At 38.8% G+C, this 72,089-nt stretch overlaps 2 protein-coding genes and 2 long non-coding RNA genes across 5 annotated transcripts; 2 read left to right on the top strand and 2 right to left on the bottom strand.

Annotated features, from left to right (window-relative positions):
- Positions 1 to 13,181: 13,181 nt before the first annotated feature.
- Positions 13,182 to 23,379, bottom strand: LOC110925456 (leucine-rich repeat extensin-like protein 3). Its single transcript, XM_035986390.1, has 2 exons — positions 22,698 to 23,379; positions 13,182 to 13,954 (listed from the first exon to the last, which is right to left on the bottom strand). The coding sequence occupies exons 1-2, from the start codon at positions 23,377 to 23,379 to the stop codon at positions 13,182 to 13,184; spliced, it is 1,455 nt and encodes a 484-aa protein (XP_035842283.1).
- Positions 23,380 to 25,225: 1,846 nt separating this feature from the next.
- Positions 25,226 to 27,163, top strand: LOC110921377. Of its 2 annotated transcripts, XR_002582381.2 has the most exons (4): positions 25,226 to 25,579; positions 25,693 to 25,875; positions 26,202 to 26,273; positions 27,047 to 27,163. It is a non-coding gene; the product is annotated as an uncharacterized LOC110921377 (long non-coding RNA). The 2 variants fall into 2 exon arrangements; XR_002582380.2 differs by having other exon boundaries at positions 25,227 to 25,875.
- A 4,073-nt stretch (positions 27,164 to 31,236) lies between these two features.
- LOC110920778 lies at positions 31,237 to 44,164 on the top strand. The gene is made up of 7 exons (XM_022164975.2): positions 31,237 to 31,791; positions 34,721 to 34,861; positions 35,366 to 35,731; positions 37,675 to 37,917; positions 39,978 to 40,070; positions 41,097 to 41,297; positions 43,763 to 44,164. The coding sequence occupies exons 1-7, from the start codon at positions 31,483 to 31,485 to the stop codon at positions 43,973 to 43,975; spliced, it is 1,566 nt and encodes a 521-aa protein (XP_022020667.1). The 5' UTR covers positions 31,237 to 31,482; the 3' UTR covers positions 43,976 to 44,164.
- Positions 44,165 to 45,706: 1,542 nt separating this feature from the next.
- On the bottom strand, positions 45,707 to 46,667 carry LOC110925908. Its single transcript, XR_002584856.2, has 3 exons — positions 46,460 to 46,667; positions 46,290 to 46,320; positions 45,707 to 45,789 (listed from the first exon to the last, which is right to left on the bottom strand). It is a non-coding gene; the product is annotated as an uncharacterized LOC110925908 (long non-coding RNA).
- Between the last annotated feature and the right edge of the window lie 25,422 nt (positions 46,668 to 72,089).

Raw genomic sequence — 72,089 nt, 5'->3', positions numbered from 1 at the left:
AGTTGTAGGCATGCATGGCATGTTATTGGGTAAATTGGAGGTGCAAATGAGCTGTATCACACTTAAAATCGGACTCAAATAGACCCAAAACCGAATTCTGGTCGCTGGCAGTCCCACGCGGCCCGCTTGGGCTTTCCCAGGCGGGTCGCCTGACCCTTGTTTCAGCCAAACAACTTTCATACTTGACAGCTTTGACCCCTGAACTTGCACGCGATGTTTCGGCTACTTTTCTCGACCCGTAAACCCCCAAACTTGGTTTTTAAGAACCTTGGGACTTTTACCAACATGGTAATGCCCTCGGATAACTTTGCGCTCAACCGAAAAGCCCTGAATTCGACGTTGACGCTTTTAGTCCCTTAAGTACGGTTTTGGCCATAACTTTCTCATACGTTGACGAAACTTCATGAAATTTTTACCACATATTCTAGTGAGTATATTTTAGCTATACAAAGCTTCGGGTCTGCCAAAAGTTCACTCAGAGGTATAAATTAAACATGTTGACACTTTTGGCCCCTATAGTTTACAATACTTCACTTTTGTGCAATTTCCGCGTCGTATGATCCATGAACCATCCGTTAAAGGTTATAAACATTATGTGGGGTTATCATAGAGTCTATTTATCCATTGTTGACACTTTGGACCCTTACGTTCCATAGTTTTCACTGTTTGTCACTTTTAGTCCCTCTAAAGTATGTTTTCACATAACGGAACCTTATGACACGTGTCAAGACATTATTGGACGAAATTTTTCGAGGTGTTACATCCTCACCCCCTTAAAAGAAATCTCGACCCCGAGATTTATTCAAACAAATGGGGATATTTTTCTTTCATCGTGGATTCCACTTCCCACGTGTATTCGGGACCTCTACGGGCATCCCACTTGACCTTAACAATAGGCACGTGCTTCCTTCGAAGCTTCTTTACCTGTCGATCCTCAATCGACAAAGGTTTTTCCACAAATTTTAGACTTTCGTCTATGTGTATATCTGCATGCGGTATAACCAGTGAATCGTCAGCGAAACACTTCTTCAAATTACAGATGTGAAACACATTATGAATGGCACTAAGCTCTTCAGGCAAGTTTAACTTGTAAGCGACTGCCCCGACACGTTCGATTATCTCGAAAGGTCCTATGTATCTCGGGCTCAGCTTGCCTTTCTTTCCAAATCGCATTACACCTTTCCAAGGTGATACCTTAAGCAACACTTTTTCACCTACATCGAAGTGAAAATCCTTGCGCTTAGGATCCGCATAACTTTTCTGCCTATCCCTGGCAGCTTTCAAACGATCACGGATCTGAACGATCTTGTCTGTCGTCTCAAAGACGATATCTGGTCCAGACAACTGGACATCTCCAACTTCTGCCCAACAAATGGGCGATCTACACTTTCTACCGTATAGGGCCTCAAAAGGCGCAGCCTTTATGCTGGAATGGTAGCTATTGTTGTAGGAGAATTCAATCAGTGGTAGGTGCTTATCCCAACTACCACCCAAGTCGATCGCACATGCACGAAGCATGTCTTCCAAAGTTTGAATAGTACGCTCACTCTGACCATCAGTCTGAGGATGATAAGCTGTACTAAAATTCAAACGAGTGCCCAACGACTGTTGGAAACTTTTCCAAAAATGCGACGTATATCTAGTATCTCTATCAGAGATAATAGATATAGGTATACCATGTAGTGCTACTATCTTATCGACGTATAATTGAGCTAACATATCTGAGCTATACGTCTCTTTGATGGGTAGAAAATGGGCTGACTTAGTCAGTCTGTCTACTATGACCCATATGGTATCATTTCCCTTTTTCGTCTTCGGCAACTTGGTGATAAAATCCATTGTCACCATTTCCCATTTCCACTTGGGAATTTCAGGTTGCTGAAGCAAACCTGACGGCTTCTGATGCTCGGCCTTGACTTGCGCACAAGTCAAGCATTTGGCCACATACTCGGCCACGGACTTTTTCAAACCAATCCACCAGTAGTTTGATTTCAAATCCTGGTACATCTTATCAGCTCCAGGATGAACGGAATATTTAGAGCTGTGGGCTTCTTGGAGGATAACATCCCGAAGTCCTCCATATACTGGAACCCATATTCGTCCGTTTAGTCGTAGCATTCCATCTTTGTCGTGGGATAACTGCTCCTCAGTTACTCCCAACTTTTCCGCAGGATAGTTAGCTTCCAGCACAGCTTCCTTCTGTGCAGCTAACACCCTTTCATTCAAATTATTCCTTATCTCAATGCGCTTGGCATTGATCCTGATTGGTTTAACCCTTTCCTTTCTGCTTAAGGCGTCGGCAACCACATTTGCCTTGCCTGGATGGTATCTTATCTCGCAGTCATAATCATTGAGAGTTTCCATCCATCGCCTTTGACGCATGTTCAATTCCTTCTGATTAAACAGATGCTGAAGACTCTTGTGATCCGAATAAATTATGCACTTGGTTCCATACAAGTAATGTCTCCATAACTTCAAAGCAAATACAACCGCACCCAATTCCAAATCGTGGGTGGTGTAGTTCTTCTCGTGCACCTTTAGCTGGCGAGAAGCATAGGCAATGACTTTGCCTTTCTGCATGAGTACACAACCCATGCCAGTGTGTGATGCGTCACAGTACACCACAAATTCATCTATACCATCGGGCAATGTCAACACTGGCGCATTGCTCAGCTTCTGCTTCAGAATGTCAAAGGATTCTTGCTGCCTAGGGCCCCAATCAAACTTCATCTTCTTACGGGTCAACGAAGTTAGGGGCGCAGCAATCCTTGAGAAGTTCTCGATGAATCTTCTATAATATCCTGCCAATCCGAGGAAACTGCGAATTTCCGTAGGAGTCTTCGGCTCCTGCCAATTCATGACTGCTTCTACTTTAGCGGGATCTACTTGGATACCACGCTCGCTTACTACATGTCCAAGGAATTGGACTTCTCGAAGCCAAAATTCACACTTCGAGAATTTGGCATAAAGCTTCTCTTGATGCAAGAGTTTGAGAATACAACGAAGGTGTTTCTCATGGTCAGCTTGGCTCTTCGAGTAGATAAGGATGTCGTCAATAAAGACAATGACGAATTTATCTAGATAAGGCTTGCAGACACGATTCATGAGATCCATGAACGCGGCTGGTGCGTTAGTGAGCCCAAACGGCATCACTAGGAACTCGTAATGTCCATAACGAGTCCTAAACGCGGTCTTGTGTACGTCTTCCTCCTTGACCTTCAACTGATGATAACCTGACCTCAGGTCAATCTTGGAGAAATAACTTGCTCCTTGCAACTGATCGAACAGATCGTCGATCCTGGGTAACGGATACCTATTCTTGATAGTGACCTTGTTAAGCTCACGATAGTCGATGCACAGACGCATCGAACCATCCTTCTTTTTAACGAACAAGATTGGCGCTCCCCAAGGAGATGAGCTAGGTCTAATAAAACCTTTAGCTAATAGATCATCCAACTGCGTCCTCAACTCCTTCATCTCCGTTGGTGCCAATCTGTATGGTGCTCTTGCTACAGGTGCAGCACCTGGTATGATATCTATCCGAAACTCTACTTGTCTATCCGGTGGCAAACCAGGTAGCTCTTCAGGAAATACTTCAGGATATTCCGAAATAACAGGAATATCTTCAATCTTCGGCTTCGGCTCATCAATGGTAACTTGTGCCATATAAATGACACATCCCTTCTGCATGCATCTGGATGCCTTGAGCATGGACACTTGCTCCGGCAATCCATGCTGGGTATCTCCTTGAATAGTAAGTGACTCGCCAGACGGAGTCTTTACTATCACCTGCTTTCTATTGCACAGAATCTGGGCTTGGTTACTCGACAACCAATCCATGCCTATTACTATGTCGAATCCAGCTAGCTTAAAGGGAAGCAAGGATAACGGGAAGGAATGATTCCTAATGGATATAACACATCCATCTAAAACAGTTGAGGCGGTTTCTAAGGTTCCATCGGCTAATTCCACCTCATATTTCACGCTTAACGTTTTAACAGGAAGGTTCAACAGTTTACAAAACTTATTATCTACAAATGACTTATCAGCCCCCGAATCAAACAAAACTCTAGCAAATATATCGTTTACAAGAAACGTACCGGTAATGACGTTATCGTCAAGGACTGCTTCCTTTGCGTCCATTTTGAAGACTCTCGCATTAGTCTTCTTCCCTTCCTCGGCCTTCTTCGCAAACTTTGGACAGTTGGGCCGAATATGACCTTTTTCGTTGCAACCAAAACAGGTTGCATCCTTCATCTTCTTGCAATCCACAGCTTTATGATCTGTGGACTTGCAGATCCCACAACGTTTCTCGAAAGACTGGGATTTCGTTTCCAACCGACACCTCCCAAAGTGGTGCCTCCTGCAGATCTTGCATCTGGGTTTCTCACCCGACTGATGATCATTTTTCCTAGACCCCGACCCTTTCCTGTGGTCGTTGTTCCCTCTATGTCGCTTTTCAGATCTTCGTGAGGTGTCATCCTCACGTTTCCGCTTGTTCTCCTCAGAGCTCCTTATGGCTCTCAATCTAACCACGTCTTGAGTGAGGGAGAGGGATAGATCCGCTACGGATCTAAATGTAGTAGGTCTTGAAGCTTTGACGCTGGCTTTAATCTCCGGTGCCAGACCCCCAATGAATCGAGCAATCCTACGCGGCTCCGGGGTCACCAAGTAAGGCACTAAACGAGACAGCGTGTTGAACGTAGTAAGATACGCTTGACAATCGAGGTTCTTCATGACTAAGGATACAAAATCCGATTCAATTCGCTCGACCTCGTGCTGCGGACAGAAGTTCTCTTTAATCAGGGCCACAAACTGTTCCCATGACAAACCGTACAGTGTGGCCTTACCGGCAGCTTGTAGGAGTGACTTCCACCATGCTAACGCATCTCCTTTGAATGACTGGGACACGTACTTCACGACGTCCCTATCAGCACATCCGCTGATATCAACTACAGTGTCCATCTCGTCAATCCACGTCATGCAGTCGACGGCTCCTTTTTCCCCAGTGAAATCTCTGGGCTTGCAGGATACAAAATACTTGTACGTACAGGACCTGCTGTACGTGTCATGCTTCAGCTCAATCTCCTGCTTTGGGACGCTGCTGTGGTTGGAGGAATGATTATCATCCTCAACTTTCTTTGGCTCACTCTTTTTAGACGGCGGCTTACTATGAGCCCCAGAATGAGTCTTAGCCTTGACATGCGTCACTGAGCGGGTTCTACTCTGAGTACCCCTAGATTCTTTGAACTGCCTATCCATAGCCTTGGCGACAGCATTATCTATCAGTGCTTGCAATTCCGCACCGGTAACGTGAATCTTTGCATTATCTGAGCGTTCCCCAGAATGACTGTTGGTTTCTTCCGATTTGGCCATTGTAGCTTTAAACTACAATAAAGGACAAGGTCTTATTTAGAACCTAACAGTATTATCGTCCTAGACGATTTATTAACCATGGTATCAAAAACCTTAGCAGTTAATTTAATAAATTTCATTCAGGCTCTTATTAGCAATCAAGGAATGAAAATATATATATTGGCACCATAGGCCTAGTCACAAGGACAATCACTAAATTATAAATTTAGATTTTTATAGGACTATAAATTGTATAATTAAACAAATAATCCTTTACTAGACAGAGAGTCATAAACCACAACTGTCTTTATATAACATAGTTATAACCCGTAGGTATCAAGCCATTAATAGACTTGTGTACAGATATAATCTGTAGATAATTCTTTACTAGGCAGGGAGTCATAGACCACAACTGCCACTGTATGACATAGTCATAACCCGTAGGCATCAAGTCATTAATAGACTTGTATACAGATAAAATCTGTAGATAATTTATTTAAAAGGGTGGCTCGTGTGATTCTACAGATCACGCTTAGCCAGAATGTTAACATGTTCTCAGATGTTAACAGGGAGTTGAATCTTTTCAACCAGGTTTTACCATCAGAGCCAGGCCTGTTAACAAGGCATTCAGGCTAGGTTATACCTTACTAAGATTCTTATAAAATGGCAAATCAAATAAAAATTGATATCTTCCATTATTTTAATATTATTCATGCATATAAATAAAATGAGAAATTCAAATTAATCATTTCAAATTTCAAATAAAATACCAGTACATAATTGCCCTAAACGGGACTTTGAAATAACATAACTAGCATGAATAACATGCCCGCGCAGGGGCTAAACAAGTACATCAATAACAAAATAAAATAAAACAAACCCACGCAGGGGTTAACAGAATAACATACCCACACAGGGGTAGAGAAAGATAGATATACCCACGCAGGGGTAGAGTACTGGAATAAATGTCCGCGCAGGGACATGAGTACATGAAATAATAATCGAAGGATTCAACGATCCTTCTTGCTCTTACCCTTGAGCAAATCAAATACCTTCTTAAACATGCCACTGGTGCGTCGGCGATCCTCTCGCATATTGTGCTGAAACTCGCGTCGCATGCTATCAATCCCCTGCAGGATCTCCTGAACCTGCGGCGGCGACATCATAGGCGCCGGTGGTGGTGGCTGGTAGTGCTGCGGCTGCGGCGGCTGGTAAGGCTGCGGCTGCGGTGGCTGCTGGTAACCCGGAGGGTAACCAAAAGTAGATGGGCCAGCAGCCCAAGGGTCTCCAAGTGGACCACTATGTGGGAGTGAGCTGTAGTTCACAGCTTGCCAATAAGGGTCTCCCGTGTAATCATAACCCTGAGGGAATACCTGCTCGAACGGGTTGAACTGAGCGGCACTAGCATAAGCCGGAATCGGCTCTCCAAAATTCTGCGGCGGCAGAGGCGGGATCGGAACAGAAGTAACCTCCGATACGGGATGCTGAGACTCCCCTGTCTCGGATTCCCCGGGTAAAGACGTGTAGCGGCTGCTACTAACACGTGGAGGGGTGCCTATGCGAATCCCTCCGCGCGTAGACATGCGCGCATTCCTCCTAGGCCTCTGAGGCGGAGGAGGTAAAACTGGCGGCGGCGGTGGTGACGGAGTGATCACGTCACGCCACAGGGCCTCAGATAGGTCCTGCGGTAGAGGCGGCTGCTGCTGGAGCTGCTGCTGCTGCGAGTGGTGCTGCGAGTGCACCGGCGAACCATGGAGCGATTGAAGCATCGGAGTACCATGGAGTGATTGAAGCATAGGAGAGTTGTGGCTAGGGGTGAAGTACCAATCATGCTGCTTGAACCTCTCCTGGAAGCTGTCCACACCATTAAATGGTGATCCTGTGTATGGCGACCCATCCGATATCTCAATCGGGTGGTTTGGTGTACCTGATGGTGGGAGCGAAGGGTCCGTCTCCTCGTCTACGTCCATCTCGTGACCACCAGAAAGGTGGTCCTCCTGTCCAAGTGGGTTATGGCCCACTGGCTCCTCCACATAAGCATTAGGGTTATACAAACCCTGGTAGGCTGGCGCTGGATACTGCTGCGGTGACTGGTGCAATGGTATGTACGATCCAAGCGAACCATGGGGCCCGTTCTCCGAATGGGGCCCAAACGAGTGGGGTAATGACGGAGAAGTGCTCGCGGAAACCGAATGCCTAGCAGGCTCGGCAAAAGACCTCCAAAGGTCGTTGGCGGCTGTGTTGTGTGTAGCGGATGGAGCTCGCCTATGTGAGGGCCCTGCCTCATGGTCGTGGGTAGTAGCAAATCCTCCTCGACCTCTCATTCTTGGCGGCATAGTGATCCTGTCAAAAATCAAACAAGTTGCACAACAATATATATAAGACAATGCAATAATAAATAAAAATAATTTAAACGAAATGTCGAACATTTCCTAAGTTCTTTGTCTAGACTCGAAAATCGAGGAATGTGCAATTGTGTAACTGAGATTAAACACATTAGGATAGTGTTTAATTCACTCAGCGTTGGCTCTGATACCAACCTGTCACACCCCCGATTTCCACGTGTCACCGGTGGGCCCGGTGTGGGGTACAGTGACGTAGTTGGCATCGTCATAGACAATCAACACAATATAATAATGCACAGCGGAAGCAGAATAGAAACATTTCAACTTTTAAATAAAGTGTAATAATAAATATCACAGTAGTTGAAATGGATCCACAGGCGGATCAAATAAAAATAGAAATAAATAGTTCAACAGATAAATGTCGTCCGAGTTTGCGAGACTATTGTGGACGCTCTCTAGGAAACAGCCAGCCTATTTCCGTATAGTACCTGCACTTAATCTTTTGGGAAAAATACGTCAGTTTACACTGGTAAATACAAATCAACCGACTCATTTTGAAAATGATTTAAAATTTATTTAAATGCACAAGGCATAAATATTTTATTAACTTGGGATAATTATATAATATAAACTTGTGAACGATTTACATGCACTTGTATCTCTGGTGGCCCGGGATCTACTGTCCGGGCTAGAGATTTAATTGACACACCACATTAAAGAGTTATACACGACGAGTGTACGCCTACACCCCGTGCTCTGGTCGTGGCCATCTCGTAAGATAATGCCAAGGATATCCGGGACACGGTCAACAACCCCCCAAAGCCTTTAAGTAAGACAAAACTGTTTAAACGAAGTCGCACAAGCTATTCAAGACTGTACACCTATAAGGCGCAGGACTTGTGCGCCCGATCAAGCGGTATTTTAAATACCGTACCCCAAGCCCGTATAGGGAAAATAAGTCAAAATGTATTTACCTGAGCAAGTATAAGTCACAAACGATAAGTGGTGGTAGCTTTTACCGGGCTTCCTAATCTGGAACAAAGGTTTATAATTAACCTATTAGATTCCTAACGGCCTTTTATCTAAGCTTAAGCTTTGACCGGTTAGTTTTAGGAATGATACGGTTTACGCACGATTAAGCGAAAGACCGGATAGAATGTGATTTAGACCCGACAAGTTTGAATACTTGTATAATATGGGTATACTAAATACATTCTGGATTTTGAGATAAAAATGATGACGTTTGACCCGGCTCGGTCAATTTACGCAAACTAGTTACGTACCCGAACCGAACGCGAAAAGGGCGATACGGGTAGCCAAAAGATTCAAATGCAAGTTTCCTGAAGTAATATGCTTAGAATATGATATTATATCAGTAAGTTATGTTCTATATTGCCCGGGATAATTTTAAACCCAATTTATGCCTTAGAAGGGCATTTTGGTCATTTAAAGACAATAAAAGGGTAAAATTAGAAATCTGAGTTTCGGGTCTGGTTCATACAGTAAATATACTTAATATATCATATTATATCAGTAGGGTATGACCCATATATCAAATTTATCATTTAAAACCAAACTATGCACCGTAGGGGTATTTTAGTAATTTCACAAGGGCTAAAAATGCCAAAACTGGAAATCTGAGTTCATATACTTATACTTACTGTTTTTATATGAAAATATGCTAAACACATCAGTAGGTATAGGTCTTATATGTTTAAAACAAGTATAACGCTTTACTATGCGTTAAAACGCTAAAAATACGATTTAAGGGCGTTTTCGGGTTTTCACAATAAATCTGAGATTTTTATATTTCCAGAAGTCTTATAATAATTTATTCATCATATAAAATCAGTAGAAAAAGGTTTCGGGTCAAAAGGATGTGTAAAACTCATTTTATGGCCTAAACGGTCAAAACCGACATAAGCCGAAATGACTAGGTGATCTAGGATCCGTTCAGCCAAAAATTAATTAAAAATCATCAAAATTCCCAGAATATTATATTACTTCTGTTGGTAAAAAGTTTTGCATCAAAACGTGGCCAGAAACGGGTTCTATGCGAAAAGGACCGTTTATGTAAATTTATAATATAGTTTTACGCTAATGGCCATAACTCACAATCTGGACCACCAACTGATCCGAAACTTTCGGTGCAAGTTTATATAATAAAAATAAAGATTTCTATCCTTTCACTTTTCCAAAAATCCCGTTTTAAATCAAAAAGGGCAAAATAGTCAACTTTATGCATAAATCGGAAACATGCATTCGAATAGGCTAAGCATAGACTCAATCAAAGAAAATTCCAGAAAGTTTAACTAAAATAAAAATAGTCAAAAATACTTTCCAATACAGATCTCAAACATGCATGTATGAATCCGAATCGATAGTCTACGAAATAATCGTTTTACAAGACTTTCGGTTCCGATTTGTGGCTATACTATAGATTGTCGAGTTGATGATGATTAAAACACATTTATATATATATTACAAGTTATTTTCAATGATCAATCAGGTTGCATGTCATCTATATCATTAATCATGTCATTTTTCACAAAAATCACTTCTGTTGACTTTTTAGAAATAGGTTTGACTCGACATTAAGCATGCATGTAGTGGGAATCAGTTAGTAACCTTTAGAGGGTTTGTTTCCCACATAAATACCAATCTATAACAAGTTTCAATTCGAGAAATTACTGAAAGAAATCCGTTTAATCAGAAAGTCAAAGGTTATGAACACCCAGTTTGACTTTTAGCAATAAACACTATAAAAACGGATTAAAGAACGAATTGAAGGCTTACAATGGTCCTAAAGATGTTTAGTGGACACTAGAAGTCGGCCTTGATGATCAGTTTAGCTCCAGAAGTCTTGCCTTGAAGGTTCTTGATAGAGAGAGCACTTGTTACTATGAAAAATGATCAAGAAATGATCAATAATCTGATTTAAATCAGAATTTTCGAGGCTCCTGTAGTTGTAGGCATGCATGGCATGTTATTGGGTAAATTGGAGGTGCAAATGAGCTGTATCACACTTAAAATCGGACTCAAATAGACCCAAAACCGAATTCTGGTCGCTGGCAGTCCCACGCGGCCCGCTTGGGCTTTCCCAGGCGGGTCGCCTGACCCTTGTTTCAGCCAAACAACTTTCATACTTGACAGCTTTGACCCCTGAACTTGCACGCGATGTTTCGGCTACTTTTCTCGACCCGTAAACCCCCAAACTTGGTTTTTAAGAACCTTGGGACTTTTACCAACATGGTAATGCCCTCGGATAACTTTGCGCTCAACCGAAAAGCCCTGAATTCGACGTTGACGCTTTTAGTCCCTTAAGTACGGTTTTGGCCATAACTTTCTCATACGTTGACGAAACTTCATGAAATTTTTACCACATATTCTAGTGAGTATATTTTAGCTATACAAAGCTTCGGGTCTGCCAAAAGTTCACTCAGAGGTATAAATTAAACATGTTGACACTTTTGGCCCCTATAGTTTACAATACTTCACTTTTGTGCAATTTCCGCGTCGTATGATCCATGAACCATCCGTTAAAGGTTATAAACATTATGTGGGGTTATCATAGAGTCTATTTATCCATTGTTGACACTTTGGACCCTTACGTTCCATAGTTTTCACTGTTGTCACTTTTAGTCCCTCTAAAGTATGTTTTCACATAACGGAACCTTATGACACGTGTCAAGACATTATTGGACGAAATTTTTCGAGGTGTTACACTTCGTCCCCCCGATAAAGTGCAGGACTAGCCAGTAACCCAAGCGTTCAAGCACGACCCAGAACATTGCGATCTTCAAATATTTGGCCCGTGACGCTAAGCTCGAGCTTGAGAACCTACCAACAAGCCGAGCTGGAGCTTTGAAAACAAAGCTCGAGTTCTCATAAGTTAATCGAGCTCGGGCTCAGCTCGGCTCGTTTGCAGTCCTAGTTGTGCGGTTTATGATTTCGTTGTCACATAAATTAGGGATACTAACCGAGTATCTAACCATTTAAACCAGTTTGGGCCGATCACGGTTTATCTAGTCTTGGTTGAGTTATGCATAGGCCTATTAACAAGTGTTCTTCAGCATCGGACCTTGGCTTACCAAGGTTCGGTGTTGGACACACCCTTTTGCGACTACCGAGTACCGACGTTCTTAGTGCTCAGTGCATCGACCATAGTGCTTTTGCTTGAACTTTGTCTCTTAATTTTAAATCGTGTGTGCGTTAGACAAATTGGACATAATATGTGACCTGTATTTTCAAAACATAACTATTTATTTGTGAAAGTAGGTCTCAGATATTCATAAATAGTCTCACAGAAGTGTGACTTCAACTTTAGATGTGTGGTGCTTAAACATAAGATGATTACTTTAAATTTGATCTTAATCAACTTTTCGTTTGTGGTGCTTTACTTAAAAGTATATGTTGATTATTAAGGGGAGGGGGGTGGTTCACTAGTGACAGAAATTTTTTTACTCACGAATGGAATGCAGATGAGCAATCCCTCTCGCAACACCTATCGTTATGTTCAGTCGACGACCTAAATTCAAAGGAGGCATCATTCCTAAAACAAAACTCACGTTAAATCAAACGATCAAAGTAACATTCAAAGAAGGCATCTAATATTACATTAATTAATCACTTACCATGCAGATGATGATTCAAATCAAAGTTAGAAATATAAGCGTACACAAGCATCTGAGGTTCGCGGCAAAAACCAAGCAATGGTACATGGTTTTCATGCCTAACCCCAGATAGCAACTCGAGTTCTCTGTCGAAATCAGGTTCCATAACCATGGTTTTCAAAGCCGGACCGGACCGGCCGGTCGGACCGGCGTTCGGTGGCTTCACCGGTCCGGGTGGCTATGTTGGACCCGTTTTGCATCAGGCCGGCCGGCCGAGCCTGTGGCCGGCGGCCGAACCCGAAACTCACCGGAAAAGGTCGGGCCGGTGGCTAAATTATGTTTATTTTTTAATCTGATTAATAAAGAGAGAAGGTTCTCCAACCGTTAACAGTGAAGATGAGAGGTAGTGACAGAGTCGACGGGTTGTGAGGAAAACTGTTGAACTTAGTTCATGGCGTTGGAACTCCACTGTGGGTAGATTTTTTGAAGATTTAAGATTGGTAATTTTATCTCCGGCCGGCGAACTCTAGTATTCGGTAGATATAGAAGATGAAATTGAGAGTATGTTGTGTAATAAAATAGAAAATGTGAATGTTAATATAAAAAAGGTTGATTGACTACTCTTCGCACACACTGACACACATCATCAATTCAAATGTATGTTCCCAAAGTATATATTCTTTTTTAATTCTAGTTTATAATTTTTAAAAGATACTGAATATAAGTTTACAATTTTGGTTTGTGTGTTATGTTTGTTTGTCTTTTATGGAATGTTAAAATTTTTATTTTATAACTTTAAAAATAAATTCTACAGATTCTATTTATTTTATTTTTTTATTTTTATGTTATTTATGATGGTATCCGGTTCTTATACCCGGTTCGACCGATCCGGCCGGTTCGACCAGTGAACCGGTAAGGATGCCGGTCCGACGTCCAGTCCGGTTTTATAAACATTGTCCATAACTAAACGTCTTCCTAGGACTTTTATGGCAACCATCACTCCCCCAGAAAATTCCCCCCGGTAGACTGTTCCGAAACCTCCTACACCAAGGACCCTATCAAAGGCATAAGAGTTTGTAGCTGCCCGAAGGCCATCCGCAGCATAATGTATCGGTTGCCATGATTCAGTACTACTTTCATACGGAAGACTCCATGATGAAGCTTCAGATTCATAAACAGTCGGAGATGGAGGCGGATTTCCAAACGGAGGCGGAGGCGGACTTCCCAGACCACCACTAGGCTGACTACTAACAGGCTGCGAACCTACCGATGCCTGTGGACTACCAACAAGCACTGGACCTCCCTGACCACCACCAGGTGGCTGTTCACTACCAACAAGCACCGGAGGCGGCGGTTGACTACCAACAAGCAACAGAGGCGGCGGTTGACTACCAACAAGCACCGGAGGCGGCGGTTGACTACCAACAAGCACCGGAGGCGGCGGTTGACTACCAACAAGCAACAGAGGCGGCGGTTGACTACCAACAAGCACCGGAAGCAGCGGTTGACTACCAGCAAGCACCGGAGGCGGCGGTTGACTACCACCAAGCACTGGAGGCGGCGGTTGACTACCAACAAACAACAGAGGCGGCGGTTGACTACCAACAAGCAATACCAACAAGCAACAGAGGCGGCGGTTGACTACCAACAAGCACCGGATGTCACAACCCCCGATCCCTATCTCCCGGGAACGGGCGGCCGTGAGCCAGTTTCGGTGGTATCACATTTATTTATCCAATTTGGCAGCGGAAATTTTCATCAGGATCGTAGTTAGGAAATATTTTAATCAGAGTAAACCACCATGTTTATAACATTAAACATATGGGTAAAAACCCAAGTTTTCAATACACACGTTTCATAGGAATACATCCTATTTATAAAAACATCCATTTTATTCTTAGGTAACTTTATTGCCACTTTTCCAAGCCTTCAGTGCTGTCCAGCTGGCTTCTATTTGGCTTTCACATTTTGTTACCTGAAACGCGTTTTAAAAACATTTTGTCAGTGGGAAATACTGGTGAGTGAATCCCAGTTTAATCAAGTTTGAGTAAAAACCAATTTGCAGTATTGAGGGCACATCCGCAATTACATTTGTATCCAAGACATCACAATTAACATCAGTGGTACGGTCATACTCAACATATGGGATGTTACCACGCCAGTAACCAATTTTGTATACAAAACCCCAACATACCCACTATAATTGTATTCTTTACAAATACTCAATAACTGTCATTTGCATGAAAAAGTATTTAAGGTTTTGTAAAAACAGTTTACAAAAAGTGGATCAACTCACTAAAATGAGTTCATAAAAAGAAGGATCACTCACATTGCTGTTTTAGGTTTTTCGTAAGGGTTTCCTGGAGATAATCTATAAATTACACAAATGCACGTGTGTTAGTATAATAACCCATTTTAACATTAGTAATACTCTCCCCGAGACGGCATTCCAACGACTACGTCGGGCAGAACCACGACAGCCGTTACGGAACCCTAGATCAATCGGGCAGCGTATCTAATACGTCTCCAGGGGTTATAATACTTACATCGTAGCAGAACCTCGCTATTTTAGGGGGTATTGGACTCGGGTATAATGCCCACTAACTAAAATTGAGAGAGAAAGAACGAAAATTGAACGATCAGACTGAAGGCCCGATGCCTCCTCTTTATAGTGCTGAAATTGGACTTTCACGCGGCCCGCGTGAAGTTTGGCCTGGGTCTACGCGGCCCGCCTGGCCTAGGGCCTAGGCTTTAGCTGATCCGGGTCATCCTATAGGTTCGACACGACTTGGACACGTGGCCGCTCCGGGTCACGCCACAAATCCGGACACTCGCGGCCCGCATTGACTTAACCCATCATGTACGCGGCCCGCTTGGGCTTAAGGTTTTGGTGAATTCTGGTTACTACTCGCGCGGCCCGCGTTAAGTTTGAGGTGAGGCCCATGCGGCCCGCCTCAACTTAACTTTTATTGTTTTTTATTTATTTTATATAATATAATCTAGTTCAGGGGCTCGGTTTTCACATACGGGTACATATAAAGACACCTAGATATTTTTAATATATTAGGGCATCAGAATTATTATGAGGATGTCGGTTTTACCGAGGGTTGTTATATCCTCCCCACCTTGTTTTAGAGCTCGTCCTCGAGATCTACTGGAACAAGTGTGGATATTTCTTTTTCATTTCTGATTCAAGCTCCCATGTATACTCGGGTCCTCTTTTGGAGTCCCATCTCACTTTGACCAAAACTAGTCTTTTATGCTTGAGATTCTTAATTTTCCTATCTTCAATTTGCAGTGGCTTTTCTACAAACTTGAGTTGCTCATTAACCTCTATATCCTTAAGAGGTACTACGAGTGATTCATCAGCTAGACACTTTTTAAGATTGGATACATGAAACACATCATGTATTCCTGCCATTTCCTCTGGCAGTCGTAGCTGATAAGCTACAGGTCCTATTCTTCTAATAATTTCAAAAGGTCCAATATACCTGGGGCTTAGCTTTCCTCTTTTGATGAATCTTACCACTCCTTTCCAGGGAGAGACTTTCAGTAACACTTTATCTCCCACTTGAAATTCTAATGGTTTGCGTCTGTTATCAGCATAACTCTTTTGACGATCACGTGCTGTTTTCAGTCGTTCCTTGACTTGAATGATTTTATCAGTTGTTTCTTGTACTATCTCAGGTCCAGATAATTGTTTTTCCCCAATTTCTGCCCAACAGACTGGGGTTCTGCACTTTCGTCCATAAAGTGCTTCGAATGGTGCAGCATTGATACTTGTGTGATAACTATTATTATAAGAAAATTCTATCAAAGGTAAGTGTTCGTCCCAATTACCTCCAAAGTCAATTACACAAGCTCTAAGCATATCTTCCATCGTCTGAATTGTCCTTTCACTTTGTCCGTCTGTTTGAGGATGATAAGCGGTGCTTAGGTTTACCCTGGTTCCCATTGCTCTTTGGAAACTTGACCAAAAATGAGAAGTAAAACGGCTATCTCTATCGGAAACAATTGATAAAGGAATGCCATGTAATGAAACGATTTTATTTACATATAACTTGGCTAATTGTTCCATACTAAAGGTTTCTTTCATTGGTAAGAAATGAGCTGACTTGGTTAATCTATCCACAATCACCCAGATTGTATCATTACCTTTCCTTGTTTTAGGCAATTTGGTAACAAAATCCATTGTTATCCATTCCCATTTCCAAACTGGTATTTCTAATTGTTGTAATAAACCTGAGGGTTTCTGATGTTCAGCTTTAACTTGTGAGCAAGTTAAACATTTAGAAACATAAGCTGCTACATCCTTTTTCATTCCTATCCACCAGAAATTTTTCCTTAAATCCTGGTACATTTTATCACTTCCTGGGTGCATCGTATATTTAGACTTATGGGCTTCTTCTAATATACGGTGACGTAAATTTCCTAATTTAGGTATCCACATTCTCTTTTTATGGAATCTCCAAATTCCATCTGTTCCTTTTTCTAATTCCTTAATCATTCCTTTTAATTTTTCAGTATCCTCCTTGATTACTGTTTCTTGTGCTTTTCTAATTTGATTGTTTAAATCTACTTGTAGATTTAATTTAAGAGAACGTACCCTTTTTGGTTTTTCGTGATATTTTCGACTTAAAGCATCAGCCACCACATTTGCTTTTCCTGCATGGTACTGGATATCACAATCATAATCACTAAGCAATTCCATCCAGCGTCTCTGTCTCATATTCAACTCTTTTTGCCCGAAAACATATCTTAAACTCTTATGATCTGTGAATATGGTAAACTTACTACCATAAAGATAATGTCTCCAAATTTTAAGGGCAAAAATTATAGCTCCTAATTCCAAATCATGGGTTGAATAATTTTCTTCATGACTTTTAAGCTGTCTGGATGCATAAGCTATAACTCTTTGACGTTGCATCAATACGCATCCATAACCTAATTTAGAAGCGTCACAAAAGACTACAAAGTCTTCAGTTCCTTCTGGTAATGCTAGTATGGGTGCATGGGTTAATCTTTGCTTAAGAATTCTAAAGGCTTCTTCTTGTTTTGGTCCCCATTCGAACTTAACAGATTTACAGGTTAGTTTAGTCAAAGGAATGGCTATTCTAGAAAAATCTCGAATAAATCTTCTATAATAACCGGCCAATCCTAAGAAACTTCTAACTTCAGTTGGTGATTCTGGGGTTTTCCATTTAGTAATTGCCTCGATTTTCGTTGGATCTACATGAATTCCTTCATGATTCACTAAATGTCCGAGAAATTGTACCTGTTCTAACCAAAATTCACACTTTGAAAACTTAGCATAAAGCTTTTCTTTTCTTAACAGGCTTAAAAGTAAGTGCAAGTGCTTTGCATGCTCTTCTTTACTTTTAGAGTAAATGAGAATATCATCTATGAAGACAATTATGAATTTATCCAAATATGGCTTACATATTCGGTTCATCATGTCCATAAATGCCGGCTGGGGCATTGGTTAAACCAAATGGCATGACAGTAAATTCATAATGACCATACCTTGTTCTGAATGCGGTTTTAGGAATATCCTCTTCCTGTACCTTTAATTGATGATATCCTGATCTTAAATCGATTTTAGAGAAAAATCGAGCTCCTTGAAGTTGATCAAACAAATCATCGATCCTTGGTAATGGGTACCGATTCTTAATCGTGACTTTGTTCAATTCACGGTAGTCAATGCACATACGCATTGATCCGTCCTTCTTTTTGACAAATAATATCGGTGCTCCCCATGGCGATGAACTTGGCTGTATAAATCCTTTTTCCAACAACTCGTCTAGTTGTTTCTTCAGTTCTTGCATTTCAGCGGGTGCTAAACGGTAAGGTGCTTTAGCAATCGGTGCTGTTCCGGGTAACAGATGAATTCTGAATTCCACTTCCCTGTCTGGCGGTAGTCCTGGCAATTCTTCTGGAAAGACATCTGAAAATTGGGATACCACTGGGATATCTTTTGATTCTTTTCCTTTAGTGTTAGTGATTATAGAAATCAAATACACTATAGATCCTTTTCTTATACAACTTGCAGTTTTCATCACAGAGATGAATTTAGTGGATCTAAAAGGTTTATCTCCTTTAACTGAGATCTTTTCACCTCTTGGTGATTTTAATTGAATTGTCTTTTGATCACATAAAATACTGGCTTTATTGGCTATTAACCAATCCATTCCTAACACTACATCAAATCCTACCAGATTCATTGGGTAAAGATTTGCCCTAAATTGTTGATTAAAAATTTCTATTCTTGCTCCCTGCAAGATTTCAGAAATTTTAACAGTTTCTCCATTTGCGGTTTCCACTAGACATTCTTGTGGTAGTTTAGTTAATGATTGATTTAGGAGTTTGCAAAACGAAGTATCAATAAAACTTTGGTTTGCACCAGAGTCAAATAATACTTTAGCAAAAATATCATTAACTAAAAACGTACCAGCAATGACGTCTGGAATCATCCTGGCTTCCTCTGTAGTTAGCACGAATGCTCTGGCATTCTTAGGATTTTTGTTGGTTGCAGTTGGAGCCAATTTCGGACAGTTTGTCCTAATGTGACCTTTTTCCCCACAATTGAAACACATTCCATTACTGGATTTCTTCTTGCAATTCTCTTCCTTGTGTCCTGGGGCCTTGCAAAAATTACAGTAAGTAGAGCATCTTCCAGAATGCTTCTTTCTGCAGGCTTTGCAGTAGGGTGCAGAGGTAGAACCTACATTCCTACGATTGGAATTCCCAGAACGGAATTCTTGAGTAAGCCTTTGGGTTAGGTTTCTCCTCTGGTCTTCTTCTCTAGTACGGATTAACTCATCTGTCAAGGTATTAGCTAGTTCTACAGCTTCCTCTATAGTTTGGGGTCTAGCTGCCTTGACTACATGTCTAATTTCTCTAATTAATCCCCAGATGTAACGGGAGATTAACACTGGTTCAGGTGATGCAAGGGTAGGTACTATCCTAGCATATTCAAAGAATGTGGTAGTGTAACCCTTACTGTCTACCCCGGTCATTCTAAGATTCAGAAACTTATTTGCTATCTGTTCTTTTTCATTGGGAGGGCAGAATTTCCTTTCTACCATATTCCTAAATTTCTCCCATTCCATATTATAAATCCTATCACTTCCTCTGGATTGGAGGATAGTGTTCCACCATTCTAAGGCTGCATTTTTAAACAGATTTGAAGCAAACAGTATTTTATCTTCTTCAGCACACTTGCTTATTTTCAGAACTGCCTCAGTTTTCTCTATCCAGCGTAAAGCTGCAATGGGTCCTTCATTGCCCGAGAATTCTATTGGTTTGCAGGACCAGAATTCCTTGTAAGAACAACCATGTGGCATGGTTCTTCTTCTTTTGGGAACGGGCGCTTGAAATATGGGTCCATTGTTCACGCTGTTTTCTGGTTCAGTTGGTCGCTTACTGCTATGCTTACTTTTATTATTCGCTTCCTGAACTGTTTGAATAATAAATGGCATCGCATCTATAATTCCCTGTGCCACAATATGCTGAACGGCACTATTATCCATTTGGTTTCCGTTGTTATTATTGTCCGAATTCTCATTAACCACGTTAATGTTACTCTGGTTATCGTTATTCAGATTTTCTTGATTTCCCGCGTCGGCCATCTGAATTTTAAACATTTACCAAATATTAATATCACAATTAATATTTGAATATATCCAATCACATAACACGCACGTTTACCCAAAAACGTCGAGCATTGCGACTTTTACTCTATTTATATAGTATGCATCAATACACACCAGTACAGAAATAAAAATTACAGTACCGACTGAAATGTAAAGCTACAATACTAATAGTATGCATCCGTAGTTTTTTTTTTTTTTTTTTCTAACACATACACACATATATTATTTTATTATTATTATTATTACTGGTTCTACCATCACTTTCACTGATATGGATTCATCCAAAAATCCATATTACGCTCATCGTATTTCCATACGAGGCGTTCTCCCACCTGTCGCATACGATCACTGCTTTCTAAAATTTCCTCCCCAAAAGTCCTAAGTTCCTGGACATTTTCTGCACTCATTGGGGGTGCAGGTTCTAGGACTGGGTTTGGAATTTGTGGTGCGGGTGCTTGATACGGGAACTGGTAAGGGTATGGATTTTCTAGGATTTCCCTAACATAAGCATCAGTAATATTATAGGGATCCTGTGGATCTAACCCTGGGTAAGCTCCTAGATTTGGCATTGGCACATTTTCCTGAATTGGGTTTTGTTGCACGTAGTCCCTAACATCGTCCCACCAGGGGTCGTAATTGTTTGGGTCTAAAGGATCAGGTGCAGGTACCCTAGGTATTTCCTCCGGGTTGAAATCAGGCATTTCTATCTGATTTTCTATTTCCATGGGTTGATCAGGATTTTGGGGTTGGGGTGCTAGCATTTGTTCCAGGTTTGGGTCAGCAGCAGTGGTTGCTAAAATATGGATATTAGCGATACCCCTATTGAGCATATCCTGATTATAAGCATCAGTTTCTCTTTTTGCTGCGGCTAACACTCGCTGTTCCTGCAACTTTTTCATTCTTTTTCTACGCTCGTGCGCTCCCCTACTGAACCATCCCCTCTTTTTCTGAGGAAATGGCTCTTCAGACTGAGCCTTAAACACAAAGATCCCTTCTTCTGTGTCAGCAGAATACCCTGAGAGGGCAGGCTGAGAAGAGGAGGTGCCTTCGCTCCTAGGCGAACCAGACAGTTGACGATAGGCGTCAGAAGGTCCTTGGTCACTCATACTGTAAACTAACAAGTAGTCAGATAACACATAGCAAGAAATACAATTTATACACGTATTTCCATAATTTATTTCCTAACACTTTGAATTTTGATGTCAGCAGAACACTTCTGTGGCTGAATCAGTGGCATAGCTCTGATACCACCTCCTGTCACAACCCCCGATCCCTATCTCCCGGGAACGGGCGGCCGTGAGCCAGTTTCGGTGGTATCACATTTATTTATCCAATTTGGCAGCGGAAATTTTCATCAGGATCGTAGTTAGGAAATATTTTAATCAGAGTAAACCACCATGTTTATAACATTAAACATATGGGTAAAAACCCAAGTTTTCAATACACACGTTTCATAGGAATACATCCTATTTATAAAAACATCCATTTTATTCTTAGGTAACTTTATTGCCACTTTTCCAAGCCTTCAGTGCTGTCCAGCTGGCTTCTATTTGGCTTTCACATTTTGTTACCTGAAACGCGTTTTAAAAACATTTTGTCAGTGGGAAATACTGGTGAGTGAATCCCAGTTTAATCAAGTTTGAGTAAAAACCAATTTGCAGTATTGAGGGCACATCCGCAATTACATTTGTATCCAAGACATCACAATTAACATCAGTGGTACGGTCATACTCAACATATGGGATGTTACCACGCCAGTAACCAATTTTGTATACAAAACCCCAACATACCCACTATAATTGTATTCTTTACAAATACTCAATAACTGTCATTTGCATGAAAAAGTATTTAAGGTTTTGTAAAAACAGTTTACAAAAAGTGGATCAACTCACTAAAATGAGTTCATAAAAAGAAGGATCACTCACATTGCTGTTTTAGGTTTTTCGTAAGGGTTTCCTGGAGATAATCTATAAATTACACAAATGCACGTGTGTTAGTATAATAACCCATTTTAACATTAGTAATACTCTCCCCGAGACGGCATTCCAACGACTACGTCGGGCAGAACCACGACAGCCGTTACGGAACCCTAGATCAATCGGGCAGCGTATCTAATACGTCTCCAGGGGTTATAATACTTACATCGTAGCAGAACCTCGCTATTTTAGGGGGTATTGGACTCGGGTATAATGCCCACTAACTAAAATTGAGAGAGAAAGAACGAAAATTGAACGATCAGACTGAAGGCCCGATGCCTCCTCTTTATAGTGCTGAAATTGGACTTTCACGCGGCCCGCGTGAAGTTTGGCCTGGGTCTACGCGGCCCGCCTGGCCTAGGGCCTAGGCTTTAGCTGATCCGGGTCATCCTATAGGTTCGACACGACTTGGACACGTGGCCGCTCCGGGTCACGCCACAAATCCGGACACTCGCGGCCCGCATTGACTTAACCCATCATGTACGCGGCCCGCTTGGGCTTAAGGTTTTGGTGAATTCTGGTTACTACTCGCGCGGCCCGCGTTAAGTTTGAGGTGAGGCCCATGCGGCCCGCCTCAACTTAACTTTTATTGTTTTTTATTTATTTTATATAATATAATCTAGTTCAGGGGCTCGGTTTTCACATACGGGTACATATAAAGACACCTAGATATTTTTAATATATTAGGGCATCAGAATTATTATGAGGATGTCGGTTTTACCGAGGGTTGTTATACCGGAGGCGGCGGTTGACTACCAACAAGCACCGGAGGCGGCGGTTGACTACCAACAAGCACCGGAGGCGGCGGTTGACTACCAACAAGCAACGGAGGCGGCCGTTCACTACCAACAAGCAACGGAGGCGGCCGTTCACTACCAACAAGCACCGGAGGCTGCCGTTCACTACCAGCAGGCGGCGCACCTCCTCCATTACCTTGTCTCAACCTCATAATCAAATACCCTACGACAACTATAAGGAAAACAACACATACGAGAATAGCCCCCAATATTCCGACGGTCAGAATAGAAAGTAGTGACTGATGAGGTGGTGTGTTGTTGAAGATGGCCGGTGGCGAGTGGTTGAAGATGGGTGATGGTGTGTGTTTAAAGTTGGGTGGAGCTGGTGGTACTGTTTGATTGAAGTGGGGTGGTGATTGTGGTGGGTGGTTGAAGTGGGGTGGTAACGGCGGCGTGTGGTTGACGTGGGGTGGTGACGGCGGCGTGTGGTTGACGTGGGGTGGTGACGGCAGTGTTTGGTTGAAGATGGGTGGAGGTGGTGGGTGGTTGAAGTGGGGTGGTGATGGTGGTGGGTGATTGAAGTGGGGTGGTGACGGCGGCGTGTGGTTGAGGATGGTTGGCGGTGGGTGGTGGAAGTGAGGTGGAGGTGGAGGTGGAGTGTGCCGGCGGAGAAACATGATTCCGGCAAATACAGCGTGCATATACCAAAAACCCTAGGATTTTTCACGTAAAATGAACACTCAATGTCTGAGTGACAAGTGTTTTGTGAGTTGATATTTGAAAGATCAGAGTAATGATTCTTTTTGACAGATGGGTAAGCAATCCAATGGTTTAGGAGATATTGCAATTTTCATCTATACACATACGATACTAATCCAATGGTTTAGGAGATAGTGCCCATACGCATACGATACTATACATGCAGTGAGTGAGTGTATATGAGGTGAGTATACTAGTTATTCTTTACTTGTTCTCCAATCTATTCATTTTTGTTTATATACAATTATTATTATTATTCAACTTTTTAACAATTAAAGGATAATTGATGTGTTTAATAAATTTTATTTTATCTTCTCCGTTTAATATTTTGTATACCCTCCTGATCAAATAGATATTACAATCAACCTTATTTCTATGCACGATGTAAGAAATGCATACAATTACATTAGTTTGGTTAGCTAATTTACTAAGAAAAGAATATTGTGGAACCATTGGCGAAGCTTTATTGTGGCCAGGAGGAGATGCCACGGCTCCCACCGATTTTTCGCACATATTGTTTATTTCACTGAATTTTTTTAATTATTTTAATGAAAAATATTTTATTTTTAAGAGTCTGGCCCCACTGATTTGAATTATGAGAGTCTAGCCTCCGCTGATTTTTTTTCGTTCAAGCTCCGCCACTGTATGGAACACCGCACCGGCATACGCGATATTCCGATGAACTCTTGTACGTCCTAGAATTACGCTTGACATCTAACACAAGTTCTATCAAGTAAGTTTTCAGTTTTGTTTTATCGTATGCGTTTTATGATTATACGACAGTTTATCGCATTCAGTAATCAAACCTCTTTGCCATTGTATAATTTTCAAATTAACGGCTTCGATTTCGAAGAGGATGAAGACCCGTTCTGTGTTTTTCTACGTTTAGAGTCAAATTAATCATTTTATTTACTACCCACTTTATAGATATGAATGTGTTATTATTAATATAATATTATATAAGTAATCCAACCTAAGTAGTTCTTTCTATTGCAGAACAATATTTTAATAATTTAAATCTTTGTTTTTGTAAATTTTTATAATTCCGTAACGGAGTTTATTTGTCTTATAAAATTAAAAAATAGATTTTTCATACTGAACCACATCAGATATCGGAAACACATGAGTCACCACAAAAAATAAAAATAAAATCTATAAAACTAATATTTGACTAATCTGACGTTAGGTTATCTCCACTTCATGGAAAAGACGTTGAGGTACTGAATTTAAAACAACTTATGGTACTGAATTTAAAACAACTTATGTGCACAAATTTTTGTTTTTCTCTACCTAGTTGGAGATTTAAAATTTATTATTACGTGACATTTATATTATTGTTATATCGTTATACTGAACTGTTTTGGAATTTGAATGTGAAATCCGATTATTAATACCGAATGTGAAATCCTACTCGCTTCTAAACATATTACGTGGAAATATGTATTAATATCGTTTACATTGAAATACGAACTTATATTGACACATCCATAAAAATAAGGATGTGAGAAAATAGTGTTTTTCTTTTTAATTTACATCAAAACGTATACCTACGTAAAACGTATATAAAAATAAACTTTTGACTTTTGATATTACCATTAATATTATATATATATATATATATATATACACTTTATGCTATATAAATTAGCCTATATCTCAAACATCGCCCTTAACTCATATTTGATTACCGCTATAACTGCATAGATTACGGTACCTTCTTGTATGAATCAGCTTATTACCCTAATAATGATAGGTTGTCTTTAACTTGCAAGCCATGCCGCATGACATGACATCTAATGCTGGTTTGTAATAGTTACTTTCAAGTATATATATTGGGGTTGGTTAACGTACAATTGACCTTAACGTACTATGCGTACGCAATGAAAATATAACATGCGGAATTGAGGTCATAACATGCGGATTTAAACACACAAACTCGGAAGACTACCAAACCCGGAACACTCACCATGCGGCTTCACAAAATCCGGACAACCTATTACATGTGGATTCACAAAATCGGAAAATATAACATGCGAACTTCCACAACTCGGAAAATATAATATACGACTTCACAAACCCGGACACCTATAACATGCGGCTTCACAAACTCGGAAAAATATAACATGCGGATTAAGGCCAATTGTACACTACACTTTCTCTCTGTATATATATTTTCAAATTTCATTTTTCAAACTTATAGATATATATATTTTTTTCACATAACCTATTTTTGCATGTGACATCTGACGTGGCAGCTGGTAAATAGGGATGGTGAGACAGTTGGTCTTTATAGCTATGCACAATGCACGGAGGCAAACTGCTGTTGTAAAACTCCTAAAACTGAATTTAGCTCTCACACAAATACTGATACATCATCAAAGATTACATTACGGTTTCATTCAGGTCATTATCATGACCGTTATGAAGAGCTCACCAAGGTATATATTATTATTATTTTAGCATTTCACTATTTTTTTTTTACATTATGCATTTTAAATTGCAATCTTCATAAGTGACCGTTATAAAGAACTCACCAAGGTATATATTATTATTATTTTAGCATTTCACTATTTTTTTTTTTTACATTATGCATTTTAAATTGCAATCTTCATAAGTGACCGTTATAAAGAACTCACCAAGGTATATATTATTATTATTATTATTATTATTATTATTATTATTATTTTAGCATTTCACTATTTTTTTTTTACATTATGCATTTTAAATTGCAATCTTCATAAGTGATCTGTTTCTTTGTGAATAGGAATTTCTTCCTGATCTGATCATCGCTCCAAATGCTGGTATTGCTGCTTACAAAAGCTGGTTACCAACTATTGTATGTCTTTTCACTATTCACCATATTTTTTTGACAGATTCTGAATGCGTTTAATTAAGTTAAGTGTTTGAATGAAATGTGAAAACAGTGTTTTATTAATATTTGAGTAAAATGCCATTTCGTCCCCGAGGTTTGGCCAGTTTTGCGACTTTCGTCCAAAGGTTTGTTTTTCCGCATATGGATCCAAAAGGTTTGAAAGCCTGCCATCTTTCATCCGGCTTGTAACTCCATACATTTTTCTCCGTTAAGTCAGAGGTATTTTTGTTAACTTAAAGGACAATTCGGTCTTTTACACTTATGGACTCGCTTGTACAGTATGCTAAATGCTTGTACATAAAGTGAAAAGACCGATTGCCCTTTAAGTTAACAAAAAAAGATGAAAATACCCCTGACTTAACGGAGAAACATGGATGGAGTTAACGAACCGGATGAAAAATGGCAAGATTTCAAAACTTTTGGATCCAAATGCGGATGCGGAAAAACAAACCTTTGGACGAAAGTCGCAAAACTTGCCAAACCTCAATGACGAAAATGGCATTTTACTCTTAATATTATCTTAATTGTTTGACTAAAATGAGTTAGGATGTATGTGTTAATAGTGTACTTTGGGTTACTTGTTTGACCCTATAGACCAGTCTCCTTGTAAGCCTTTGTTAAGAATTGACATTTGACCCGTTTGATATAAAATACAATCTGAAGCGTGGGTCGAAATTACCACCTCTATGTTGTGAATTTGCGAGGATTAAAGCTTTCAGTTTGCATTGTAATTTCAGGAACTGATACGTGAAATAGAGATCCCAACCGTTTTTTTCTGATTATTGTGAAGAAGCTTGTCATCTTGCAGCCAACTGTATACGCTCTGTGACTGGTACTCCACTCACGATTCCAGTAAGTTCACTATATTTTCTTATTATCACTATTTTCGTGTTCTTCAGCATCGGACCTTGGCTTACCAAGGTTCGGTGTTGGACACACCCTTTTGCGACTACCGAGTACCGACGTTCTTAGTGCTCAGTGCATCGACCATAGTGCTTTTGCTTGAACTTTGTCTCTTAATTTTAAATCGTGTGTGCGTTAGACGAATTGGACATAATATGTGACCTGTATTTTCAAAACATAAGTATTTATTAGGTCTCAGATATTCATAAATAGTCTCACAGAAGTGTGACTTCAACTTTAGATGTGTGGTGCTTAAACATAAGATGATTAGTTTAAATTTGATCTTAATCAACTTTTCGTTTGTGGTGCTTTACTTAAAAGTATATGTTGATCATCATATTAGCAACATTAAGTGAGATTACATGCTATGGCACATGAGTAATCAAATCCAACCTAACAACATGATAATATATGCACCATATGTTGCCTACTTGGTCAAAATAAGCTTTTAAATGTCATTCGATAGTAAATTTCAACAACTCAAATATGGTCCCTCATGCTTCATTATTATTTCATTTAACTCGTACCCTTAATTTTTGTCTTATCTCATAGCCCAACCAACAACTTTGTCCAAAAATATCATAGCCTTAAAATGTTTCATAAAAATATAAATAAAGTTAGGATGTTACATAAAAGTATAAAACACAATCATTTAGGTTGTTGTTACGGGCTCACGCCCTTTTATACACATTAGCAGTTTAACGCCTACTATACCGCTCTACCTTCCATGAATGGGCGTTAGCCTGTCGCAGCCCTCGACCCCTGCCCCGGGAGCGGGTGCCGCGAGCTCAGATCAGATGGTATCGGTGTTTATAAATTTGGCAGCGGAAATGACATCAGGACCGTAGTTAAGAAATATTTTATTAAAGTTGAAACATCAAACTTTTTATAATAAATAAATGGGATAAAACCCAAGTTTCCATTACAATACATTGATAGGGATAAACCCTAGTTTATTGAAAATAAACTTTTTGTTATTTAGGTAACTTTTATAGCCACTTTTACAAGTCTTCGGTGCTCTCCAACTGGCTTCTATTAGCTTCACATTAAGTTATCTGAAACACGTTTGAAAAAAGTTTTATCAGCAAGAAATACTGGCGAGTGCATCCCAGTTTAATCAAAATAGTTCTAATAAGTATTGAGAGCGATTACAATGTTTATATCTACACAGTTACTCATTCAGTAGTGTCAACACCTGACTTGTGGGTCATGTTACTCATTGGCTAACTCTTTGTTCAATAGTAACGGATTCAAATAATGTATACAAAACCCCAACATACCGACAATAATTGTAGAATACATAGACTCAATCACTGTTAAGTATAATTGAAAACATTTGAGGTTTTGGTAAAAAGGTGACAAAAAGCAAGATGTACTCACAGTGTTTACTTAGGTAAAACTAAAGCTTCCTGGTGAATCTCCTGGTTATTATCTAAAAATTAAACAATGCACACGTGTTAGTAAAATAACCCAAATCACATTAACTGTACAACTCGAGACAGAACTCCAATGACTGAGTCAGGCAGAGCCTTGGCATGCATTACAGAGTCCTAGATCAATCGGGTGTAACACGAGACAGAACTCTAACGACTGAGTCAGGCAGAGCCTTTACATACGTTACGGAGCCCTAGATCGATCGTGTAGGGTAACAAATAGGGTTATAATACTTACAATGAGGCAGAGCTTCGCTTTATAGGGGTATAATACCCAAGAGTTTTGACTAATAGAAAGTTGAGAGAATTCAGAAAATGAACGACGATCAAATGAGCCTCGACCCCCCTTTTATAGGCTGATCCGGCACCGAGTCGCGCCCCGCGACTCCCTTGGCTTCGGCCTTCGCGGCCCGCGAGACTAGTAGACTAGGCCCTAGCCTTGTCGAGTCAAAGGTGTAGGCTTGATGTGTAACCGGACACATGGCAGACCAGGGTTTGGCCTGGTGTCAAGTTGTCGCGGCCCGCGACGGCCTGGCTTGACCGGGTCGCGGCCCGCAAGGGCTTCACATATTTGTTTTATTTGATTTTTGTAAATATTAAGGTATTTCAGGCCCGTTTCTCGTATACAAGGTATATTTTAGGACGTTTAGGGCGATGTTAAGGGGTTTTAGGGAGGTTGTTATAGCCCCTCTACCGGAAAAGCAGCTAACGAGCGTGATAGAGGAATGGCAGTGAGCCTCATGTGTTTCAACCAATCGGATTTATTGTTTCTTATTTTAATTTTCTTTAAATATTGTTTAATAGAGTGGGGTAGTTAAAACTTGTGAAACCACTACACTCTAAAGGTGAAAAAACTGAGTGAGAGCTCATGCCTACGTGGCACTGATGTGGCAAACCCTTTATGACGTGGCGGTTAAAAATAGTGGAACCATAACACATAACTTTATCAAAGATACTCAAAGCACATGTTTATAGTTTTACGAGACCCACTAATTATGTTAGCCTGATAGTAGATTTTTTATTTATTTATTTACCCTTCTTATGCAAATCCCTTAGATTAGTTCTACGAACCCCTTTAAATTATTTGATTTCTTGCAAAGTTTCCATTCAACTTCGATAAAACACAATTCGGATACACAACATTATAATTTTCAAGAAGCGAAAGAAAGTTTCTCACTTTTACTTCGAAATATCATAACAGCGTTGTTGTAAAACTTTAGACTTAGCTTTTCTCTTTTAAACGTAATTTGAACTTGAAAAAGGTTAGATAGAAATTCTTAATTTTATATGATGATATAAACTATTCAATAACGTTTCGCATCATTGATAAGAAACAAAATAAAATGTTGAAAGAGACTAGATTGATGGTAAAATAGAATCCTGAGTTGCAAACAATGATTTGATTGATGATGAAAAAAAGAGAATTTTTGGTTTAGTTCTTCACCTTAATGACAGAAAAAAAAAAGAATTGATCAAATTTTATCGAGTCTAACAATAGAAAAAAGGGGTTAATCAATTTTGATTAAGTCTTGACTTGTAGTTATCATTTATCAAATAATTCTTTGTTTTGTTTCAACACTTCAATTAACAAATTACAAACAACTAACGGGTAAATGTGCAACAAGCTGCGCCGTAACCCATTTTTGAATTGCAAAACCGATCCTACAAAAAACGAAGTGACTTTTAAGGGTCGAGAAATTAATATTCACGACATGTTGGACCTTGTTCAGGAATTCCATGGCCTATGCGGCTAGGGAACCAAAAGTATCAAAAGCAAATGAGATCCAATCCTACCAAAGACGAAACGACTTTTAAGGGTCGAGAAATTACTATTCACAACCCACTGGACACTGTTCAGGAATTCCACGGCTTCTGCGGTTAGGGAACCAAAAGTATTAAAATCAAATGTGATAAACACGTGTTGATTCTCTAAACAAGTTTTCTCGTGTTTAGCGACCTTGCCTAATTCCGCCTTCAATGCTGCTTGGCTAGCAACAAACCCATTATCCCTAAGCCCTACAAGAGATGACACTTCTGTAAAGTCCACACAAGTGTGTTTCCCCCTGCTAGGGGTGTAAATGAGCCGGGCCGAACCCGACTAGGCTCGAGCTCGGCTCGTTATATTTTTACGAAGCCCGAGCTCGAGCCTACGTATTTAAACTCGAGCTCGGTTCGTGAGTAAACCTCAAAGCTCGAGCTATTTTGAGAACAATCTCAAACTAGCTAAAAGCTTGGCTCAAGCTCGCTTCAATATTGCTTAAACAAAGCTCGAGCCCGGCTCGCCAATGTTTTCATTATCATTATTGTATTATATATATAAAAAATAAAATTATGTTTGGGTTCGTTTAGGCTCGTGAGCCTAATAAGCTTTGTATTTCAGGCTTGAACTCGGGCTCGATAACTAAATGAGCTCTATTTCATACTCGAGCTCGGGCTCGTTAATGCTCGACTTATTTGAGCTTTTAACCAAGACGATCATAAGTATCTCTCAAACCTAATTTATTTACACCCCTACCCTGCCTACCCAAACACAAAGAATATTACACCTAATAATTTATCAAAGATACGAGAATCTGTTATCCACCTATCAAAGCTTCAAAAAACCCTTAATCATTTGCTAAAATCCATAAAATAACAAAAATATCCAACAAACAAAAACCCCGTCTCGATATCCACAACACAAACATTGACTTCACCGTAACAACATTCACAACCAAATTCACTCCCAAACAGTTCAAAAAATGGATCATCAAATTCGCTAACAATCTTCAACAAACTCGTCAAAATCCACACCTTCATCATCACAATCATCATCATCTGAATCGACTCACTCAACGATGCGGTTATGGACAGTGTTATATGTTCTTCTACTGTTAGGTTTAGGGTTTTCACCGGAATTTGGGGCTTCGTTGAAGCTTCCGTTCGCAGTAGACGATTTGCTTCCGGTTTTACCGCGGCAGATCTCGTGGCCGGTGATGAATAGTTTCGGTAAGGCGGTGGATCTGTTGCCGTCGTTTGTTGGAACGATTTCGCCGAATAATGGATCGGTGAAGTGGAGAGGTGCGTGTTTTTATGGAAACGAAGCGCGTATGGAGCTTACTGGAGGTGATGAGCGTGGTTTAGGAGGTGGTGTTATCTATCTCAAGGTTGATTTCTGTTTGTTTTTGTGTGTTTTGATATATACATATATATGTGTGTGTGTGGAACTGAAACATATTAGAATGAAATTAGGAAGATTATTGATTATGTGCTTTGATATTTGACCTAATTAGTTGTAACAAAAAAAAAAAAAAAAAAACTAAAGGCTACTTGAATATTGTTGTGATTATAAGATCAGACATGTGACTTTTAGGGGCTGTTTGTTTACCTCTTAACGAGGCTCTTAATGGTTCGGATCTCTTACTGGTTCAGCACTTAATGGTCCAGACTGTTTGTTTCACGAAATGGTTAAGATTTATACAGAGTCTGAATGATTAAGACCTCTAATCTGAATTGGTCAGACATTTGCCCTTGAATGGTTAAGAATTATACAAGCTCTTAATGGTTCAAACATCTTACTGGTTCAGCACTTAATGGTTTAGACCTCCTACTGGTTCAGCACTTAACCATTCAGATGTTGCCAAACAGCCCCTTAGTATGTGGTGTTGTTGTGAAAGTTTATGTATATGCTTAGTTTGTTTTTGTGTGTTTTTGTATGTTTTGATGAGTTGATGTGGCTTTAAGAATGACAAATAGTGAAACCTATTAGATCATCGATTATATGCTTTGATGTGTGACCTAACTATAAGAACATCACTTTTGTATTTCTTTGTGTGTTTTGATACGAACATACATACATATATATATATACATACATATATATATATACATACATATATATATATACATACATACATATATATATATATATATATATATATATATATATATATATATATATATATATATATATATATATATGTGCGCGCGCGTGTGTGTGTGTGTCTGTGTGGGTGGGTGGGTGTGCGATCATTGTGAAAGTTTATGTATATGACATATGTGTAGATTGTTTTTGTATGTTTTGATGAGTTGACATGAATTTTATTGTTTGATTTTAGTTATGTGATGATAAGTATTGATGTATACAGTCTAGTTTTAATGAGTAGTAAGAAGAACAAATAACGAAACCGATAAGATCATTGATTATATTATATGCTTCGATGTGTGACCTAACTATAAGAACATCACTTTTGTATGTTTTAGTGTGTTTTGGTTGATTGATGTGGATTTAGTTTGTTTGATTTTAGTTATGTGATAAATATTGATGTATACAGTCTAGTTTTAATGAGTTCTAAGAATAACAAATAACGGAACCTATTAGATCATCGATTATATGCTTTGATGTGTGACCTAACCATAAGAACATCATTTTTGTTCCTTTTTTGTGTGTTTTGATACAAAAAAACACACAGACACACACATATATATGTGTGTGTGTGTGTGTGCGCACGCGCTATTGTTGTGAAAGTTTATGTATATGTGTAGTTTGTTTTTGTATGTTTTGATGAGTTGATATGAATTTTATTGTTTGCTTTTAGTTATGTGAGAGTGATAAATATTGATGTATACAGTCTAGTTTTAATGAGCTTTAAGAATAACAAATAATGAAACCTATTAGATCATCGATTATATGTTTTGGTTGATTGATGTGGATTTAGTTTGTTTGCTTATAGTTATGTGATAGCAGTTGATGTAAATATGGAACTGAAACGTATTAGAATGAAACTAGGAAGATTATTGATTATGTGCTTTAATAATATGTGACCTAATTATAACAAAAAAGTGAAGGCACTTGAGTATTTTAGTGATAATAAGAACATCAGTTTTGTGACTTTTAGTATGTGCTATTGTTGTGAATGTTAAAGTTGTTTGAACTAAATGGAACATATATGAAACTTGATTAAGATTTTTATTGTTGTTTTTAAGTTATTCCTACATCAAGTAGGAGGTAATTGTTAAGAAAAAGGTCAGTGAATGATAACTATGTTTTGTAATTGTTTTATTTAGGTCTTACAGTTTAAAATATTGGTGAGAGTTGAGTAGTTATTGCAGTTAGAATCCGGGAAGATCATCGAGTATTTTCTTTGATATGTGACGGTGTGACCTAACTATAAGAACATCACTTTTGTAACTTTCAGTATGTGCTATTGTTGTGAAAGTTTATGTGAATGTTAAAATTGTTTGAACTAAATGGAATGGATATGAAACTTGATTAAGATTTTCATTTAATCAACTTCAAGATTAACAACAGTCAACAAACGAAACTGAGAAGATCATTGATTATATAATCTTTGATATGTGACCTGGCATCACTTTTGTAACTTTCAGTTTATGTTTTTCTTGTGAAAGTTTATGCGAATGTTAAAGTTGTTTGAACTAAATGCAACGTATATGAAACTTGATTAAGATTTTGATTTTTTTCTTAAGGTTAACCTACTTCAAGTGGAGGTAGTAGTGAAGAAAAGGGTCACTAAATAGTAACTATGTTTTACAATTGTTTTATTTAGGTCATTCGTTTTTTGGTTCGGGCTGTTGTATGGCTTTTGTTGCCCGTTTCGGTTGTTAGGGGTCCTTTAGTTGTTGTTTTGGGGCTTGTGGCTTGTTTTAGTTGTTTGGGGTCCTTTGGTTTGTTGTCTGCGTGTTGCTAGTTTCCCGCTAGCGTTTTTCTATGAATTTAAATTTAAAATAATATTGAAATTTGAGTAGTTTTTTGTAGTTAGAAAATTGTATGAGTGACTTGGAACAATATGAAAGTTGGTTACTCTGGATGAGCATTTGGTACTGCGTAGTACCCGATACCGAACCAGTACCGTACCGAGCTATTTTCTGTACCAATTCGGTACCCAACTTCTTGCATTTTTTTCGGGATCGGTACTTGGGTCGATTTACCTTTGAATGCCGGTACTGTACCGTACACTAGTATCCACTTTTTGTGTTTTTTGGGATCGGTACTTTTGGTTAGGTACCGGTATGGTACCAAGCTTGAATAGGAATCCTAATTGTGTTGATTTTAAACCTGCTTTTTTTTTTATACAGACTGCTGAAGCCCACAGTTACACATGTATGGATCTCTATGTCTTTGCTACACCCTACAGGATTACATGGGATTACTACTTCGTATCACGTGAACATACTTATGAATTTAAATCATGGGAGGACCCTGCAGAGTTGGAATATGTATGCTACGCTCATCTTAATTTTGTTATCTCTGTCGTAAAGGGTGGCAGTTTTGACCCATTTACTCACAAATGGTTTGATTTGGGACATGTTTAATCACTATCGGGTCTAGCTAGTAAAAAATGACTCAAAAGAAAACACTGTCAAATGGGTCAAAGTTCACCCAAAGCGTAGTTCTAATCCATAAAGCCTAGTTTATTACAGAAACAACACAATTTTTTTATGTAATCATATTTTATACACGTTCTATATGAAAATGGTTTATGTTGAATGTAACCAACCAACTTTTCTCAGTTTTAACTATTTAGTTCCTAAAATTTTTTTAGTGTTTTTGTCCCTAAAGTTCATTTGTCTTATTCAAATAGTTTATTCATGTTTGAACTAGACAAATAGAATTTAGGGACTATATCGATAAACTGAGGAAACTTTAGGGACTATATCGAAACTTATAAAGTTGTTATGCTTGATTCAACTTTTCAACCACTTGGCATTATTGATATTCAGGTAAAACAACACGGAGTCTCTGTCTTTCTAATGCCATCTGGAATGCTAGGAACATTGCTTTCTTTGGTTGATGTTTTACCGCTATTTTCCAACACAAAATACGGTCAAGATGCGAATCTTGCTTTTCTAAAGAACCACATGGGCGCTACTTTCGAGACACGACCTAAGCCATGGCGTGCAACCATTGATCCAAATGATGTTCATTCGGGTGATTTTTTAGCTGTTTCAAAGATCCGTGGACGATGGGGCGGGTTTGAAACATTGGAGAAGTGGGTCACTGGGGCGTTTGCAGGTCATACTGCGGTTTGTATGAAGGACGAGTTTGGAAATCTTTGGGTTGGTGAATCTGGACACGAGAATGAAAAGGTAAAGACGTATTGGAATTCGCTTAAATAGAAGATTTGAGTTGTATGTTTCACGGACTAATGTCATAGAAGAGCAACATATTTGTTTGTTTTGGTAATTTAGTGATGATTTAGAAAGTGCGACATGAACAAGAAACCGTCATTGGTTGATCTAACTAAAAATTAGCTCATGTCAAAGAAGTCTAATGAAAGGAAAGCACATAATTAAGTATAAGAGTAAAGTACACAGATGGTCCTGTGGTTAACCAAAGTTTTGGATTTAGTCCCTAGCTTTTTTAAAGTACACAGATGGTCCCTGTGGTTTGCACTTTCTAAAGTATTGGGGACTAAATGCGTTACAAAGTGCAAACCACAAGGACCATCCGTGCACTTCTGGAAAAAGTTGGGGACTAAATACGTTACAAAGTGCAAATTGTGCAAACCACAAGGACGATATGTGTACTTTTGAAAAACTAGGGACTAAATCTAAAATTATGGTTAACCACAGGTCCACAGGGACCATCCGTGTACTTTATAATTACTAAAGATGATTGCCAGCGTCAGTATGTTGCTATCATATGACATTAGCCCTTCAGTTTAAGTAAATTTAGAGATATCCGTAAATGTTTTGGACTCAAATCAATATCATCTTATCATCTTTAAGCAAATAGTAGATGTGGAAAAATGGGTGGGTAAGGTGAGTTGGGAAAGCGCCAAAAATGATTTCGGTCAAAACCGATCGTTTTGGCACGGGCCAGGTTGACCCAGATCACTTTTTTCTGAATACTTTAATAAATTAATAGCATGTCAAATATCATTATGAGAACTATATTGTTTAAGTAATAATCTGATCTTTTAGTTAAAATGAATATAGATTATAGGAGGTTTATGCATCAAACTACCCTTTGGAAATCTATTTGACCTGGAGTCCTTTTTTTTAAATTTTTTTCTTATTTATAATTTGTGTTTTTCTAACCTGAGGGCCATGGCTAACAACTAATGTTTTCAAAAAAGAAATATTAATAATTTTAAACAAAACTATCAACTACTTAAGGTGGCTTTTTTAACCTATGCAGTTAATGCGGTAAAATATCGGATATCGGTCAAGGACCGATATTTGAAATATAGGTTATCTCGGTGAGATATCGGTGGGATATCGGTAATTTTAATATAATGCAGAATTTATATATATAGCAATTTAACACCAACAATTCAGTGATATATCAGTGATATATCGGTTATATCGGTCAAATATCGGTGATATATCGGTTATATCGGTCAAATATCGGTCAATATTGCCGATAATATCGGTACCGATATTTGACACCGATATTTTACTAAGGGACCGATACGACCGATATAACCGATATATCACCGATATCAACTGCATAGTTTTAAACACCAACCACCTAGAGATGACTTAAATTTGCTTGTTAATAACTAAGTGTTCAAAACCATCAGATGGTGATTGTAAGAAGTTGGTTGTTAATCATAGCCCTAAGTGTGACGGTTAGCTTTTTTTCTTACAATTGTGTCTCAGTTAATAATATATGACCTGAATCAACCGAGTTTTATCCAGTTACAGATAAAAAATGACTTGAATCAACCCCGTACCATGTAAATGGGTCGAATATGATTACAAAAATTATACGTATCAATAATAACCTATTTTTTCCAACAAAAAGATTTAAGGGATTTTATACATATCGGGCGACTTTTAACTCATTTCCATGTAAGTTTTTTTTTTTTTTTTTCAACATTACCAAGTAAAGATGAAGTGTGACCTTTATTAACAGTTTCATAAATAAATGGGTCGCAATGGCCACTTTTATCAGGTTGGTAAATCATGTTACTAATATTTTTTTTAGAAAAGAAAACGCTCTGATTTAAATGTGATGTGGGGTACATAACATTTTACTTTCGAAAGAACATTCAGTTTTATGTTGAGCTATGGTGTTATTGTAGGGTGAAGAGATTATTGTGGTAATACCATGGGATGAATGGTGGGATTTGGCACTTAAGGATGATTCTAACCCACAAATAGCATTGTTACCATTACATCCTGAAATACGTGCGAAGTGGAATAACACTGCCGCATGGGAATATGCTCTAAGCATGTCGGGAAAGCCTTACGGTTATCATAACATGATTTTTAGTTGGATTGACACTATTGGCGACAATTATCCGCCACCTATTGATGCTCACTTGGTACGTTTACTCAACTACCGAGTGTCTATTTCTACTTTATTCATTAAAAGTTAAAAGAACTATTTTTGAACCTCTAGTATGAGTAATATAGTATTTTCTCGAGTAAAATGCCATTTTCGTCCCTGAGGTTTGGCCAGTTTTGCAAGTTTTGTTCAAAGGTTTGTTTTTCTGCATTTGGATTCAAAAGGTTTAAAATCTTGCCATTTTCATCCTGCTCGTTAACTCCATCCCATTTTCTTCGTTAAGTCAGGGGTATTTCCGTCCCTTTTGTTAACTTAAAGGGCAATTCAGTCTTTTTCAGGGGTATTCGGTCTTTTTACATAAAGTGAAAAGGAACAAATTGCCCTTTAAGCTATTAAAAAAGACTTAAAAAAGACGAAAAAACCCCTAACTTAACAAAGAAAAATGGATGGAGTTAACAAGTCGGATAAAAATGGCAAGATTTCAAACCGAGAAAAATGCTCGGATAGTCCCTGTGTTTTGCCTATTTTTTACCTTTAGTCCCTAAGTTTTTAAAATTACAGCAATAGTCCCCAACTTTTGCAATTTCGTTCCCGGATAGTCCCTAGCGCGGATGGGAGTTAATTTTCTCAGTTAAGTGTGTGTGAAATTACCTAAATGCCCTTAATATAAAACAAAATAAATTAAGCTGGGGCCCACGTTTTTTGTTTAAAATAATGATATTGCTGGTCAAAGTCAACATCCCTATCCAATAAAAACCCTAAGAGGTCGCCCCCAAATCACCATCATCACCACCGCTGCAACAGACCACCGTCATCACCACCGTTGCAACAGACCACCATCATCACCACCTACAAACCTACCGCCACCCACAAACTAACCGCCACCCAGAAATTCCAGAAGTCGATGCAGGCAGGTTATGTGTGTAGTATTCCAGAATTCCAGAAATCGATGCCGCCCAGAAATTCCAGAAATCGATCCATAAACCACCGCCACCCAGAAATTCTGGGTAATCGATGCAACACCTTCCACCGCACTGCTTTAATGGAGAATGGCAAATATGTGAAGAGAGTCAAATTAACAGTATGAAGTCAAACACTGATATTAATGAAAGTGGTTTTGGTGATATTCATGAATTTATGGTCACTGGATGCCTTTTTTGGTGTTAATTGTCGTAATATACACCTACTTTTGTAAACTGTGACTGAAAATTTGATGAATACATGTGTATGTTTAGGTATGCATAACCTTGATGACAAAAGATATTGCATACATATATGAAATCAACATGTTCTGCAGCACCTTCCACTCCACTGCTTTAATAGAGGAGGTGGAGACGGTAGTTGAGGGAATGAGGGGTGTAGGTGGTTGAGGGGAGGTGGTGGAGTTAATGGAGAGGATGATGGTGAATGATTTTAGGTTTTTAATAAAAAAAATGGGCCCCACCTGAGTTAATTTGTATTAACTCTTTTTGTTTTGTTTATTATTTTTTTAACAATAAGGGTATTTTTGTAATTTCACATCCACTTAACTGAGAAAACTAACCCCCATCCGCGTCAGGGACTATCCGGGAACGAAATTGCAAAAGTTTGGGACTATAGCTGTAATTTTAAAAAGTTAGGGACTAAAGCTGAAAAATGGGCAAACCACAGGGACTATTCGGGCACTTTTCTCTTTCAAACCTTTTGAATCCAGATGCGAAAAAACAAATATTTTGGATGAAAATTACAAAACTGGCCAAACCTCAGGGGACGAAAATGACATTTTACTCTATTTCCTCACTCACAAAAAAGGTCAAATAATATAGAATTTTCTCACTCACAAGGATAGTTTTTAACTTTTTATAAAATGTTGTCAAATATACTATATACAAATGTTAGATACTTAGATTTCTGTATTATGTTAAAGTCATCGATTACAGATTGATACAAATGGTACACTAAACCTCTTTTACTGACTCAAATGTACGAACACAAAAGTACAATGACTAAAACAGGACAAATGAAAATACTGTATTCACATAGTAGAAATTTGAGGAAATTTGGTTTCTTTTTTTTTGCGGTTAGCCATTTGTTATTTAAGTGTAAAGTACATTGCAGGTGATTTCTGTCATGTCTATGTGGACAAGAATGCAGCCTGCATATGCTGCCAATATGTGGAATGAAGCCCTAAATATGCGTCTTGGGACGGAGGTGAAGTTCTCATTCTAGAAGTTAATATTTTGCTCTAATAGTTTTTTAGGTTGTAATATTATCGAGGTGACAATTTAACCCATTTGGTTTAAAGCGGGTCGATTTTGCTTGTATATTTTATCTTAAACCTGTTGAATAGATGAATTCATATTCTTATAGCTAAAGCGGGAACAATAATTTTATAAAAATAATTATGAGATGCCACAAATTTGCATATCAATTTTCACCGAATATTACGTTCGCGAATTTGTATACAAATAATGCAAGCTAACTACGGTTTTGGAGAATGACAAGCAAACCAGCCAGTTTCACTGGTTTGGTTTTGGTGGTTTGGATTGATTTTTTTTTTAATTTTTTCCTTCAAAATTATTAGTTTGTATTAAAATGATAAAGATGATTTGTGATTATAATACATAAACATAACTACATATTTCAAGAATAAAAAGATATATAAATAATAAAGGTTAAATGGCCTGCTTTAAGTTCCAAACCAGACCAAATCGTTAAACTGTCAAACCGTCAAAACCGAACCGTTTGGATCTCAAACCAGCCAAACTAGCCGACTTGCTTTGATTTGGACGGTTTGGTCGTTTTAAGCGGTTTAAGAACATCTTTAAGTTTGGATTAGTAATAATTTGACTTTCATAGTTAAACGTAACACTATAATTATCTATACAGTAAATTACCCAAATTGTCCCTGAGGTTTGGGCACATTTGCCTGTTTCATCTAAAACGACTTTTTTTGTGCATTGCACTCCTTCACCTTTGTTTTTTTTTTTTTGCTATTTTCATCCTTGAGGTTGGCAATTTATTGCGACTTTTGTCCCTTGAAAATAGCCATCAGGGATGAAAATGTCAAGATTTCAAACTTTTTGGGATGAAAATGGCACCTCGGGGACGAAAGTCGCAAAAGTGGCCAAACCTCAGGGACGAAAATGGCATTTTACTCTTATTTATAACTTTTTTTTTAAGTGGACAAAGAGGTGACGGACCCTTTCCAGCCCATCTTACCACCTCTTCTTACAGGGGTTGGACTTGTATGAAATCTTAGAAGAGACCGAAAAACGAGGCATATCTTTTGATGAATTGCTCACAATCCCCGAGAATGATGAATGGGTGTATAGTGATGGCAAATCTACAACTTGTGTTGCCTTTATTCTTCAAATGTATAAAGCTGCTGGAGTTTTCGGCCCTGTTGCAGATTCCATTCAAGTAACCGAGTTCACTGTAAGTATCTCTTTTTTATACCCCCTAACTCAAAGCCATCAAGGGCGGGCCAATCTCGTAATTTTCCGAACTCGTAGTTGCTATAAGTTTGAGGTGGCAATTTCCACACATCTCTTTATAAATACGGGTCGATTTAGGCATAGTTGTCAATAGCCATCGCTATTAGCGTTGCGATGGATAGCGAGAATAGTGTCACTTTAATTTTTTTAATATAAATAGCAATTAAATATAGCTATAAAATAGCTGGATTTTAGTTTTTTTATTAAATATACATGTAAGATAGCATATATACCAGGGTTTTTTTTGATATAATATACATATAAAATTTTTAATTTCTTTTTCTAGGGTATCGCTATTTTTATAAAATAGCGCACGTTTATAAAATAGTGAACGCTATTTATCGCTATTTCTTGTGTAGCATAAGGTACCCTATCGCTATTTGTCGCTATTTGCCATTAACTATGGATTTAGGCTGTCTTTTTAGTAATTTCAGCATATCTATTTATACACATGAGTCGATTTAGGTTGGCTTTTTATGTCTCAAACGGGCCAAACAAGTGAAGTGAAAAAAAGTTAGGTAAAGGAGAAGACTCAAGGCATATGGGTTTAAAGTCTATTTATATAAAGAATGATTATTTTAATAAGAGTAAAGTACATGGATGGTCCTGGTGGTTTACCAAAATTTTGGATTTGGTCCCTAGCTTTCCAAAAGTACACAGATGGTCCCTGTGGTTTGCACCCCAACCAACAAATCTAAAGGTTTTGACGTCTCCAAGTTAGGGACTAAATGTGTTAAAAAGTGCAAACCACAGGGACCATCCATGTACTTCTGATAAAAGCTGGGGACTAAATGCGTTACAAAGCGCAAACCACAGGGACAATCTGTGTACTTTTAGACAGCCAGGGACCAAATCCAAAATTTTATTAAGCCACATGGACCATCCGTGTAGCTTACTCTTTTAATGACGGTATTGTTTTTTAGTCATATCTAACACATCACTTTATTTTGTTTTTAAAAATTTGAGAAAGTCTGTTTGCCGGTCATCCAAGTTTATTTTGACTGGTACATAAAATCGTTGACCCTTTTAACCTGAACCTTTTTGACCCGTTACTCAACCCTCCCGACTTTCTTATCTTGCAACCTCGAGTATAAATCTACACCTTTAGTTATCACATGTTTCTAATTGAGAATTTGAAATTTGCATGAAATTTGGAATCTAAGATGAGTTTATTTGATCTCGAAAACCAAGTATTTTTGAATAATGTTATTTTGAAATAGGTGGAATTACTTTCACATAATATTCTTCTATATCTTCAAGATTTCTCCAAAATTTATAAAACTGTATTACCCTTTTTACACTAAAGTTATCATATTTACTTATTCCACAGTAAATAAATTAAATAAGTTAATTATAGCATCATGTTATACTGAATAAACAAATTGTATCATCTCACAATGCATAATACTCTCTTTGTTTATTTGGTGAATTAATATATAGAAAAAGTGTAAAATAAATCACGGTTTAACGTACATCACGTACGACAACGTGCATGATTATAGGTATAACATGCGTGGTTAATGTTTTTCAACATGTCTGATTTGGGTTTTTTAGTTTATAACGTGCGTGATTTTGAAATGAACGTGCGTAATTACCTGTCGTACTGGTCGTACGTTAAGCCGTAATGTACGTTAACTGGCTTCTTAATATATAATAGTGAAAATTTTTATGCTATGTCTCCTGATACAAATAGATACAACTAGGGTTTCAAAAGTCAATTGGCCGGGTTAGGAGTAAAAATTGTTCATGAAAAACCGGGTTTCACGATTCGGTAAATAGTATTCTTGTGGATGTGATTTTCTTGGGGACACAATATCTAAAAGGATAATTCATTTTATTGAATGTAAATAGTTTTAACAAAATAAATAAATAAGAAAAGTACTTTTCTTGTGGTTGTGAATCTAACAATTACAGTACGTATAAGTATATTTAATTTAGAGTTAAATGCCATTTTAGTCCCTGTGGTTTGGGCCATTTTGCCAGTTTAGTCCAAATGTTTCATTTTTAACCTGTGGGTCCAAAAAGGATTCACAGTTGCCATTTTAGTTCACTTGGTTAACTTCATCCATTTTTTCTGTCAACGAGAAGGCCTATTCGGTCATTTTGTATGTAATTCTGTTAATAAAAGGGCAATTCCGTCGTATAAAATGACCGAATTGGCCTTCTCGTTAAGAGAAAAAATGGATGAAGTTAACCCAGTGGACTAAAATGGCAACTGTGAAACCTTTTTGGACCCACATGTTAAAAATGAAACCTTTGGACTAAACTGGCAAAATGACCCAAACCATAGGGACTAAAATGGCATTTAACTCTTTAATTTAATACGTATAGACTTAATCTAATCGATTTTGAGCCCAGGTTTTTTTCTTCACTTCTTTTTCATAAACATGTTTCATGGATTTACAGATTCGTGATGCGTATATGCTCAAAATCTTTGAAAACAACCAAACCCGACTTCCGAATTGGTGCAACAATGGTGACGATAAGCTTCCATTCTGCCAAATTCTTGGTAAATATCGTATGGAACTACCTCTATACAACACGTTAGAGCCGTATTCCAACATGAATGAAAACTGCCCTTCTCTCCCTCCAACTTACGAGAGGCCTACGCATTGCTAAACTTCTAATATTCCAAGTTGTGTATATTGAATCTGTTTTAAACCTCGTATTGTGTTGTTTTGCTACGTATGTCTACACGCTCATGGTATAGATGACGGTAAGCGTAAGCACTAATCTCTACTATTTTGTGATCGTCAAATGGTTATTGTAGGTGGGTTATGTGTGTATATGGTTTCTTATACTTCCCGACTTCTTGTTTTAATGATGCTTTATGGCATTGGTAGAAATTTCAATCGGTTTAGTAACAAACTGGTTGATTTAGTATGTTAACGATAGGGGTTTGCATGGTTATGGTCGGTGATCCAAAATCACAAACCAAACTTTTTTGGGCTGGGTAGGTCGATGGGTCCAATCGGTTTTACTTGTTTTGGTTGTTTGCGGTTTTAACTATAAGTTTTTTCCTTTCAAGATGATTAGTTTGTATTAACATCTTTTTGAAATGATAAAAATGGTTCATGATTATAATACATGCTAGTAGTATACCCGTCCGGACGGGTTTTTTAGTGTCGTAATGACAAGTTTTTATTTACATTAACATGTATAACATTGGCATGTATAATAAGGCTAAAAACGAAAAAGCAAGACTTGAGACAATTTCAGTAATTCAGAATGCATACTTTGAATCTTTAAACGAAAGAGTTAATTACTGTTTTTGTCCCTGTGGTTTGTCAAAAATCACTATTTCAGTCAATTAGTTTAAAAATTACGATTTCAGTCCCTGTAGTTTCACTTTCGTAACCATTTCAGTCCACCTCGTAACCATTTCAGTCCCTATACTTAACAGAATAATGGATTGAAATGGTTACGAAAGTGAAACCCCAGGGACTGAAATGGTTACGAAAGTGAAACCACAGGGTCTGAAATCGCAATTTTTAAACTAATGGACTGAAATAGTGATTTTTGACAAACCACAGGGACAAAAATAGTAATTAACTCTAAACGAAAACATAAAAACAGTGATAGTCAGTAACAATGTATGGTAAACAAAAATGAAAATAATTATAACAATCCAAAATCACCTATGAGTCAGACAACCTGAACCCGTTTTGGTTCAGGCTCCGCTCAAGTCTCAATTCACACTCTACAACTCAGAAGCTTGCTTGTATATGTAAATTTGCAGAAGTTGAAACTGAATTTTTGTTGAAGAAAAGTTCATAAGAAGCAGTAGTTGTCACTTCCGCCGTTTTAGGATCTGATGTGTCGCTTTTTTTTACTGCGCTTTCTGGTTTATCATCTTTTCCAACAACCTTCTTTTTTACAACTTTTCTTTTTATTTTCTTCTTTCCGCTACCAGTCTTCTGGACTGCAGCAGCTTCTTCTACCGGTTTCTTGTTTTCAGAATCATTTCCTTCAACTTTCGTCTCCATTTCTACATTGCTTTCAACTCCCTCTTTTCCAGACTCCTTCACTTTTCCTTTTGACTTTGCAGTGACTTTTGATGCCGACCCGGAGGATCCAGAAGCGCTGTTTTTGTCCCTGTGGTTTGTCAAAAATCACTATTTTAGTCAATTAGTTTAAAAATTGCGATTTCAGTCCCCGTGGTTTCACTTTCGTAACCATTTCAGTCCACCTCGTAACCATTTCAGTCCTTGTACTTAACATAATAATGGATTGAAATGGTTACGAAAGTGAAACCACGGGGACTGAAATGGTTACGAAAGTAAAACCACAGGGACTGAAATCGCAATTTTTAAACTAATGGACTAAAATAGTGATTTTTGACAAACCACAGGGACGAAAACAGTAATTAACTCTTTCTTTTTTTACTGGTGTTGAATCCTTCTTCACATCTTTGGATTTCTCAGATTCGGTGTCTGCGACAACTAATATAAAATCTCAGTTTTTAACACTTGCATAAAAGCAAAAAAATAGAGTAAAATACCATTTTCATCTGTGAGGTTTGGTCAATTTTGCGACTTTCGTACGAGGTTTGTTTTTCCTCATCTGGATTCAAAAGGTTTAAAATCTTGCCATTTTCATTCGGCTCGTTAATTCCATCTTTCTTCGGTAAGTCAGGGGTAATTCCGTCTTTTTTATTAACTTAAAAGGGAATTCGGTCTTTTTCAGGGTATTCGGTCTTTTTACATAAATGGAAAAAGATAGAATTGCCCTTTAAGTTAATAAAAGAGACAGAAATGCCCCTGACTTAACGGAAAAATATGTACGGAGTTAACAAGCCGGATGAAATGGCAAGATTTCAAACCTTTTGGATCCAGATGCGGAAAAACAAACCTTTGGACAAAAGTCGCAAAACTCGCAAATCTTCAGGGACAAAAATGTCGTTTTACTTCAAAAAAATATATACAAATCTTACCTTTCAAGCCTTCCTTTTTTTCACGGGAGATCTACGTAAAACAGATAAAAAAATATTAGTTTTACTTTCAGACAACCTTACAAAAGGTTTAGTTTTCTTATACAAGTGGTTCGGTTCCTTTTTTTTTTCTATTTATTTTTTTACTGCATGTAATATAGAAAACTGTATACCTCTCTTTTAAGAGTATGTAGACGTTCTCTCTCAGCAGTTGCTTTCTTGTTGGCAAGCCACTGATCCCTCCAACATCTACCGAAGGTAAACAATCTGATAAATCGGGAAGATAGAGAACAGTTACCTCTTTATGGCTAAAAAGCCCATCTTTTCCGACTTGATCGTAATGAATCTACAAACATAAAAAAAACATTATTAGAGTTCAATGCTAAAAGCAACATACAAAACAACTATATTATTATTACCTCAAGAAATTCCAATGCTGACAACTCTTTAAATCTAGTCCTGTGATGTCTTTGACATGCCTACACGATAAAATTGTTTATTGAGTAAACTGCCATTTTGATCCCTGTGGTTTGGTCACTTTTGCCACTTTAGTCCAAAACTCAAACTTTTTGCATCTGGGTCCCTGTGGTTTCAGTTTTATTGCCATTTTGGTCCAAAAATAAAATCAGGTCATATTTTTCTTATAAAATCCTGCTATTTTGTCATTTTCCGTAAGGGCAAATCAGGTCATATTTTTCTTATCGATCAATCCAAGAACTTGAAGAAAATCAAATTAAACCCTTAATAATAATAATAATAATAATAATAATAATAATAATAATAATAATAATAATAATAATAATAATAATAATAATAATAATAATAATAATAATAATAATAATAATAATAAAAAAGATAGCAAGATTAAAAGATTTGTTTGTCTTGCTTGCCGAGACCAAAGAGGCTCGTAATTATGCAGAAAACAAAATTGATGAAAAAGTTAAAATATAGGCACCTATCTTCCTCATGCTTTCAAATCTTTTGCCCCTAATCGTTGGACCCCTCCACTTCAAACATGGGATCTCAGATCCAAATAGGAGGTGTTGGATCAGTTCTGTTTAATCATAATGGAAAACATGAAAACATATCTGTTACAGCAGACAGTGCAGTGGAGAATCCAGTGATAGATGATGCCATCGAGTTCGACATAGTTGTCAGTGTGATCTGGTTCCTCCTTAGGGTGCTAACTGATGATGGTGACTAATTAAACCGAAAAGGGTATCGGTTATAGGAGAGGAGGTCGATGATGACGATGTTATGACTAATAGGTTATGTCTAAGTGTGTAACCTTTTAACCTCTACATAATTCTCCTTATATAAGCACCCAAGAGGAAACCTAATTAGTTAATAAGGGTAATATGGTCCATCAACAATCACCAACTAATTATTTAATAGGTTATTATATATTTTGATCTATATTATGTAAATGATTATAATGGCTACTAGATTAAATATTAAACATAATATATTTAATCTTACATTCTCCCACTTAGCCGAGTAATCATTTACTATGAGTATTAGATAAGCCTGATCAGGAGTTAACACTCATTTTAGCCTTAAACAAGTACTATAGCAGAGAAATACAGCCGTTGAATCATTATGCGACTCAGGACCCCCATTAGTCATACTATAGCCTTAAATTAAAACCTAATCGTCATGATAAAAAAACGCATAAGCCCTTTGTTTGATTTGTAACTTTATTTGTCTACATGCCATTATACCGGTTGAACATATTCTAAGAGACATACAAAATCAAACTGAGGAAATTTATTAACATAAAACGTAAGCTAGTACAATATGCTCAAATAAGGTCTTTACTAAATCTCATATTCCGAACATGTTCTTCGTAAACCTTTGGAGGGAGACCTTTAGTCATCGGATGCGCAAGCATATCTTTAGTACTAATATACTCGATACAAAGATTATTTTCCTCAACTCGTTCACGTACGAACGGATATTTTGTATCGAGATATAAACCAGCTCCAGTCGAACTGTTACTGTTCGAGAAACTAACGGCATCTGAATTATCACAGTAAAGCTTCAGTGGTCTAGAAATGGAATTAACGATTTTGAGTCCAGTGATCAGATTTCTAAGCAACATTCCATGACAGGTTGCGTTATAAACAGCAATGTACTCTGCCATCATCGTGGAAGTTGTGGTCAACTGTTGTTTATGACTCTTCCAAGAGATAGGGCCGCCTGCTAACATAAAGATATAGCCCGAAGTGGATTTCTTGTCATCTTTGCATTTGGCAAAGTCAGAATCAGAATAGCCCACCACTTCTAAATGATCACTTCTTCTAAAAGTCAGTTTATAGTCTTTCGTCCCTTGCAGATATCGAAGTACCTTCTTAGCTGCTTTCCAGTGATCTAGGCCAGGATTAGTCTGATAACGGCCTAGCATTCCAGCAATATAAGCGATATCTGGGCGAGTACAGACTTGAGCATACATCAAGCTCCTGACTATTGACGCATAAGGTATCTGGCTCATTTGCTCCTTCTCAACCTCTGTTGTCGGACACTGGAATGAACCGAAAACATCTCCTTTAATGTAACACCTCGAATTTTTGTGTCCAATGATGTGTTAACACGTGTCATTTGATTACACGTGGCATTGATATTAAATAAAGGACTAATTTTGACAAACCTTGAATGTATGTAAATTCGAGGGTTATAGATGTCAAGCAAGGGTAAATGTACTGTATGGTAACCCTAAATGGTGCTTGTACCTTCAAACGAATGAATCATGGATCGTACGGAAGCGAAACGCGGAAGAAAGTGAGAGATTACAAGCTACAGGGGTTAACTGTGTCAACATGTTTAATTATACCTCTGAGTGACCCTTTAACGCTCCCGAGGCTTTGTAACAGTATTATACGCTCACTAGAATATACTGTATAAATTCCGCGAAGTTCCGTTTTAAAACGAGAAAGTTATGATCGAATTCGTATAAGAAGGGCTAAAAGCGTCAACAATGAAAGTTAAGGCTTTCTGAATAATTAATAAACTAACCGAGGGACTTAACTAAGCGGGTAAATAACACGAGGTCCTTAGTTGTAATTAACCGAGGGCCAAACCGCAAAGTTACCCCTTCAAACCCGAAAGGTCAGGTTAATAATTACGAAAGATTTCGTTATTAATTACCAGGATTTCGTAATGATTATAAAAGATTTTAAAAACTTGAAAATCAAGCCTCTCGCGACCCGCGTTGTGTTTTGGGTTAAGTGGAGGCGGGCCGCGAGCCTTCTAATTGTACGCGCCTGAATTTGAACTTCAGGCGACCCGCATTAAAACATGCATGGAACTCCCATGCGGGCCGCATTAGACGCCCAGATGCAGAATGTTTGGACAGACTTGCCTTTTGAACTTGTGAACGATCATTTGGACAATTAGTGCAGCATGGGTGCCCCCTACTCGACCCATAACCCTCTAGGACACATGCCAACCATCCATGATCAGTTGTAGGGTGTTGTGTGATGATCTTAGACCTTGACTTTGGCTATAAATAGCATACTTGTGTTCATAACTTTCATCACAACACAACAACACTTCTCTGGTCATTCTAAAGGCTCTCAAGTGTTCTTCATTGCTCTCTAAGCAAGTCTTAACTTCTGTAAGTTCATTAGATCCTTTGTAGTTCAATTTATGCTTAGAAAATCACTAGAAACCAAACCGTCGTAAATACGGTTTGACTTTAAAATAAATCCGAGATGGTTCAGTCTTATGACGAATCAAAGGTAGTTATGAGTTGGTATTAATGTGGGTAATAAACCTCTAAAAGGGTTCCCTCTGATCACCACTCTAACTAGCACAAATGTCGAGTCAAACGAACGGTTAAAAAGTCAACAGAAAGCTATTTTTGCGATTTATGCATAATCTGTAATGTATATGCTATGAAACCTGCTTTGGCACTCATAAAACATGATATTAATTATATAAACTTGTTTACGCTCGTTTGAATCGACCATTTGCTATATTGACCCGGTTCGGAGCCGAATGTCGCAAAAGTTTGACTTTTGCTTTGACTTCAGTTCTGACCCGTTTTAGTGAGGTATAGATATGCCTTAGGACTCTCTTAGGACCAGGTTACATGATGGTATAGACCTCTGTGATCGGTTCATGAATTTTCCGAGTCTTTTACGCATTTCCGTTAATCGCCTAAAAGTTGACCGTAACGGCCTTTATAAAATAAAACGAGTATTTCGGACACGTGAACGGACCATAACCTTGCTTACTAAATTATAAGCATGTCCTTAAAGTTTCACGTCAATCCGAGGTCTAGAATGAGAGTTGTGCTAAATAGCGCAATTAAAGTAAACTTTTGTAATAAACGGCGCAATTAGCATAACGCCCTTCTAAACCAAGATTTCGTCACCAAAACTTTTACCCACTGTTATAAAATAATATTTTTGGAATTTTAAAGATTTTTAATAATTTTTACCTTGCTCATAACCTGCGGTTATGGCTACGGTTCGGTAAATACCGAATATGCCCTTTTCGGCCAAAACTTGAGTTCTACAAGGTCTTTTGACCCGATTCCAGTTGCTACTGATTTTAAATAATAAATAAAGTATTTTAGACTTTATAAACTGTTCGGGAAACTCAGATTTCATGTAGAACTCGAAAAGCTCTTTAAAAGTCTTTAAAAAGACCGAAAAGCCCCTACGGGGCATAATATTAACTTAAACTCGTTACGGGCATCACGGAAGGTATCCTACTGATACCACAACCTCTTTAAGGCATATTGACTTAGGAAATAAGCGTAAGACTCTCATGGTTAACCGTTTCGCCTATTGCGCGCACGGTTCGGCTTATGAAACTAGTTTTCATAAATTAGCCGATACGGGTCAAACTATATTATTTTGACCCCAAAATACAGAGTGTGAACATTGAACCCATATAAAACAAGTCTCTGAACTTTTTTGGGGCAGAATCACATTCCATTCTCGGTTTTCGCCTTTCACGCGATTAAACCATATTTATATTCCGGAACTAACCGGTCTAGGCTACGACCAATATAAAGACCCGTTAGGATTCTAAGAGGTTAATTAAAACCTTCGTTCCAGATTAGGAGCCCAGTAAAAGCTATCGGTGATTTAATCAAATTAAGGAATAATACTTGCAAAGGTAAATACTTTTGACTTATTTCCCCTATACGGGCTTGGGATACGGTATAATAATACCGCTTGATTGAGCATCATACCTTTCCACCGCTTAGGTGGGTAATTAAATATTATGATCGGCTCATTTAAACAGTTTTGTTTCTTAAAAGCCTTTGGGGGGTTAATGACCGTTGTCCCGGATATCCTTGGCATCATTTTACGAAATGGCCACGACCATCGACATCCCGGTGTAGGCGTACACCCGGTATATATTGTCGACATTTAATTAAAAGACGTAGCCGTTGGTTTCTATACTACGGTTTTACGCAATGTGGTGTGTCTATTAATCTTTAACCCGGCACGATCCGGGCTACTGAACGCATAAAAGAACATGTAATACGTTCACAAGATTTTAATAATTTTCCCAAGTTATAAAAGAGTTTGTGCCTTGTGCATTCAAATCAATTTTAAATAAACATTTTCAAATGTGTCAGTTGAATGTATTTACCAGTGTAAACTGACGTATTTTCCCCAAAAAGATTAAGTGCAGGTACTATACGAAATTGGCTGGTATTAGCTTCCTAAGCATCACGAATAGTCTCGCAAACTCGATGCCGTATCTGAATGAACAATATTTTATTATTTTGATCCGCTGTGGATACATTCGACTTCTGTAATATATTTGATATTACCACCAGAGGTTGAAGTATATATTTATCTTTAAAGCTTCCGCTGTGCATTTATATAATTGTGTGGTTTGACTATATTGTTGCCAACTACGTCACGGTAATCCCCCACCGGGCCCACCGGTGATACACGTGGAAATCGGGGTGTGACAGGTTGGTATCAGAGCCAACGTTGAGTGAATTAAACACTATCCTATTGTGTTTAATCTCAATGACACAATTGCACATACTTGAGTCTAGACAAGAACTTAGGACAAATTCGAATTGTTATTCCAATTTTGTCTTTTTCTTTTATTATTGGTATTTAAAGTTTTATAAAGCAGGAAACATGCCGCCAGTGATATTCCGAGGAAGAGGAAGGGGAAGAAGAGGCAGAGGAGATATCGTGACGCATCACGATCACGAAGCTGGACCGTCAGGTACAAGACCTCCTTCAATGACAAGGAGCGAAGAACCACAACGACGAAGAGACCTTTACGAACCTGCGAGGCATTCCACCTCGCACAGCTCGACGCCATCATACCGGCACTCCTTTGGGCCAAACTCAGAGAATGATCCCAACAACCCACAACCTTCCTTCATACCTCTACAACGTTCGGTATCACACCGAAATTACGACGACCCTACTCCATACTTCATAGGTCAGTTTAATCCTGCTGACTACATACAGGAACCTTCAGGCTTTGTTCCATTAGGGCCACAAGATCACTTCTCCGAAGACCATATGGATGAAGATACGGATCCAACAGAACCTGCTCGTGGTACGCCCACGCATCCGATAGAAGTCTCTGATGGGTCATCCTTCCATGGCACACCCTATCAGGGACCAGACAGTTTCCAAGCGTTGTTTGACCGACATGAGTGGTACTACACACCACCTCAACAGACATCACAACAACCGCGACATCCACAGGATCCCTCTGAGGATTCACGCTTTGTGGCAGTTACGCCACCACCTCCGCCACCGGCGCAACCAGTAATGCCTGATCCGCCAAGGCGTAGGAGGACAAATGCTCGTATGTCCACACGAGGAGGAGGGGGTATCCACTTCAGCACCCCTCGACACTCTAGTAGTAGCCACTATCCGCCACTACAAGAAGAAGGACCTTCAAGTCCTATACAGGAGGCGAACTCCGCACCAGCTGCACCAAATTCGCCACCATTTGGGTATGACTAACCCATACCTGCTTACACGGGTCCAACGACTTACAACCCGTTCGAACCGTCTCAGGCACATTACAACTACAATTACGAGCGCGACCCATATGTGGTGTCGGCTAGATATAATGCACGCTACCCTGACGGAGCACATGGAAACATGGGAGCACCGGACTACTCAGCTCATGGGTATCCAATACCTCCTAGACCTCCAGTTCCGCAACAAGCGCCACAACCACGTTTCTCTCCTCCTGAACAGGAAGAGATACTCCATCGACTAGATCGTGGGGAGAGAGAGTTCGAGGAAGAGAAAAAGAGCCACCGAGGATTTCTCAAAGGCTTGGCGAACCTACTAAAGGGCAAAAAGAAGAAACGTGACCACTAGCCCTTAAATAGTTGTACTAATGTAATTTCTACTTTAAAAGAAGTCCCTACATGGACATTTATTGTATTTCAGTCCCTACGTGGACTTATCTTTTAGTCCTTGCATGGACACTTATCTTATGTTAGTCCCTGCGTGGACTTGTCACTTATTTTAAACCTCTATGGAGGTATGTACTATTTGAAAGACCCATTTAGGGCAATATGTGATTGTATTTGAGATTATGGAATGTATGTTATGAGTTTTGTTTTAATATGTATGAAATAAATCAAAACCATTCCTTTTAAATTGATCTGCCTAAATAAAGAATCTTACGAGTGAAACCTAGCCTGGTGTCTTTTAAGATCCGGCCAAGATGGTAGGACTTAATTAAAAGATTCAGATTCCCTGTTAACCGCTGCAAGCATGTTAACAATCATGGCAGATGTGATTCGTTAAAATCACGCACGTCATCCTTATACAATAATCCTTTAAGGATTTCAAAACCCAACTAAATGATTTATAAATCGTGGGTTAAATCACCAATGAAGGTGATCAATCTTATTAAAACATCCATTAGTGATGTAGTGCCTACGGGCCAATCTTATTAAAACATCCATTAGTGATGTAGTGCCTACGGGCCAAATCTTATTAAAACATCCATTAGTGATGTAGTGCCTACGGGCCAATCTTATTAAAACATCCATTAGTGATGTAGTGCCTACGGGCCAACCTTATTTAAACATCCATTAGTGATGTAGTGCCTACGGGCCAACCATATTAAAACATCCATTAGAGGTGTAGTGCCTATGGGCCGTAATAATTGTCTCATAAAGACAAAAGGCAGTGGTGGTCTATGACTCCCTGTCAGAAAGAGATAAAAGAACTACGGTTCAAATCTCTATGCCTTTGATTCTCTGAAATCTCGGCTAATAGTATAAAACATCCTCGTGATTAGGCTTTATGCCGCCAATATTATTGATATAGCTAAAATAGGATATATTCAAATCCTAAGATTTAATGAGTAATAAGTTAACCAAATACGGTCTCTGTTACCATGGTTGACAAATTGTCATGAAAGACAATTATATAATAATCTCCTGAATAAAATTTTGTTATCTTCTGTAACAGATTCAAGTTACAATGGCGGATCCCAATGGAGAGAATAGCCATACAAATGAAGATGACTACGACAATGCGCCAGTGCATTTGACAGGCGCACAGTTAAAGGCTCTAATTGACAATGCTGTTCAGGCAGCTCTGGATCGTCAATATACTGAGTCCCAAGGCAGAACCGTATCAAAACCACCCTCCAAACCAAAGTCACAATCCAAACCACTCTCCAAACCCAAGAAAGATGACGATAATCACTCGTCCACTGAGAATAGTATTCATCGTGAACGAGAATATACTGATGCGTCCGGTGCCAAGGGTTGCACCTACAAGTACTTCGTGTCTTGTAAGTCCCGGGAATTCACAGGGGAAAAGGGTGCTGTTGATTGTATCACCTGGCTGGATGAGATGGACACTATTGTGGACATCAGTGGGTGTGCGGAGAAGGATGTGGTGAAGTTTGTGTCCCAGTCATTTAAGGGCGAGGCCCTGGCATGGTGGAGAGCGTTGGTGCAGGCATCAGGTAAGTCTGCTTTATACAAGATGACATGGGAGGAATTTATTGCTCTCATTAAGGAAAACTACTGCCCTCAGCATGAGGTTGAGAAGATCGAAGCTGACTTTGTGTCACTGGTGATGACGAACCTGGACTACCAGGCTTATTTGACGAGCTTCAATACGATGTCTCGCCTGGTTTCGTACCTTGTGACACCAGAGTCTAGAAGAATCGCCCGTTTCATTGGGGGCTTGGAGCCTGCGATAAAGGCGAGTGTGAAGGCCTCTCGGCCGACGACCTTCAGGTCAGTTACTGACCTCTCCTTGTCTCTCACTTTAGATGCTGTCCGTCTGAAGACGCTAAGGAGCAAGGAGGCTGAGAAAAGGAAACGTGAGGATGATACCTCACGAAGGTCAGGAAAGAAGCACCGTGGAAACGGTGATGGCAAAAGAGGGTCAGAGACGAAGAAAGATGGGCAAACTGGTGAAAGACCCAACTGCAAAATCTGCAAGAAACCCCACTCTGGGAAATGTAGGTTTGGGTCAAATTCACAGTCCCAGCCAAAGACTTTTGCCTGTGGACTATGCAAGTCCAAGGATCATAAGACCGTGGATTGCAAGAAGATCAAGGATGCAATCTGCTACGGTTGCAATGAAAAGGGGCATATCAAGAGCAACTTCCCTAAGAATGCCAGGAAGGCGGAGGAGACCAAAAAGACAAATGCTAGAGTCTTCCGCATGGATGCAAAGGAGGCTGTGCTGAACGACAATGTGCTTACAGGTACTTTTCTCGTAAGTAATATATTTGCAAGAGTACTTTTCGATTCAGGCGCCGATAAATCCTTTGTAGACCAAAAATTTTGCCAACTATTAAATATGCCTATCAAAACCCTAGATGTGAAATACGAGGTAGAGTTAGCAGACGGCACGATAGAAACCGTCTCCACTGTTCTAGAGGGACGTGAAATGTCCATTAAGAACCATTCTTTTCCTCTATCTCTACTTCCTTTCAAACTAGCGGGTTTCGACATAGTCCTAGGCATGGACTGGTTATCCCGTGATCAGGCCCAAATCATTTGCGGCAAAAGGCATATAGTGTTAAAAACTCCGAATGGTGAATCGCTTACCATTCGAGGAGATACGCAGTACGGATTGCCCGAGGACGTATCTATGCTCAAAGCTTCTAGGTGTTTGAACAGAGGCTGTGTCATTTACATGGCTCAGGTGATAATTGAAGAACCTAAGCCGAAGATCGAGGATCTTCCTGTCATTTCTGAATATCCCGAGGTTTTTCCTGAAGAACTACCTGGTTTGCCACCAGATAGACAAGTGGAATTCAGAATAGATATCATTCCTGGAGCAGCTCCGATAGCAAGAGCACCTTACAGGCTAGCTCCTACTGAAATGAAGGAACTAAGAACCCAGTTGGATGAACTGTTGGCAAAAGGTTTTATCAGACCTAGTTCGTCTCCCTGGGGAGCACGTGTCCTATTTGTAAAGAAGAAGGACGGATCGATGCGGTTGTGCATCGATTACCGTGAGCTGAACAAAGTTACCATAAAGAATAGATATCCTTTGCCAAGGATCGACGATCTGTTCGATCAGCTACAAGGAGCGAGCTACTTCTCAAAGATCGACTTGAGGTCGGGCTATCATCAGCTAAGGGTCAGAGATGAAGATGTACATAAGACAGCATTTAGGACTCGCTATGGTCATTACGAGTTCCTAGTGATGCCTTTTGGGCTCACAAATGCACCGGCTGCATTCATGGATCTCATGAATCGCGTCTGCAAGCCGTATTTAGACAAATTTGTCATCGTCTTCATCGACGATATCCTTATATATTCCAAAAGCCAAGCTGACCACGAGAAGCACCTCCGTTGCATTCTCGAATTACTACAGCGTGAGAAACTCTACGCCAAATTCTCGAAATGTGAATTCTGGCTAAGAGAGGTTCAGTTTTTGGGTCACGTTGTGAGTGAGCGAGGTATCCAGGTGGATCCCGCTAAGGTAGAGGCGGTCATGAACTGGCAGGAGCCAAGGACGCCTACCGAAATTCGTAGTTTCCTGGGATTGGCAGGATACTACAGGAGATTTATTGAGAATTTTTCAAGGATTGCTGCGCCCCTGACTTCCTTAACCAAGAAGAAAGAAAAATTTATTTGGGGCCCAAAGCAGCAAGAGTCCTTCGAAGTTCTGAAGCAGAAGCTAAGCAACGCCCTGTGTTGACACTACCTGAAGGTACAGATGAATTCGTAGTTTACTGCGATGCATCACACACAGGCATGGGGTGTGTGCTTATGCAGAAAGGCAAGGTGATTGCCTATGCTTCAAGACAACTAAAGGTGCACGAAAAGAATTACACCACCCATGACTTGGAGTTGGGTGCCGTTGTATTTGCACTGAAATTGTGGAGGCATTACCTTTATGGTATTAAATTTGTGATTTATTCTGATCACAAAAGCCTTCAGCACCTGTTCAATCAGAAAGAGTTGAACATGAGGCAGCGCCGTTGGATGGAGACCTTGAATGACTATGATTGTGAGATCAGGTACCATCCCGGCAAGGCGAATGTAGTCGCTGATGCCTTGAGCAGGAAAGAAAGGGTAAAACCTATTCGAATCAATGCCAAGAGCATTGAAGTCAAGAACAATTTGATTGAGAGGATATTAGCTGCACAGCGAGAGGCTGTGTTGGAAGCTAATTATCCTAATGAAAAGTTAGGAGTAACTGAGGAGCAGTTGACTCTTAGCAAGGATGGAATCCTTAGATTGAACGGACGTATATGGGTTCCAATTTATGGAGGACTACGAGATGTTATCCTCCAGGAAGCCCATAGTTCCAAATATTCAGTCCATCCTGGTGCAGACAAAATGTATCAAGACTTAAAGGCAAACTATTGGTGGATAGGCTTGAAAAAGTCTGTAGCCGCCCATGTAGCAAAGTGCTTGACTTGTGCTCAAGTCAAAGCCGAGCACCAAAAGCCGTCTGGCTTGCTACAACAGCCTGAGCTTCCCGAGTGGAAGTGGGAATGTGTAACTATGGACTTCATAACCAAGTTACCCAAAACCAGGAAAGGAAACGATACAATATGGGTTATAGTCGATAGGCTGACTAAATCAGCTCATTTTCTACCCATCAAGGAGACGTATAGCTCCGATATGTTAGCCCAACTTTATGTTGATAAGATTGTAGCCTTACACGGCATACCTGTGTCTATTATCTCCGACAGGGATACTAGATACACGTCACATTTTGGAAGAGTTTCCAGCAATCGTTGGGTACGCGTTTAAACTTCAGTACGGCTTACCATCCACAGACGGACGGTCAGAGTGAGCGTACTATCCAAACGCTAGAAGACATGCTTCGTGCATGTGCGATCGATTTAGGTGGTAACTGGGATAAGAATCTACCCCTAATCGAATTCTCCTACAATAATAGCTACCATACCAGCATAAAGGCTGCGCCTTTCGAGGCATTATACGGTAGGAAATGTAGATCGCCTGTTTGTTGGGCGGAAGTAGGAGAGGTCCAATTATCGGGACCAGAGATAGTTTTCCAGACAACGGACAAGATTGTCCAGATACGGGAACGTCTCAAGGCTGCCCGTGATAGGCAGAAAAGCTACGCTGATCCGAAGCGTAAGGACCTTCACTTTGATGTAGGTGAAAAGGTGTTGCTTAAAGTGTCGCCTTGGAAAGGGGTGATGCGTTTCGGCAAGAAGGGCAAGCTGAGTCCGAGGTACATAGGACCTTGAGGTCATTGAACGTGTCGGGTCAGTTGCCTATAAGTTGAACTTGCCTGAAGAGCTCAATGGAATTCACAATGTGTTCCACATCTGCAATCTCAAAAAGTGCTTCGCCGATGAATCATTGGTGATTCCACACACAGATGTGCATATAGATGAGAGCTTAAAGTTTGTAGAAAAACCTTTGTCGATTGAAGATCGACAGGTGAAGAAGCTTCGAAGAAAGCACGTACCGATTGTAAAGGTCAAATGGGATGCTCGTAGAGGTCCCGAATATACGTGGGAAGTCGAAGCCACAATGAAAGAAAAGTACCCCTATTTATTTGAGTAAATCTCGGGTCGAGATTTATTTTAAGGGGGTGAGGATGTAACACCTCGAATTTTTGTGTCCAATGATGTGTTAACACGTGTCATTTGATTACACGTGGCATTGATATTAAATAAAGGACTAATTTTGACAAACCTTGAATGTATGTAAATTCGAGGGTTATAGATGTCAAGCAAGGGTAAATGTACTGTATGGTAACCCTAAATGGTGCTTGTACCTTCAAACGAATGAATCATGGATCGTACGGAAGCGAAACGCGGAAGAAAGTGAGAGATTACAAGCTACAGGGGTTAACTGTGTCAACATGTTTAATTATACCTCTGAGTGACCCTTTAACGCTCCCGAGGCTTTGTAACAGTATTATACGCTCACTAGAATATACTGTATAAATTCCGCGAAGTTCCGTTTTAAAACGAGAAAGTTATGATCGAATTCGTATGAGAAGGGCTAAAAGCGTCAACAATGAAAGTTAAGGCTTTCTGAATAATTAACAAACTAACCGAGGGACTTAACTAAGCGGGTAAATAACACGAGGTCCTTAGTTGTAATTAACCGAGGGCCAAACCGCAAAGTTACCCCTTCAAACCCGAAAGGTCAGGTTAATAATTACGAAAGATTTCGTTATTAATTACCAGGATTTCGTAATGATTATAAAAGATTTTAAAAACTTGAAAATCAAGCCTCTCGCGACCCGCGTTGTGTTTTGGGTTAAGTGGAGGCGGGCCGCGAGCCTTCTAATTGTACGCGCCTGAATTTGAACTTCAGGCGACCCGCATTAAAACATGCATGGAACTCCCATGCGGGCCGCATTAAACGCCCAGATGCAGAATGTTTGGACAGACTTGCCTTTTGAACTTGTGAACGATCATTTGGACAATTAGTGCAGCATGGGTGCCCCCTACTCGACCCATAACCCTCTAGGACACATGCCAACCATCCATGATCAGTTGTAGGGTGTTGTGTGATGATCTTAGACCTTGACTTTGGCTATAAATAGCATACTTGTGTTCATAACTTTCATCACAACACAACAACACTTCTCTGGTCATTCTAAAGGCTCTCAAGTGTTCTTCATTGCTCTCTAAGCAAGTCTTAACTTCTGTAAGTTCATTAGATCCTTTGTAGTTCAATTTATGCTTAGAAAATCACTAGAAACCAAACCGTCGTAAATACGGTTTGACTTTAAAATAAATCCGAGATGGTTCAGTCTTATGACGAATCAAAGGTAGTTATGAGTTGGTATTAATGTGGGTAATAAACCTCTAAAAGGGTTCCCTCTGATCACCACTCTAACTAGCTCAAATGTCGAGTCAAACGAACGGTTAAAAAGTCAACAGAAAGCTATTTTTGCGATTTATGCATAATCTGTAATGTATATGCTATGAAACCTGCTTTGGCACTCATAAAACATGATATTAAGTATATAAACTTGTTTACGCTCGTTTGAATCGACCATTTGCTATATTGACCCGGTTCGGAGCCGAATGTCGCAAAAGTTTGACTTTTGCTTTGATTTCAGTTCTGACCCGTTTTAGTGAGGTATAGATATGCCTTAGGACTCTCTTAGGACCAGGTTACATGATGGTATAGACCTCTGTGATCGGTTCATGAATTGTCCGAGTCTTTTACGCATTTCCGTTAATCGCCTAAAAGTTGACCGTAACGGCCTTTATAAAATAAAACGAGTATTTCGGACACGTGAATGGACCATAACCTTACTTACTAAATTATAAGCATGTCCTTAAAGTTTCACGTCAATCCGAGGTCTAGAATGAGAGTTGTGCTAAATAGCGCAATTAAAGTAAACTTTTGTAATAAACGGCGCAATTAGCATAACGCCCATCTAAACCAAGATTTCATCACCAAAACTTTTACCCACTGTTATAAAATAATATTTTTGGAATTTTAACGATTTTTAATAATTTTTACCTTGCTCATAACCTGCGGTTATGGCTACGGTTCGGTAAATACCGAATATGCCCTTTTCGGCCAAAACTTGAGTTCTACAAGGTCTTTTGACCCGATTCCAGTTGCTACTGATTTTAAATAATAAATAAAGTATTTTAGACTTTATAAACTGTTCGGGAAACTCAGATTTCCTGTAGAACTCGAAAAGCTCTTTAAAAGTCTTTAAAAAGACCGAAAAGCCCCTACGGGGCATAATATTAACTTAAACTCGTTACGGGCATCATGGAAGGTATCCTACTGATACCACAACCTATTTAAGGCATATTGACTTAGGAAATAAGCGTAAGACTCTCATGGTTAACCGTTTCGCCTATTGCGCGCACGGTTCGGCTTATGAAACTAGTTTTCATAAATTAGCCGATACGGGTCAAACTATATTATTTTGACCCCAAAATACAGAGTGTGAACATTGAACCCATATAAAACAAGTCTCTGAACTTGTTTGGGGCAGAATCACATTCCATTCTCGGTTTTCGCCTTTCACGCGATTAAACCATATTTATATTCCGGAACTAACCGGTCTAGGCTACGGCCAATATAAAGACCCGTTAGGATTCTAAGAGGTTAATTAAAACCTTCATTCCAGATTAGGAGCCCAGTAAAAGCTATCGGTGATTTAATCAAATTAAGGAATAATACTTGCAAAGGTAAATACTTTTGACTTATTTCCCCTATACGGGCTTGGGATACGGTATAATAATACCGCTTGATTGAGCATCATACCTTTCCACCGCTTAGGTGGGTAATTAAATATTATGATCGGCTCATTTAAACAGTTTTGTTTCTTAAAAGCCTTTGGGGGGTTAATGACCGTTGTCCCGGATATCCTTGGCATCATTTTACGAAATGGCCACGACCATCGACATCCCGGTGTAGGCGTACACCCGGTATATATTGTCGACATTTAATTAAAAGACGTGGCCGTTGGTTTCTATACTATGGTTTTACGCAATGTGGTGTGTCTATTAATCTTTAACCCGGCACGATCCGGGCTACTGAACGCATAAAAGAACATGTAATACGTTCACAAGATTTTAATAATTTTCCCAAGTTATAAAAGAGTTTGTGCCTTGTGCATTCAAATCAATTTTAAATAAACATTTTCAAATGTGTCAGTTGAATGTATTTACCAGTGTAAACTGACGTATTTTCCTCAAAAAGATTAAGTGCAGGTACTATACGAAATTGGCTGGTATTAGCTTCCTAAGCATCACGAATAGTCTCGCAAACTCGATGCCGTATCTGAATGAACAATATTTTATTATTTTGATCCGCTGTGGATACATTCGACTTCTGTAATATATTTGATATTACCACCAGAGGTTGAAGTATATATTTATCTTTAAAGCTTCCGCTGTGCATTTATATAATTGTGTGGTTTGACTATATTGTTGCCAACTACGTCACGGTAATCCCCCACCGGGCCCACCGGTGATACACATGGAAATCGGGGTGTGACATTTAACTACTGGAGCGACGGAGGGTTTGCACTGTTGCATGTTGTAACGTGTAAGGACACGATCTATGTAAGCCCTTTGGGACAATCCTAAGATCCCTTTGTGTCTATCTCGGTGAATTTCGACGCTAATGACGTAAGAAGCATCTCCGAGATCCTTCATGTCGAAGTTATGCGAGAGTAACCGCTTCGACTCATGCAACATGTCTAAACTATTACTTGCCAATAGAATATCATCTACGTAATAGAAAAGTATAGTAAAGTTGCTCCCACTCATCTTGAGGTAGGTGCATTGATCCACTTGATTCTTCATAAACCTTGTTTCTTCATTACTTCATTAAACTTGAGGTACCATTAACGTGATGCTTGTTTTAACCCGTAAATGGATTTCTTCAACTTACAGACTAGATGCTCCTGACCTTCAGGTTTAAAGCCTTCAGGTTGTTTCATGTAAACATCTTTGTCCAATTCTCCGTTAAGGAAAACGGTTTTAACGTCCATTTGATGCAGCTCTAAATCAAAATGAGCTACTAGGGCCATGACGATCCTTAATGAATCTTTACGAGAGACATGTGAAAACGTCTCTTGATAATCAATTCCCTCTTTCTGAGTGTAGCCCTTTGCAACCAATCTCGCTTTGTAGCATTCAACGTTCCCATTCAGATCCAGTTTTGTTTTGAACACCCATTTACATCCTACGGGTTTGACACCGTTGGGTAATTCTACCAAATCTCAAACGTCATTTTTCTTCATGGATTCAAGCTCATCAATCATTGCTTTATTCCATTCAGAAGACTGATCACTGCTTATGGCTTCATTGTAAGAGATAGGATCATTGAGCTTTCTGGGATCCATTTCAGTCAGGTAGGTAACATAATCATCCCAATTAGTAGGCCTTCTTTGCCCTAGATGACCTCCTGAGTGGATTATCGGGTTCAGCGTTGTCTTGGTTATGAGCGTTTGATGTGCCTTCGTCATGAGGTATAATAGGTTCTAATTGTAGAGGTGAATTTGGAGTTGGTGCAGTAGCTTCAGGTACTGTAGTTGCATTGGGTACAAGAGGAGTAATCGGAGTAATGGTAAGCGACGAGTCTCTCCCCCCCCCCCCCCCCCCCCGCGTCTTGTACTTCTTGCAATTCTTCGTAAGGGTTGGTACTGCTCCCACTGACCTTGAAATCCTCCAGGAACGCAACACGCTTAGTTTCAACAATACGGGTGACATGGGAAGGACAATAGAAACGATAACCCTTTGAGTTATCAGGATACCCGATAAAGAAACAGGTAACTGTTTTAGGGTCAAGTTGCCTTAGAAAAGGATTGTAAAGTTTTGCTTCAGCAATGCAGCCCCATACTTTCATATATTTAAGACTCGGTTTCCTTCATGTCCAAAGTTCATAAGGAGTTTTAGGGACAGACTTAGAAGGAACTCTATTGAGTATATGAACAACTGCTTTTAACGCTTCAGTCCAGAGGAATAATGGTAAATTAGTGTTGGCTAACATACTGCGCACCATGTTCATAAGGGTACGGTTTCTTCTTTCAGCGACACCGTTCTGCTGAGGTGTACCAGGCATGGTGTATTGGTTCACAATCCTCTGCCCTTACAAAACTCATAAAATGGACCAGGAGCTTGACCCACATCAGTATGTCTTCCATAATATTCACCGCCTCTATATGATCTCACAACTTTAATCTGACGATCTAATTGCTTTTCAACTTCAGCCTTATAATCTTTAAAAGTTGTTAGAGATTCAGATTTCTCCTAAATAAGATACAAGTACATGTAACGAGAATAATCATCAATGAACGTGATAAATGAAGTATGTCCTGTTATGCCAGCGATTTGGTAGGGACCACTAATGTCAGTGTGAATGAGTTCTAATAAATTAGAGCTCCTAGTGGCACCTTTCTTATTCGCTAATGTCATTTTACCTTTAAGACATTTGACACATGTTCCAAAATCAGAGAAATCGAGAGGAGGTAAGACTTCATCCTTTTACGAGATGATTTAATCGTTCTCTTGAGATGTGGCCTAAACGTTGATGCCAGAACATGGATGAAGTCTCTAAGTCTCATTTCTCTTTCATCTTTGTGAGTGATTCATTAATGTTATATGACAACAAAGATTTGGAAAAGTTATCATCTAGTTCTAATCTATAGAGACCACCATCCAGAATACCAGTACCATAAAGAACAGAATCATAGAGGATAGAGAGTTTGCGATGACCATGGGAAATAATAAAAGCGTCCATGTCTAACTTTGGTCCTGATACAAGGTTCCGGGTTACCTCAGGAACATATAAGGTATCATAAAGTTTAATACATAAACCAGTTTTCATAAATAATTGTAATGTTCCAATGGCCTTCACTTCTAATTCTCGATCATCCCCAACCTTAAGCGTTCTTTGGTTTCTTTCCAGCTTCCGGATTGAAAGGAATCCCTGGGTTGAATTTGTAACATGAACCATAGAACCAGAATCAAACCACCAAGAATTAGCAGGAACACTTAAATTATAGGACTCAAGTATCATAAAATAATCGTTACCTTTCTTAGCCAGCCACTCCTTAAAGTCAGGGCATTCCTTCTGCATATGTCCTGCCTTTTTACAGAACTTGCAGTGGATTCTGCCTAAGGAGTTCTTAGAGCTGGAAGGTGCACTTGTATTAGGATTTGGCCTTTGGATTTTAGAAGCATCATTCCTTTGATGATTGTTCTTCCTTTTCTTAGTGTTGGAGGTGGTGAAGTTTGCAACATCGGTAGTGCGATCCATCCTCATACGCTCTTCCTCCTGTACGCACATAGCGACCGGCTCACTCATCGTCCATTTGTCCTTCTGAGTGTTGTAATTGATCTTGAATGCTTCAAAAGACGAAGGAAGCGAAGTAATGATGAAGTGAACGAGGAAACCATCACTGATTTCCATTTCCAGCCCCTTCAGCTTATTGGCCATGTCATTCATCATCATGATGTGTTCACGAATGCCGTTCCTCCCATCATACTTAGTCGTCACCAGCTTGAGAATAAGAGTACTAGCGTGTGCTTTAGACGTCCCCTTGAACTGCGCCTCCACAGAAGCCAAGTAGGTTTTAGCATCTTCAGAATCAGGAATGGCTCCCCTGATTGCATTGCTTATAGACTGCTTCATGAACATGAGAGACATGCGGTTACACCTAGTCCACTTTTCATGAGTCAACTGCTCAGCAGCAGTACTTTGTGGAGTAAGGTCCGCTGGCTTATTATCTCTTAGAGCATAGTCAAAGTCCAGCTGTCCAAGTGTAAGCATGAGCGCATCCTTCCATGCAACAAAGTTATCACCGGTCAAAGGTGGAATCCAGCAATTGGGCGCTGATAGTGGAAATAAGATGAGCAAGTTATGATACTGAGGAAGAAGTCCTAATGTGATCTAAGTGCACGTTAAACTAAGGCAGGCATAAATAATGACCATTTTACATTATGAAGCTGTGATATTGTCTATTACTAACATCAAAATAATAGACTTAGTTAAAAATTCTATTTAAACGAAAACAAATCAGCTTTGGCCAGAAGTGTAATCATTTAAGCATATGTGCAAAGTGGTTGTAACAAATCAACTTTGACCAGAAATTGAGACAATCACTTTAGTTATGCACTTGTTAAGTATGCCATCTATGAAGGAATTAAATCAGCTTTGGCCAGATATTAAGACATTCATGTTTATGATGCACACTCAACATAGCTTTTGTAATACTTGAATGATAAGTAAATGTATCAAATCAGCTTTGGCCAGAAATGATACATCAGAAGCTCATTCAAGTTAAGCCATTTTGGTTTTGTAAAACATTATCTGATTCTGATTAATTAACTAAGTAATTACAAAAACCAATTATTTAGTAGCAAACCACCTGTTAGCGCGGATTGAGTGAGATTCAAGCTAAATCTTAGTTCACATTAAACAGCCTAAAATAATGAGGTTTCGAGTGAGATCTCGACTCAGTTATGAGGTCTCGAGTGAGATCTCGAGTCAAGTCTCGACTCATCATTATGAGGTCTCGACTCATTAAGGTCTCGAGTCGCAACCTCAGTGTCTCGAGTCGTAATCATGGTCTCGACTGATGTGAATTATGAGATCTCGACTACTTATGAGGTCTCGAGTCGCAACCATGGTCTCGAGTTGTGAAGATTGAAGCCCTTAGTCGAAACCTTAGTGGTCTCGAGTCGAGACCTTATGATCTCGAGTCGAAATCGTTGTCTCGAGTTATAAACATTTGAGAACACTTATGATTTCGAGTCGAGACCTTATGGTCTCGAGTCGAGATCTTGGTCTCGGTTCGTTAGAAGGGATTTCGAAACTTCCTGTTAACAGCTGTGAATGTGAAAACATAACTGAAAATTCGAATTCTAAGGGATTATGAGATATGGTTTCCTGTTTTAAGATGATCTAATTTTATCAAAAATATTTCGAAAATTATAACTGTATATCTTTTAACAGTTTTCGAAATAAACTTAACAGATTAAATTGGATCAAATAGGAAAAAACACTCATCAATCCTAATAACATTCCAACACATAAAGGAATTTTCGAATTTTCCTAAGAACATGATGAACCCTAAAAAATAAAACTTAAATTCTGGAACCCGAAACCTGAATTTTAAGGCTTTTCTAAAACAAATTTCGGATATAAGTTTATACGTTTTGATTCCAAGACATTTAAAACAAATTCTTTTCCTCGAAACAGAGATCTCGAGTGGATCTTTATGACTCGAAACCGGCTGTTAGGTTTATTAAGTTATCAAAAGTTCCGTTTTCCAGATTTCTATCCCAAAATTGATGGATACGAAAACAGAACCGACTAATCAACATATGCTCTGATACCACATGTTGGATCAGTTCTGTTTAATCATAATGGAAAACATGAAAACATACCTGTTACAGCAGACCGTGCAGTGGAGAATCCAGTGATAGATGATGCCATCGAGTTCGACATAGTTGTCAGTGTGATCTGGTTCCTCCTTAGGGTGCTAACTGATGATGGTGACTAATTAAACGGAAAAGGGTATCGGTTATAGGAGAGGAGGTCGATGACGATGATGTTATGACTAATAGGTTATGTCTAAGTGTGTAACCTTTTAACCTCTACATAATTCTCCTTATATAAGCACCCAAGAGGAAACCTAATTAGTTAATAAGGGTAATATGGTCCATCAACAATTACCAACTAATCATTTAATAGGGTATTATATATTTTGATCTATATTATGTAAATGATTATAATGGCTACTAGATTAAATATTAAACATAATATATTTAATCTTACAGGAGGTGGATGAAAAACCCTAATCAACTCTAGAATGCACATAACCTAAAATCAATCAAACAAAGAGTTAAGATTTTGAAGAGGGAGATTGAGTTGAAAACGAATATATCAAAATCAAATGTCAAGAACTTCAAATCCGATATAGAAACTTACCATCAATACAATCTTTAGAGGCAACTTTTGGGTGGCGACGATAGAAGAAGATTAGATTAGGATTGGGATTCAAGATTAGGAGTGGAGGCCTGATCGGAGATGGAGAGCAACATGAGCAGGCTGGATCGGAGATGATTTTTAGTGAGAGAGAAAGAGAGCATATGAGATAGATGATTTTTAGGTTTTGAGGACATTTAATGAGAGAGAGATTATTAGGTTATTTGAATTTGAAATTTAAAACACCCGCTTTTTTTTTCAGCTCTCCTTTATTAGATTGTGATTTATTAACATTTTATAAATCCTATTATATTATTTAGATATAAATATTCAAAACGGAATTATGACATCAGCGTGGACATGTGGCATATCTAATAGGTTGACACGTAGGCAGATTTACATCAGTCTCTCATCTCTTATTATAGATAGTATAGATATCTTTGATCTTTCAAAAATACATGATAATAAAGGTTAAATGGTCAGTTTAGTTTACATGGCTGGTTCTAGGTTTCCTACTGGATTGAACTATCAAGCTGTAATATCCATATTGAATAGAACCGTTACGACATCAAACCAGCCGGCTTGTTTTGGTTCATACGGTTTAGTTGGTTTGAACACCTTTTGAACACCCCTTCTCTCCCATACCATGGTTAATGTATAAATTATTTACAATAAAGTTTATAGAAAAATGAAGGTTTGATCGTCAAGCTAACTTGATAACGACCTGTCCTAAGAAGTTGGTCATTGAATTTTCTAGCAAGAATCTAGAAGGTTTACAGGTTTTATGTATGAAAATTTCAACGAAAACTTTTATCTCCAAAAGAAATATGAGCTACAAGTCTAACAATCTTTCTTTATTGCAAGTGTGGTAATTGTTTAGGGCACGATTCAATTAGAAGGCCATTCGTTGCATAAGTATTTAGTCAAATTGCGTGTTTTATTAGTTTGATGTTTGATATTATAGTTTAAAACTAACGGGGAACTGTATTACATATAATATCTTTTTATTAAGACTATTATATTTTAATAATCCTTGCACTATTAGTCGCAAAGAGTCCCAACTGTAAAAATAACAATTGGCAGTTCCAACTATTAATATATTGGCCTTCAATGGAACATGATTGACAGAATCTTAACGTTGTTAGTCTCCGGTTACCAGAAAAAAAAAACGTTTTTGTTCGGAAAGCTCCTTTTGGGCAACGTTTTTGTCCCAAACCTCTTTGTAACCTTATAATGGACCTTTAACAACTTTTTTCTAGTAAAACCCCCATTATTGAGGTTGTCGAAAAACTCTTTTTTTGCCGGAAAACTTTTTTTTTTGGACCGAAAACTTAACATTTTCATCCCAAACCTTTTTGTAACCTTAGATTGGACCTTTAGGAACCTTTTTCTGGCCAAAAATGTTTTTTCGGTGACTGGACACTAACGACGTTAGGGTTCTGTTAGTTAGGATTCATTGGAGGCCAATATGTTAATAGTTCGGACTATTAGTGGTTATTTTTGAAGTTGGGACTGTTGGCGACAACGACAAATACTTGAGATTATTACAATCCAATATTCATTTTATTAAGTATGTATATTAGAATTAGGGGTAAATTGTTAAACCTAGTTAGAGCATTCACATCCAAACCACTATCGTGTAGATATAGCAACCATAAGTTTGAAACCCCCTGCCCCCTCACCACATCACCCCGGCCAGCACCTGACACCAGCAACAATAAACCATTTCAAATAACTGTTATGCGTCGTCTTTGTAATAATGCTTCAAGACAAGTTTGTGTTAACCATGTTTATATTTTTCTTTGAATTGGTGGGTTCTGTTCTTTGAGGTTAGGAGTTCATTTGTTGAGGATATTCGATAGTGAAGGGTGGAGCCACTAAATGGTAATGGATTGGTGGATTCAAGGGATAAGCTCAAGTGCATTGAGGGGGCATGAGGTCAACCGCCCTCCATAAAAAAAATAGTGCTATTTATACGCTAAAATTCGGATCACCCCTATAATAATTTTGGTTAAGCTCTTGATTTCCCTCCATGAAAAACTTAGGTTCGCCACCGAGTGAATTGATCATCTGAGGATCATTGGTGGTAGTTCTTCAGCTTTAAGGTTCAATTTACTTAATTAGGGTATCAAGTTAGGTTGTGACTTCACGTGAGTAGTTACTACAATGGTTTGGTTTGTTAAAGGAGAGTTGGTCATATAATTAGGGTTGTCAAGGATGTAGGGTATCGTGGATGGAAGTATGGAAGGGTAGGAAACATGTAAAGGAGGTATTATTAGGTTTTTTTAACATATATTCTAAAAAACAAGCCATCTAGCAAACCGCTAGCAAGAGGTAAAAAACAACCTAAACAAGAAAACACGAATTACATGACAAAATTCTTCCGTTTGGACCCATCTAGACATACCGACTTAAACCGTATCTTATCCATAGATAAACAAGCGATTTAATCTCCTCAAGAATACCGTTAATGCTCATTGGAACGTTTGAAAAGATGCTTATATTCCTTTCCCGCCAAATGCTCAAACACGAGACCAACACAACGGCTTGGAATATCCTTCTTCTATGAACAGGACCCGAATAAACTTGTGAAGATAAAAAAAATTCACTAATGGAGAAGATATAGTCATTCTTTTTCACCAAAGCCTCCGAGGTTGGTAATCGATTTTGATGACCTTCCTAACCGAAAACATTGATCTTGAGAGGCACCCAGCAATTCCAGTTCAAACTAAACCACACATGGGACAAAGTATTCTTACAAAAATAAATGACTTGTATTTTTTTTTTGTCACGTCATGGCAATCCAGTTAACAAATTTTGTTATTGTATTTTTAAATGTATGTGTGTTTATTTCTATTTCTCCTAATTCTTGTATAAATTTGTTGAAATTTGTTTGAAATAAAATATTTTAGTTTTTTATATCATATAGGTATATCAAGTTCTCATACCGCATCGGTATCGTGAAGAATGGAACCGCAACTTACAGAACAAAATCGGTACCGGTATTGGTATTATTGAAACATGTATTGGCATTCGTTTTTTTTTTCGATTGACGTAAAACACGATTTTATTATTTTGGTTACACGACTTTATATTTGGGTCACGTCAAACAACTTTTTGCAAATATGAAACTGTTGTAAAATATTTTTTTAGTGTCGTAAACAATATTGAGTTGTGTTCATAATAATGTATTTTTAATGTCATAAACTATTGAGATTGTCGGTACTATACTGATAACAAAACAAACCGAACTTGGATACCTATTGAACAACGTTGTTACTAGTATCCATACTATCAGTATCAGTATTTGTTTTATGGTTTCCAATCAGTGTAGTGTATTTTGTTTCTTTTAGAATGTAACGTTTTATAAAACTCCAAATATTTCATTGCGACACGCTTAATACTAGCTTAGGCTTGAGTTTAACTTGAACTAAGACTGCCTCCAATGCTTCAAGTGAAGGGGGTGCATTTGGTGACGTGGAGACTGCATGTGGGAAGGATGCAAAGGAGTGGGTGATGAAGGGGAAGGCTTGTAGGTGAGGAAGTGCAACAAAGTGCAGAGAGAGAAGGTGGGCCCATTCAATTTTAAGCTTAAAAAAAATAGAGGAGAGAGGGTGCATGTGGGAAGGATGAGTTGGAGTTAAAAATAGGAGAGAGAGTGCATTTGTTAAGAATGAGTAAAAAGCTGATGTGGCAGTGATGAATAGGATGCATGTAGTAATGCAGGCCGATGCATTGGAGACAGTCTAAGGCTTGTTTAAGTTGGTTTAATTCAAGTTATAAAATGAAGAGTAAAGTGCAATTTGTGTCCTTGTGGACTGTGATTATTCGTAAAACACATGTTAAGCCCCTAATCACTAAAAACTACAACATGAGCCCTCGTGGTTTCATTTCTTGCATTGTGAAGAAACACTAAGTTAACCCGGGGGCTTAACCTGTGCGAT

This window comes from Helianthus annuus, chromosome 17, assembly GCF_002127325.2.
Source record: "Helianthus annuus cultivar XRQ/B chromosome 17, HanXRQr2.0-SUNRISE, whole genome shotgun sequence".
Lineage (NCBI taxonomy): Eukaryota > Viridiplantae > Streptophyta > Magnoliopsida > Asterales > Asteraceae > Helianthus > Helianthus annuus.
The sequence above is the reverse complement of the archived record's forward strand: the minus strand, read 5'-3'. Positions and strand labels throughout refer to the sequence as shown.

Excerpts from the sequence above, each read along its gene's own strand:
- LOC110920778 (XM_022164975.2), top strand. The coding sequence starts at position 31,483 with ATGCGGTTATGGACAGTGTTATATGTTCTTCTACTGTTAGGTTTAGGG. Across the intron at positions 40,071-41,096 it reads ATATGCGTCTTGGGACGGAG|GGGTTGGACTTGTATGAAAT; the intron begins GTGAAGTTCTCA and ends CTCTTCTTACAG. Across the intron at positions 41,298-43,762 it reads TTCAAGTAACCGAGTTCACT|ATTCGTGATGCGTATATGCT; the intron begins GTAAGTATCTCT and ends ATGGATTTACAG.
- LOC110925456 (XM_035986390.1), bottom strand. The coding sequence starts at position 23,379 with ATGCACGCTGTATTTGCCGGAATCATGTTTCTCCGCCGGCACACTCCA. Across the intron at positions 13,955-22,697 it reads GCCGCCTCCGGTGCTTGTTG|TCAACCGCCGCCTCTGTTGC; the intron begins GTAGTCAACCGC and ends GCTTGTTGGTAG.